General features: G+C 34.1%; 6 protein-coding genes across 8 annotated transcripts; 2 read left to right on the forward strand and 4 right to left on the reverse strand.

Moving 5' to 3' along the window:
• Window positions 1-5,614: 5,614 nt before the first annotated feature.
• On the forward strand, window positions 5,615-9,097 carry LOC113732894 (dormancy-associated protein homolog 3-like). Of its 3 annotated transcripts, none has more exons than XM_072080915.1 (3): window positions 5,615-5,875; window positions 6,431-6,631; window positions 8,413-8,675. In XM_072080915.1, the coding sequence occupies exons 1-3, from the start codon at window positions 5,761-5,763 to the stop codon at window positions 8,550-8,552; spliced, it is 456 nt and encodes a 151-aa protein (XP_071937016.1). In that variant the 5' UTR covers window positions 5,615-5,760; the 3' UTR covers window positions 8,553-8,675. The 3 variants fall into 3 exon arrangements, with proteins under 3 accessions (XP_071937016.1, XP_071937017.1, XP_027114729.1); XM_072080916.1 differs by having other exon boundaries at window positions 5,618-5,875; window positions 6,431-6,636; window positions 8,588-9,097; XM_027258928.2 differs by having other exon boundaries at window positions 5,618-5,875; window positions 8,588-9,097.
• Window positions 9,098-10,536: 1,439 nt separating this feature from the next.
• On the forward strand, window positions 10,537-16,419 carry LOC113732895 (folate-binding protein 1-like). Its single transcript, XM_027258929.2, has 4 exons — window positions 10,537-10,764; window positions 13,179-13,537; window positions 13,890-14,212; window positions 15,920-16,419. The coding sequence occupies exons 1-4, from the start codon at window positions 10,659-10,661 to the stop codon at window positions 16,038-16,040; spliced, it is 909 nt and encodes a 302-aa protein (XP_027114730.1). The 5' UTR covers window positions 10,537-10,658; the 3' UTR covers window positions 16,041-16,419.
• Window positions 16,420-16,965: 546 nt separating this feature from the next.
• On the reverse strand, window positions 16,966-20,401 carry LOC113732896 (serine/threonine-protein phosphatase PP1 isozyme 9). Its single transcript, XM_027258930.2, has 4 exons — window positions 19,807-20,401; window positions 17,903-18,462; window positions 17,486-17,665; window positions 16,966-17,311 (listed from the first exon to the last, which is right to left on the reverse strand). The coding sequence occupies exons 1-4, from the start codon at window positions 20,000-20,002 to the stop codon at window positions 17,288-17,290; spliced, it is 960 nt and encodes a 319-aa protein (XP_027114731.1). The 5' UTR covers window positions 20,003-20,401; the 3' UTR covers window positions 16,966-17,287.
• A 6,090-nt stretch (window positions 20,402-26,491) lies between these two features.
• Window positions 26,492-27,128, reverse strand: LOC140036449 (uncharacterized protein At5g01610-like). The gene has a single exon (XM_072077869.1). The coding sequence runs from the start codon at window positions 27,014-27,016 to the stop codon at window positions 26,492-26,494; it is 525 nt and encodes a 174-aa protein (XP_071933970.1). The 5' UTR covers window positions 27,017-27,128.
• A 5,371-nt stretch (window positions 27,129-32,499) lies between these two features.
• On the reverse strand, window positions 32,500-37,969 carry LOC113732897 (bidirectional sugar transporter SWEET17-like). Its single transcript, XM_027258932.2, has 6 exons — window positions 37,818-37,969; window positions 37,682-37,718; window positions 37,369-37,579; window positions 37,067-37,228; window positions 36,302-36,421; window positions 32,500-32,886 (listed from the first exon to the last, which is right to left on the reverse strand). The coding sequence occupies exons 1-6, from the start codon at window positions 37,849-37,851 to the stop codon at window positions 32,722-32,724; spliced, it is 729 nt and encodes a 242-aa protein (XP_027114733.1). The 5' UTR covers window positions 37,852-37,969; the 3' UTR covers window positions 32,500-32,721.
• Window positions 37,970-41,536: 3,567 nt separating this feature from the next.
• Window positions 41,537-45,329, reverse strand: LOC113729673 (bidirectional sugar transporter SWEET16-like). The gene is made up of 6 exons (XM_027253927.2): window positions 45,196-45,329; window positions 45,067-45,103; window positions 44,659-44,869; window positions 43,809-43,970; window positions 43,001-43,120; window positions 41,537-41,977 (listed from the first exon to the last, which is right to left on the reverse strand). Exons 1-6 carry the CDS (start codon window positions 45,227-45,229, stop codon window positions 41,717-41,719), a joined length of 825 nt encoding a protein of 274 aa, XP_027109728.1. The 5' UTR covers window positions 45,230-45,329; the 3' UTR covers window positions 41,537-41,716.
• Between the last annotated feature and the right edge of the window lie 17,290 nt (window positions 45,330-62,619).

Raw genomic sequence — 62,619 nt, forward strand, 5'->3', positions numbered from 1 at the left:
CAAATACAAGTTATAAAAATAATAAAAATATTAAAAACATAAAATAATAATAATAAAAAAAAAAGAAAACGAATCCTACCACATTTTCTTCTTTTACTCACCACAACCACTTACTACACTATCACCACCCACCAGTGGTGGGCCACCACTATCGCCGACTAGGTCTAAGAGAGGAAGGGAAGGAGAAAGGGGGTGGGGGTCGTGGTGATGTTTAATTTTTAAAAATACCTTTGAAGAATTTTAAATTCTAAAAGTACTTCAAAATACATCACAAAAACACTTCAAAAACTCCATCAAAAACACATAATTATTTACGGTAAAATTTTTTTATATACATCGTTACAGTAAAATTTTCTAAAAACACCTTTAAAAACATCTAATCCATAATAATTTACTAGAAAAGTTGTTCTTTGTTGTTTATATGCACAATTCAGAACTGGTTAAAATAGTTGTAGTGCTGTACCCCTTTCTTTTACACCATTCATGAAGGACGGTCAACAATTGGCATTGGCCAACCTTTCTGTCCCAAATTCTTATCCCAAACTCATAAAGGACTGTCAATGGTTGTACTCTAATTCAATTACATGTAAAAGACTTCATTGACTGACAAGCTCCAACTCAAGCAAACCAGAAAAGAATCTATTCATAGGTCATATATGTTTGCAGGCGGCTTCATCCCGTTAGGGTGATGCTTTGTTGTTTTTGTAGAGTTTCTTGCGTTTCCGTCGCTATCAATCGAACGTGGAACACAACTGTTAATCGATATTGTTAATTGTGGAACAAACCAAAAGACAATTAATTTGTTTAGAAAACAGATAATGTTTGATCCTTGAAATATTTAGCTGAGGTTGTTGAACTGTCAATAAAATTAAAATGCAACCCAAGTTGAGGACCTGGGAAGAGAAATTGAATTGAATGTTTGAACTTGTACTGTCATGGAAGTTTGGAAGGTAAGTAAAGAGATTTTGGATTCGAAACTCCTCATTTACACTTAAAAAAAAAAGTTAAAAATACCAAAAAAAAGAAAGAAGGAATGTTGGAACTTATACATGTTAGTACTTCATAAATGATATGGATATCAAAATCTCACAATTTTTCTTTTAATTTTTGAAGCCAAGATTTAGTTTGATATGTTATACTTGTGGCATATAGCATGCTAGTAAGAAAGGAGACACCCTACCAAAAATTTTTTTTTTTAAAATAAAAAGAGGACACCATATGTGAAATCAAATTAATAAAGAAAATAAAAATCAAAAAGTGATAGTAATCAGTTAATCGGAAAGTGTAGTGATAGTAATGTGACGGTAGTTATGTAGGAGTGGGAGATTTTATAAATACGATGTGGATAGATATTGGTAAATGTTAGAAGAGTAAATTGTAACACTTTTTTATTAATACCAAACCCCTGCTCAAACTTTATTATATAATAATAAATATAATAAGATGTCAATATCAAAGTCTCACATTTTTTCTTTTAATTTTTGAAGCCAAGATTTAGTTTAATATGATATATTGTTTGGATATAGCATACTAGCAAGAAAGGAGACACCCTACGAATTTTTTTTTTTTTAAAAGAGGACACCATATAAAAGTGCAAATTATTACAAAAGATTAAAAACCAAAAAGTGATTTAAAAGTTTTTTTTATATTAAAAGCCAAGTCTAGTGCTTTGCTTTTTAATCTGTTTGGATTCAAGAGTTTTTCAAATATTATTAAAATTTTTAAAAAAATACTCTAAAAAGTATTCTAAAAAATAGTATAAATTTTTTAAAATTTTTAAAAAATATCCCAAAATATATTCTAAAAACTCTTCTACTCTTAAATATCTCAAAATATTTTTTAAAAATATCTCAAAATATACTATAAAAATTCTGTTACAGTAACATTTTTAAAAAATATCTTAAAAATAGCTAATTCAAACGGAGCCCAGTAGCATGGATTCAAGGGTAATTAGAATTTTGGCGCTTCATTTCTCCCGTCAGCGTCATCCTTCTAGAACATTTCCAAGAAAAAGACTAGAAAACGTATTAATGATTTCTCATTGATGCTACCGTAGCACAGGCTTTTTCTTTTTTTCTTCTTGGGGTAAGTAATTGACGCTGTTTCTCCTCGCCCGCCGTTAGACAACTCATTTACAAAAGATTATGTGCTCGAAGGAGTGATAATTGTATTAATTTATAATAATTTATAAAAAATCTCTACAAATATTTTTGGCTTCGAAGATAATGCCTTAACTCGTATTAATTGGAGTCGAATCTAAACAATCTTTTTTTTTATAAAATATTATATGTTCCAATTTAATTAAGGATGTGAAAATTACGTTGGTTAACGGTCTTTAAAAGAAAATTCCTGTATAAACTATCTATATAGTTCTGAAGATAATCATCTTATTTACACATTATTATTGATGAGTGTGTTTGGATTACACGTTATTTACACACACTACTTATTTGCATGATTAACATATTTTTTAATTTATTTGCACTTTATTTCATATATATTATATTAAAAGAATATTACAGTATTTTTTTCACAAAATTATCTCAAATAATCTACTGTCCAAACACAATGAAGGTGTTTGGATTGCCAAATTATCCCAAATAATATTTCGTTTGCATCATAAACACATTTTTCAATTCACTTTTTATCTTATATACTTTTTATACAATAATTATTTCAAATAATACTCTATTCAAATATTATGTGGTCAGCATAAAACTTATCCAGCTTTTTCATTACCATAAAAAGGGAAAAAATGTAAGGAATTAAAACCGATCCATTTCGCAATTTCCAATGAATCCGAGCCCTGAGCCCTACTGGCTAATTGATTAGAATATAGGTGTAAAAAAGAAAAGTCAGACACTTGCGGATCTGACAGAGTGGATGTATAAAACTATGGGTGCCGGGCTGAGACAGCCCGGCACCTGACAGAATTTTTTTTTTTTAAACATGTCAGGTGCCCTGACACATTATTTTTTTGAAAAAAGATGTCAAGTGCCGGGCTGTGTCATTCACTCAATTGAATTGAGTGAACATTCACTCAATTGAGTGAATTGCAATTCACATCGAATTGAGTGAATTGCAATTCACTTTATTTGTTAAGCTAGTTGATAAATGCAATTCACTTTAATTGGTTTAGTGAATTAATTAGTTTAATTAATTGAGTGAATTAATTTTAAGAGATTCGATTAAATGCATTTAATTAAGGTGATGAATTAGGTTTAATTTGTTATTTATTAAATATTCATTTATTTGTTATAAATGATTTAATTATTTAATTATAATGCATTATTTGTTGTTATTTAATTACACTTTATTTGTTGCTATTTGTTATACTATTTGTTATTATTCGTTGTTATTTAATTACCCTTTATTTGTTGTTATTTGCTATATTATTTGTTATTATTTCTTATAATAATAGAATTGCACCTGACAAGAATTTTTTTTTTAAAAATCTATTAGGTGTCGAAATTGTGTCAGCCCGGTACCTGATCGAATTTTTCTGAAAAATAAAAAAAATTAATAAGTCTACCAAACAAAATGTGCCGAGTAACAAAAAATTCTTAGTGAAACTTTCCCACTAGAATTCAAATCACTTGACTTGAAATACAATTCTCTAGTATTCATATTCTTTTAATTTTGAATTTTCCTATTTCATTTATAGCTTCTCATTTTATTCTCAAGAAAATATCGTAAGGCTGAAAATGTGATATGATTAGTAATTATCAATCGCAATTTGTGACACGTTGCATCATGCAAAAGATCAAAACCCTAAACCCTAAACACTAAACACTAAACCCTAAACCCTAAACTCTAAACCCTAAACACTAAACACTAAACCCTAAACCTAAAAACCCTAATCCCTAATCCCTAAAACCCTAAACCCTAAAGATCAAAACCCTAAACCCTAAACCCTAAACCCTAAACATTTTAGATTTTGTATGCATTCTCGTGTTGGTACTTATATTGAAATTTTGCATTTTACCAATTGAACATAATGCATACTAATAGAACATCTATTTAAGTTCTGAATTTTTTTCGTAGTTTGTATTGTGAGGATAATTTCATAAATCTCCCATACAAAAAAAAAAAATCAAAAAACCAAAACAAGAAAAAAAGTTTAATGAAAAGCTGAGTCGACCTGAAGTACTAAATACTTTGAAATTTAAGTTAATTAATTTACATTTCAAAGTTGAAACGTAAGAAAAAGAAGAACATAGATTTGTGCAAAATCACTAATTACTCCTATAGGATGTTAAACTACGAAAATGTTTTTCAAACAAAATATACCATTCATTTTGTAATAAGATGTAGTTCTCAAATTGTTGAGAAATAATTTGTTAGAATTTTTATGTAATTTTTAATGTTCACTATAATTTTATAAAACTAAATTTATTGTGCAATATATAAAAAAAAGGACCAAAAAAAGAGGAAAAAATGCATAGTGTGACAACGGTGAAATGGCTAAATATAAAAATAACGATAAGCATTCAAATAATAAAAGGCTAAATTCCCATATTATAATATTTGATATTTAGCAAACATGTAATGAAGTTGTATATTTTGTCTACCCAGAAGATTCCGATCTAAACCCAGAAGATTATATATTTTGTCTACCAAATCATCATAACCTACCATCTCTGTAAGGAACAACACTTGTTTCGGTATAGAAGGATCATATGAAATTGACCCTCCTTCGTTTATAATTTTTCCACCCCAATATACTTGAATCACCAAGCAATTATCACTTGACATGTTATACCTATTAGAGACGAGTGTTGATAGCATTTTAGAACCTCATTAATATGCTTATTTGAATAATTAATTAATTGAATCAAATATATATAATTTATAACAAATAAATAAATAATTGCGATTCTATAATTATAAGAAATAATAACAAATAATATAACAAATAAAGGGTAATTAAATAACAACGAATAATAACAAATAGTATAACAAATAACAACAAATAAAGTGTAATTAAATAACAACAAATAATGCATTATAATTAAATAATTAAATCATTTATAACAAATAAATGAATATTTAATAAATAACAAATTAAACCTAATTCATCACCTTAATTAAATGCATTTAATCGAATCTCTTAAAATTAATTTACTCAATTAATTAAACTAATTAATTCACTAAATCAATTAAAGTGAATTGAATTGAGTGAATGTTCTTTTTTCAAAAAAACAATGTGTCAGGTGTCGGGCTGTCTCAGCCCGACACCTGACATGTTTAAAAAAAAAAAAATTCTGTCAGGTGCCGGGCTGGACTCTGTCAGATCCGCAAGTGTCTGACTTTTCTTTTTTACACCTATATTCTAATCAATTAGCCAGCCCTACTAGGGATAAAGCAAAGGGCACTCTCGACCTTTCACATCAGAACGAAAACGACGCATCACGTGACATGCCCTTTCTCCCATTAATCGGCATCCACGTGGCGATCCACAAAAAATCTAGACCCTCAACGATCTTATCTTCTCTATCGTGCTTATCGATCCACCCTCCACGTCACGTCAGATCCACCCAGCCCAGATCAACGGCCACGATTGAATCTGAAGTCTGCCCATAGGACTCCGCTCCAACTTTAACGCGTTTTCGGCTAATAAATAGCCGTTGAGCTGAGCTGAGCTGAGGACCATTTCCTCTTCTAAGCTCTCTCCGTGAAATAATTTCCGAGCGGGTGAAGGTTTGAGGGAATAGTTCCGTTCCGTTCCGTTAGCGTGCGGGGAGTCTACTAAAGTGCGCCATGAGTTTACTGGAGAAGCTCTGGGATGATACAGTTGCCGGCCCCCGGCCCGATAGCGGCCTCGGGAAACTCAGAAAACATCCGACCTTTAACTTCCGACCGAACGCCGGGAAGGGTACGCCTTCCTTGCTATCTTACGACGTTTGTTAAATTATAGCAGAACTTAAATCCACAATATATGGAAATTTTGATTCATATCTGTAAAGATGCTGGTAAAGCTTTACTATGTATCTGGAAATTTTGATTCATATCTGTAAAGATGCTGGTACAAATTTTGTGTATAAGAGATTGAAGTATGTAAAATATATGGGCGCCTGGAAAATGGGTTTACTGAAGAAGGGCTGGTTAGTTAAGCACAAGATTCTGATAATATGATGATAAGATTTTAGCAGAGTCCTAGGTTGATAGGGAAAAAGTACCTTGATAAGTTGACTTTTGGACAAGATCATTTTGGGGACTATCCTTTTTTTTTGGGTTGGGATGTACCGTAATAGATCAAGTTGAATCCGGATGCCTTGAGAATATTAATGCATGAAGCTGCAGTGAAATGAAGTCTGAGGTTTTATTGTTTAGTTTCTTTGGGTTTTGTTCTGTAACATCAGATTGGATTGTTTTTACGGTTGAGTGTTGATGTCAATTTCTCCTCCTCCTTTTTGTTTTTGGTTTACAGAATCCGTAGTTGGAAGCCCGAGATCATACGGGAACGGAGCAGGAGGAGCGGCGGCGGATGATGCAGTGAGGGTGACAAGAAGTATCATGATAGTAAGGCCACCTCCAGTTGACGTTAAAGACTCGCCGCCGGCATCGCCAGCAGGGTCAACACCTGGCTCTACAACACCTGGCTCTACACCTCCGGTATCTCCCTTCGCCGGTAAGGTTGCAATAGTCATCACTCTCTTATGATTAGTCATCAGTAGAGTACTGTTTTTCTGCTTTTGGTCGTGACCAAATGTCCATTTTGTCCTTGATAACCGGCCTCCAAGAAGTAGGGAGGTATCTTTTTTACTGGGTCAAAACCCTACTCCAAATAGTAGTATATCAAAGTTTGACAGAAAAAATAGATCAAAGGCTTTGTATTATACCCGTGCGGTACACTTTTTTAGTACTGCATATAAGTTAGTAAATAGATGATACACTTTCTTATCGATGTGCATATTTTTTAAAAATACTTAAAAAAAATACTGAAAATATAGACTGAAAATATCTATAATTTTCGATTAAAAAAACTATTTGGAATCATAATTGGCTTGAAATTATGGGGAGAAATCTGTAGAGGGGTCTTAGTCTAGATCTAGAACAATCTGTTAGAGGACATATTGGTAAATCCACAAACGGGGTTTGATAGGGTTCATTTGTATGGTATAGTAGAAAACTAGTGATAGGTTTTTGTTAATTGAAGGGGTTATTGTCAATTATGGCGACAAATTTTGCCATATTATGTGTAGTTCTATGGATGAGTGATATATCACATCATGTGTATTTACATTAAATAAAAATGGTAACAAAAATTTGTCATTAAGGGGTCGTGGTGGATAGATCTTTTGAGCGGATAATGCAAGGCGGACGGAAAAGTTAGGTGGAAATGTGGAATGGTGGATCAGAGGGTGCAATTATTTGTTGGTTGTCTTCTTATACACTAATAATCCGTTTTAAGGTGGCGTCCACGTAGATGTTTAGTAAATTATTTGGTATTACAACCAAATCTTTCCTTTTCGACAACGTCACAAGTCACACCCACCTTGCAACTTGCATGGGGATTAGTTGGCTGAAATTGACTCCAGCTCCTCCTATGGGACATGTTTATGTTTGTATCACAAGTTGTATGGTGGACGTGTGTCCTACTCGTATGGGACATGTTTATGGTTGTATAACAAGTTGTACGGTGGACGTGTGTCCTTACTCTTTTGCTGGATGGAAGATCCAGGGCTTGTACCTTAAGAAGGGTAAAAGGACTAATGAATACAAGATGCAAGGGTTTCAGTTGAATTCCGTTTCTGATGACTAACCAAACATAGCCGAAGGGACATGATATCTCGGGTGGTAGTAAGACTTAATTTTGTCTATGCTTGTCCTCTTGTAAACGTGTTAAGAAGTAATAATACTGAATTGCTGGTGTCAGTATTCTGGACTGCATTTTGTACCAACTTGCTAAGGAGCTCGACAGTGGTAAAGAGCAGGTGCTCGAATGAAGTCTATGCTGTGTTTCAGTCTAACTATGTACCTACCGCTTGAGTAAGATTGAATGTGCTGCGATATGCTGTTGTGCAAGACTTTGTAATACAAAATCTTGAAATGTTTTCTGTGAGGAATATTGAGAGGTTTGCTCATCATGGTTGTGTGCAGCAATTGAAATGGAAGCTTAATTTGGCATATGGAACCGACAAAAAGTTAGGTCATAGGAAGTGTTGGAAGTGTTATTATGCATGTGATCATGTGCATGACATGGTCCATGCTCAGCTTGTGGTGGGAAAGAATCCGAGTAGGGTGGAATAAAGGGAAATATGGTTGGATGTGGTAGGTGATGGGACTGCTTATTAATCAACAAATTGAATTGTAAATAGCATAGATGGTCTCAAAGCAATGTGATGTAGTGATTCTTTTTCTTCCTTGATCAATAGCAATTATATCATGACATGGGGCTTCTTTTTGCAGCTTGGTGCAATGTCTCTGTCCCCCTCTTTATACTCTTTGATGCTGTACCCCAGCTTATTGACTACTACAGTATTTTCTCGTTCAATCTTGCTGCAAGCATTCCTGCATTTACTGTATACTTGGATGATGAAGAATATTGACAGCAAAAAAAATTTTCCTGATGCATGATGTGTAGGTGCTGGAGGAAGAGAGGCGTATCGGTTTCGCAGGAAGTCTGCATCATTCGCATACGAGAAATCCAGCAGTGTTGGACCCAGGAACCCTCCTCCTCCTTATGACCTGTGAGATATGAGGCTTTGCATTTTCCATGTTGAGCGGCTAAAAGTAGTCAGATTTTCATCTTTGCAGCTTGTCATGGGGAATCTTTTAGATGAATAGCACTGAGTGTGAAAAGTTTGGTGGCGTGTAATCAAAAAATTAATCTTGTAAATATGGGTTATGGTAGTGTTTGCTGTCTCGGTGTATGGAGGGCTGGTTATGCAGACTTCTGTAAAAGCTCAGTTTGAAGTTTGTAATGTATCCTGGTCTCTGTATGCAGAGCTCAGAGTGGTTTGGTTTCTCGCAAAACTGCTAAATTTCTTCTGTTATTTCCTTCATTTTCCGGTGCGCTTGAATGCCTATTTGTGTTGTGCAACTTTGGTTGATATTGCAGTAAAGCTGTGCTCTCCTTGTACCTGTTTTTCAATGGGAATATTTTCCTTTTTACCTCTACTTCACGTCTGTATCATGTGCTGAATGAGTCCCTCGAAAAGAATGGAAATTGGACTCACCAATTGGTTTTCCCTCACTCCTCATTACCCTTAAAGGGAAGAAATGGGCATGGTGGTGTTTAATATGTCGCCAAAATAATTATTTTGAATCATTGGGTTATGAGCCATTGATTTAGTTAATTAATTGTGGGTTGTATAATAATTATATTATATAATATAATAATATATTTTAAATTATAAAAATAATAAAAAATTTAAATTGGTGGTTTGATCGGTAAATTTTTTTTAATTTATCGGTTGAATCGTTGACTGGTCAATAGATTTACTGCTTAACTGGTTTAATTAGCTATTTATTTTGATTCTATAGCCAGTTGACTGTTAATCGATTGATAATCGAATCAGACCAAAATTTATAACTACGATGAGGATGACATGTTTCATTAGCTAATTGACATAATAAGCTCCTGTCTATTAAAAGCACAAGTCATTTGACCCCCCCCCCCCCCCCCCTCTCGAAAATAACAGAAAAAAAAAGAAATTATTGAATTAAGGCAGCCATGCACTTGTGTGGTGTAGGGGTTCACGTCTTAGTGTAGAATGTTGCCTGAGAAAAAAAAAAAAAGTTTGACACAAAAGACTATAATAACATAATAGAAAAAGAAAATAATAGTATATAACTCCTCAAAATTTTTATGAAAATTTGACCTGGAAAAAAGTTATGATTCTGGGAGAAGCAGATGGACCAATTTGACTTCAGAACTTTGGGCTTGCTTCATTGTCTCTCTACTCGGTCCATGTTAACAACCAATTGTTTAAAATTTTGATTAATTATTTTCGCTAAGCAGTTGCTACATTTTCAATTTTTTGCACACAAATTTGGTGGCAAGAAAAAGATTAATTTTATTGATAAAATTCTAAAATAAAATCATGAGATAAGAATAATATAAACATCCAAAAAAAAATTTAGATAATTGCTTGGAATAAATTAAAGCTATCTTATATATATCAGTAACACCGTATCATTATTACTCCCTCCGTCCCACTTTGATAGTCTGTTTCTTTTTTCACACAGTTTAAAAAAAAGTAGTTAACTTTATTGGAAAAGTAAATTTAAATTGGTATTTTCCTAAAATACCCTTACATTAAATATGGTACAACTTTATGGGAATTTGAATTGATAGTAAAGAAAGAATCAACTCTCATTAAATGAGGTAGGTTTATAGTAACAACTACTTACATTGAATAAGGATATTTTAGGAAAATTAAAATACAACTACATTCTTCAATTGGAAAGTGAACTACAATTTGGGACAGATGAAAAAGGAATATAGGACTATCAAAGTGAGACGGAGGGAGTATTTTTTTAGCACAATCATTATTAAAACTTTTTGAGTTAGAGAGTTTAGACTAGAAGACTAAAACTGATTAGGCAAATTTCCTCTTTGATAGAGGAAAAACTTTCTGATATTATTACTGCGAAACCTTTGGGAAGAAAAGTTGGAACTCAAGAAACTCCTTGACCTCCAGCACCAAAAGATGAGATGGGAAAGTCACCGCTGCATTTTGCTGCTGATACTCACCACCTCAACCATCAACCTTCCATTCTCTCGCGTCTTTGCTGCTTCTGCTACTACTAATACTGGTATGTGTATTATTCCTAATCTCTGCCTCTGTTTCTCAAATCCAAAGTTATTCCTGGTATGTGTATTATCAGTCAGACATATGCACGAACATATACAAGGCATGCCACACGATCACAGATGAATTCACGGTTATTTTGCATTCCATAATTTTTTTCTGACCCTTTACATAGTTTATTCTCGAACCCAAATTTTGTTTTCATCGTTTTTATTGTTGAGGGTGTTTGTATGTTTTGCTTATCTTTTGCTATTCAAGAATTTTGCTTCAGATGGTCATTACTGTCATACAGTATATTTTGTGGCTTTAAACCTATCAAAGACAATTCATAATGGTTTTCTACAAATTTTTTTTTTTTTACTTCCGTTTGGGTGGGGTGAAAGGGGGGTGGGGGGTGGGGTGGGGGAGGGGAGGTTGGATTATTTGTTGAAGTGTAGCCTTTTACTAATGTAATGGTAGTGGAAGTGAAAAATATTTATGAGGGTGGTGCGAAATCATTAATACCTAATTGTAATGCTAAAACCTAAGCTAGAAACAACGTCTAGAGATTTGGCTTGAAATGGGCCCTTAAGTACTTCAAAGCAACCGAATTACCCTTGGAGTTATTTAATTTAACAGGATTCATCTGTTTAGATTTGAATTCCTGTCTCTTATTAGAAGGTCCACATATTTTAAAGATTAAATTTTTACGCCAGATTGAGGCAATGATCAACCATAGGCTACCTTTCCTGCAGCTTTTACAATTTTATTTCTCATTCAGCAGTTTAGTGAATCTTGTGACGTGCCTGTTGTTTATTTGGGTAGTTAAGAAGGAAGACATGGCTTCGCATATTAGTTTAATAGGAACCTTAAGAGGGTTTAGACTGTTGATTATGCTTTAGAATGTACACCTTTCACCTGATTATCTTCTTGTAGTTGTTTTTCTGGTCATATATGGAAAGTGGACCAGCGGCATCCCTCACTGTTGGTTATTAAGGAGAGAAAGCATCTGATATGCGGAAACTAATTGAGTTTAATAATTGTCGAAACATTGTGGATCAGGAAACCATAAGAAGCTTGTAAAATTGCTCCTTTCCTTAATGGGAATGGTTTCTAGCGCCTGATTTAGGTTAATTTTTCAGTGAGCTCAAAATGATGAATCTAAATGTTACTTAAAATAGTTGAGGAAGAATGTAAGTAGTGATGGTCATAACTAGGTGATGGTAGGTTTCTGAATGTAACTATGGTATCCAATGCATTAGACAAACTGGAAAGACCTTTTGGGAGTTTGTTTTGATTCTTATATGCTTATCAAAGTTGAGGAAAATTTTGGAACAAGGCAATTCAACCAACTTCCAGTTTAGCAGCAAGTAGTAGGCTTCCAATGACCAACATATAAACAGAATGCTGGTACAACAGAATGATGAAATGGATGGCCTGTAAAATACTTAAAGATGACTAAGAATGTTGCAACCCATAATACGATAAAGCTTCCACTTCCAGGAGAATAATTAGGAGAAACTCAAGATTGGTGGAGTCTTCAAAAAGATGAGCAGATTTAGAAATCCCTGGGAATTAGAGGTCCTGGGTTCAAATTCCTCCTTCGCCCTCCCCGCTTCTTTAAGTCCCACCTCATTCATCACTGCTAAAATAAAAAAGGCCAAGGTGACCTTGGTTTAGTGGCTAAGGTTGGCACCCAAGGAATTACCCCCCCCCCCCCGGGGGCTTGCTTTTCAAATCCCACGTCTCTCCTGCTTAATTTGGAAAAAAAAAAGACGAATTTGATGTGCATAAAATGTTGATGCTAAGAATTGAAGGAAAACAAAGGATAGAATAACTCATAATGGGTAAATGGAACAGTATACAGGTCACTCAAAGTAAAGTATGTGCTAATAGTGCGGAGCCCAAAAGATAGGTTACTTCTGTCCCGGTTGTGCTAAAAACTTGGAAGGTAAGTGGGTCTTCAATGCTTAAAATGCCAAAACTGATTATAATATTTCAAAACCAGTGCTTGAGTCTCCATTGCTATCTTTATAATTCTGTAGCTTGGAAAATAGAGTCTTCTACAAGGCTGAAGTGATTGAGGAATAATCCACGATAATAAGAGAACTTGAAAAATGGCAATCTTATGTTCTGAAGAAGGGAAGATACCATTTGAAATTGAAGAATTCCTACGTTGCTCACATTTTTCTTCTGGAGTAAGGTTTACAATCTAACTTGTGTAGATTAATAAATAAAACACGTAGCATGCTTTGAGCAGCTTGTATACCCTGTATGGATTCCTTAACAACAAATATATTCTTAAAGCATCAAAAGATCTGCTACTTTGTAAATAAACTCTGTTGATATATATGGTGGTTACTGTGCTTTTGAAGTTCTTGACATCCTCCTAATGTGTCTTTACGCCTAAACTAAGGAATTGAATTTTACTTCATGCAGAAAAAACTTCTGGTGTTTGTGTATCTCCTGGTGGGCGCTTCCCACCATTTCTAGATGAGGGTAAGCCTCCCAGAAAAGTAAGCAAGGGACATCGGGATCTGACTCTTTGCAGGGTTTTTCGCCATAATACATGCTGTGATGTAACCCAAACGCATCCAGCTTTTCTGTCTATCAGGAAGTTGGCTTCAGCTGGAGAAGCAAGCCAAGAATGCTTACACTTGTGGGAACTGTTGGAATGTTCCATCTGTGATCCTCGTGTTGGTGTACAGCCTGGACCTCCTGTAATATGTGTATCGTTTTGTGATAGAGTGTATCAAGCATGCTCGGATGCATACTTATCTGTGGATGCTAAAACACAGGTTTGTTGTGCTTTAATTAAGGACTAGATATGTGGTTTTCCAGTTGGCCTTGTAACAAAGTAGCAAATATGAAACTTTGCTGAAGCTTCCTATCTTTAGTTTGCGAGGGAGCTTGATCCATGGAACTGTTCTATGTTTTTCTTTGGTGTTGCTTCTTTCTTCTTTTCCCAAATCTGATTCAGTAAAGTTAGCAAAAACCGTTCAAGGGAGCATATGAATTATCTCCAAAGTGCTCCTTATCTAGAATATTGTTATGCCAATGCCCCTAATTTTCTGTGTATAAAAAATATTGCCTTAAGTTACCTCATGCATTATGAAAAATTTACTCTCTTATTTGACCATTACATGCCAGGTTCTAGCACCATGTGGATTAAAAGACTTTGTGTGTGGTAGAGCCTCAGAATGGATCTCTAATGGCACAGATCTCTGCCGTGCTGCAGGTTTTTCTGTTAAGCCATCTGATGATCCTCAAGAATTATCATGCTATGGTGGGAAAGCTAGTCTGGATTATGTTGCTGATCTCTGGAAAGCTTCAGAGTCTAGGGTTCCACAAGAAACAGAAGGTTTGGGGTCTTTAGAAGATTTCAGGCAATGGGTGGAGGCAATGCCATTCAGTGAAAAAGTTTCTTGGGCAGTAGGAGGAATGGTTCTTACAGCGGGACTGATATTTGCAAGGTTAGACAACTTTGTTAATGGTATCAAAAGCATCCGCCATGTTTTCTACTCGAGTCACAATACTTAATTTGTCTATGGTTTGATGCTTTTACTATCTGAAGTTTAGTTCATCTACTGAATTTTTTGTATCATATTCATGCTAGTTGAACTTCATAAATTTGTGGCAACAATGCATAATGAGCATTCTGTGCTGTCTTGGTCTATAAGAGATCAAGCGGGAGACACATACTTCGGTTTAGGGTGTTTGAAATGGAAGTGTTGAACAGGCTTAGTTTGATGACCAAAAGTTTCTGAAATGGACTTTAGGGAGACTGGTGTTATACACTGTGACAAATAGAGTTTCGAAACAGGAATTGGAGAAAGGCTGTCCATGTGGTCAATATGTGAAAGGTCAGCTTCTGGACTGGTAAAAACATAATAAGAGGTGCTCCAGTATCCCTTGACTTAATCAGAAACACATTTGGGCTTAGGATGCAGACCAAATCAAACAACCTTGAGTAAATAGCTTTAGTCAAATCAAGGTTATATATCTTTAAGCAAGGTAAAAGTTCTTTTATTGGCATGAGGCCTGGCTCTGATGAGTTGAGGGTGGTCACAAAATCTCTCAGTTTGTGATTCAATAAAGGGTTGTGAAGAATTTAAGCAACAGCTTCACACGCTTTAAGCAAAAGCTTCACACACTTTTCTGGTCATCTGTTTGCAAAGTAAAGTTGCCCTGGGAGGAACATATGAAAGGTAGGTTTTAATCAGCTAAGGGGAAATCAGCTCTGCTGAGAGGGGACAGACACTGATGAAATAGTTTCAGATGCCGTGGAGATAAAACTTTGAATAAACAGGATCATAGAATAGTGTCTTATTATATAGCTTTAAAAGTGATACCAAGGTTGTAATTTTTAGGAATGCAAGGGTTTGTTTCTCTGAAGAGGAAGGGAGCTTTTGAGAAAGAGGTTTGAATCTGGTGGAGATGGAGGACTATAATGATGGGTTGTGCTCCGGGGTAGGGAGTGATGATATATAGTTCAGTTGCAGAAATTGAGCATATACCTTTGAATGATTACCTGTATGATCTACCTTGGACTTATGTGGCATCCAACTAACTGGTTGCTCTAGCAAAGTTTAAAGTGTAATTAGGCTTTTTCATTGCGAACTATGAAGTGATAATAGAAGATTAAAGGAATCCAGACAAGATAAAAGCCAAGGAAAGGTCAATTGTGACAAAGGGAAGAAAGTGGGGATAGTATGCTGATGGAAGTTGCAATTGTGGGTTGTTCCTTGTGTTTATCTTTGTTTTCTGTCCTTTCCATATTGAAATGTTTAGGTAGTCTTTTGGTGCTAATTATAGTTCGTTTGATGGATGGTAGTTTTTTTTTTTTCATTTGTCTATTGGAAGTTTCACGTTGGTGCAGCATATTTTTTAGCTCTCAGTCTTTGGGTTATGTAAAATTTTGGGGAGAGAGAGAGAGCTGTTTGTGTGCATCTCTTCTTGTCCGCGTCAGTGGATTTGATTTGAGATGGGAGTTTCTTCTTTGACAATGTCCAGTAATCACATTTTCCTCAACTTATGGAGCTTGCAACATTTATATCAGACATTAGCTGATCAATAATGTTAAATTTTACATTTTATTTTCCATATATTGTCGAAGATTTTTGCTCCCAACCTTTGGGCTCCTCTGGTTGTACAAATGACTTTGTATTTGGAACATGCAGTCAAAGGAAAAGCCGTAGCCAACGTCAAAAGCACGCTGCTCTTCAACGGACTGCAAGGAAACTGGGAACAAAGATGAATTCAACGTCTCCTCCTGGTCGGGGAAATAAAAAGACAACTTAGTGATGAATGTCCTTTTTTTTTTTAAAATGTAATTAACCATGTTAGTTTATTGGCAGCTGTTCTGATATTCCTGTAATGCCTATAGTTTGTCTCCAACGCTGCTTCTAAATGTACAAGGATTTGCTTGTCTGAAGGTTTCTGGTTGTAACTTTACAAGCAGTTTTGGCAGGTTGATATATCAACAGCTATAAGAACAAAGGTCATGGCCTAAGAGTTGGGCTTTTCTTTGTTGTCTGGGTGGGGGTTTAAACAGGGGTCTACCTTTGTTGTCAATTTGTACTGGGATGTCTAAACTCTGAATCCTCACTGGCGAATTGAAGCCACTCAATTTATGATTGACCTGTTAAAGGCATAAATCTGACTGCCACCGTTTTGGTCCTCTGCTTGTTCTTCTCATCCTTCCTTTGTATTTTAATGGAGAGAGTGAGACTCTTTTCCAATGATACAGCAGAGAGATTCATAACAAAACTTGAATGTGTGGAAGAGCTTTGAAGCAATACCCAAAAAAGTACCAAATGGACGGTTCATTAAACATGGCACAACTTTGTGGTACAATACAAAGGATTACAACAAAGATTGCAATGACGCTCACTTACCAGTCTTCCCTGGAGGCTTTCATTTGCAAAGCTGCTGCCTCGTAAGTGACTTATTTAGCTTGTTTATAATGTTGGTGATCCTTTTGGAGTATAAAATCTACGAAATTTTTTGAGCATTTTCAACTGGCTTGAATCTCTCACAGATTCATGCCTTCAAACCCACGAGGGACAGAAGAGAAAATGGAAAGCAAAATTCTGCATGAGTTTCTTTAACGGGTCTCATAAAAAATGCAAAAAAGGTGGCCGCTGTAGGATTTTGGGTACCCTCTCTCTTGTGGCAGGGCAGTAGAAGTGGAGCAAAAACTATAACCATCAAATGCACCAATAAATGGAGAAAAATTAGAACCGAGGTTAAGACTGATGCAAGGAGCAATTCCAGATTCAAATGCCAACTACAAATACTAAAACAACTCTGATCTCTAAAAGTAATCAAGTGAAACAGTCCTGTTTCTCCACATGACGCTTAATACCAATTTACAAAAATCTTCATCACTTGTCCACGATCATAAATTATCGGCAATGGTAAAAAAATTTAAATTTCCATGGCCGGAGTAACAGCTTTCTTCCTGAATCTTGTTTATGAACAGAAGATAACGAATTTTACATAATTCCTTGCTGCAGAAAATCCTTGCTTCCATTTCTGTTAATATTTTAGGCGGCTCCAATCTTTGGGGGCTGTTCAAACAAAAACAAAGAAAAACCAAATAGAAAGAGCTTTAAAACTATTAAGTTAACTATTATGCGGTTCAGGTCTAAAGGGGAAGGAAAGAAGAATGCAGAACGAATATTCTTAGGTAACTTTGCTCATTCAAGCCATCACGGGTTCATTTTAAGTTGGATCTTGTTTACCTTTTTAAGAGCTACCTTCGAACTGCTTGATGCTGGTTTTAGTATCTCAAAAGAACAGATTAGTGATTCATCAACACTCAGCAAAGCACCGGCATTGTCGAATTCTCCACCATAGTTTGGTGCTGAAAATATTGTCACCAATCTTCGTTTAGCGAAAAACTCGTATCCATCCTCCACTACCTGAGGCAAAAAGCAAATGTAGTCAGGTCACTAACATGACTTGGAAGGCTACTTTTGTTGGCTGCTCTACAAAATGGCAGCAGGCAGATGCTCTTTACAAATGTGAAGGTATAGAATTATGAAAGCATGGCAAATTCCCTAGTTAACTAGTATATTAATATCAGAGACGTGACTATCATCATGCAACCTGAAATGGTTATGTCCACAAGGAGCTTACTGAAAAAGAAAGCAGTATACCTGGTGACCTCGACATATGAGGTCCAAGTCATTTTTGTCCAAGAACTCGGCAACTGTATCAGCTCCAAAAGTACACGAAACGCCTCGATCACTATCAGACCAACCCTTAATTCTAGGATCAGGATCAGACCACAGCAGATCACAGAGGAGGCCATTATCTGGAATCTCAGTGGGTCGTTGAATCTCATTTATTTGGTCTAAATTTTGTAGTTCAGGGGAAAGTCCACCATGCATGCAAAAGATTTTTTCATCTATGAGAGCAGCAACAGGCAGACAATTAAAGCAGTCAGTAAATATCTTCCATAGCCGAACATTGAACCTCCTTTTACATTCATCATAAAATCCATAAATCCGGTTGATTTTTGCATCTTCATGGTTTCCCCTTAGAAGGTATATTTTGTCAGGGTACCTAATCTTGTAAGCTAATAATAAGCATATTGTTTCTAAACTCTGCTTGCCTCGATCAACATAATCACCAAGAAAGAGATAGTTCGCAGAAGGAGGATAGCCACCATATTCAAAAAGCCTCAGCAGGTCTTGGTACTGTCCATGTATGTCGCCTGCAATAAAAACAACATATTAGGAAAACAACATATATAAACAAGAGAAAGAAGAAAAGAAACAAGTAGAAAGACAAACTTTTGCTGCCACGGAAGGATTAAGTGCTTACAATGCAGATTATCAACAGTTAAGGTGGCATTTAGTCAAGATTGTGTATGACTAATTCTTGAAGCTGGCTATTTCTAGTTTACTTTGTTAATACCAAATGTCTTAAATGCAAGGACTTACTTCTGAAAGAAAGAAAAAAAGAATCAACAGCTGAAGTTGTCAATCGCATATTTGAGTAGGCATTCTTGGACAAGAGCCAAACAGTTAAAGTGTCACTCACAGCTTTGATATTCACAAAATCTTCACTAGAACTTCAAAATAACCATATCATTAACATAGCAATTAGCAAAGAGATTCTGCTTCCAATCTTTCCAACAAAATGCTCACATCTAGACCTTTGCTAGCCGTTACATGATGTTAGCGCACATTTGGAAAAGCAGCCAAACAAATCAAGTCCAGTAAGTACACCTCTTTTGTCCACGAGAAATGTTAAAAAATGCAAACTTTTTCCTATCACATTTTAGATACTTCAGTTTTCATTCTGAATCATTTATTCATCTTAATTAATGTCAAAATCTCTTCTTGTTCAATAAAAGTGTTGAAACAGATTACATTTGCATCGAGATGCTCAGTGGATTTCTTATCACCTATAATTGACTCCATTTGTCAATCAGAAATTACTAATCCATCTGCCGATACTATCGCCAGATGGGTGTTGACAATTGACCATATTCCTGCACGAGCACGAAGATTTCCTCTTCACCACGTACTTATCTAAAACAAATCGGCCTTTTTACCCATGTAAAAACAATCAGCAATGCCTAAAACAATGCCACTCCAAAGATGTCATTTACATCCAACGAACCAACACAATGATCCCAATTTCTCCAACAGTGCATATCCACAGAGACATGCCAATTGCCAACTCAAAATTTCAATGTAAGAGCAGAGACCAATCAAACACAACCCTCTTGTAAAACTAGGATGAAGAAGAGAACAAAATCACCTGAACCAAAACCACTTTCACAAAAAGAAAAAACTCATCCATAATGAGCACGTACTGACAATCCTACAAGGCATAATTGGTATACACTTCCAATTTCCTTCGTTTTTGGGACCTTTCGAAAGGAAGGGAGAAAAATGGTGTGCATCACAAATTAATTATACCAATCACAACTATCACCCTCTTAGCTATGGAATTCAGGAGCTTAATTAAACACCAACCAACAAAATGCATGTACAAGGGCAAGACAGGACTACAACCAAGAAGAAATGAAAGGCAGGAAAATGATTACCACAGATCCTGATGGGAGCATGAAGTTGGAGAAGACTAGGCTGAGATAAAAAGATTTGACGAGCGTTGACACAAAGCTGCCGGATCTCAGCCTCAGATAGCTGAACCTGCTTCCCTCCTTTCCCTTCCAACAGTCTCCTTATTATATCATCCAACACCCCTTTAGCCATCATTCCCTCCATTGTCATCATATTCATTAATTCTTGCCAAAAAGAAACAATCCCTTTTGCCCTCTTCCCCTCTTTCCCTAGCCAAACCAAGGAACCAATCACTCAAACAAGGAAATCCCAGAAATTCCAGTGACTTTCTTGACATAAAAATCAAGTCTTTACATGTAAAGAAAGGAAGAGAAACGCAAAAATAAGAAAAGGGTCTTGAGCTATATGCGCTGAATTTTTTCTGTAAGTGCTGGATTGGATTGGATTGGATTTGGATGTATCTTGATTGCCTGATGATGAGTGGAATTAATGATTGATTAGGAGGAGGATGAAGATTGAAGGCTTATGTTTGAAGCTACAATAATACTACCAGAAATCAATAAATCATCTTTTGGACCTGTCAATGTCTCTCATCGAGTGATGCGTGCGTGCTATGCTCGCCTCTATAGCTTTTCTTGTGATTAGGATAAATGCTTCAACAAATAAAAAAAAAAAAAACATGAAGATTCTCAATTCAATACAAAAATGAAAAAAAAAAGGAAGGTTGAAAAATTCAAAGAAAAGTGGGCAAAATGGGGATTAGAAGATGTTTGACTAAAAGGTCGCGGGGGCGCACGATAACTTTCATTAGTTAGTTACAAACGGAGTTAAAGTTTCTGGTTGGCTAAGGTGGCATGAATCGATGGGTCAGGTGTTTAGGCACACGTGCAAACTAATGCCAGCAGTCCTTGGTTTGGAATTCGAAAACGCGGTTGAGGTTATTGCAGGCAAAAGCGTGTTTTTATAATCCCCGGGTGAAAGCGCGTTTTTCCACGAGGGCTTCATATCATCTGCTTGGTTAGGAGTTAGGACCGTAGGGTGTGTAGGTCTACCAATGGATCGGATTTGGATCTCGACCCGACCCAAACCTGCCCAATATATTCGGACACGGATATAATTATAATTTCGTTTATTTGGAAGAATAAATTCAAGACCGGTTGGGTATTTGATTCTAATTTGGTAGAAGTATAACTAAAGTGTGGTCCAGAATATTCAATTTCAATCCGGATCCAACTCACTCACATGCCTAGTAAGTTGCTCATGGATATTTATTTATCACTTTACTTGTAGAAATGGAATCAATGGCACCAACTTCTGGATTCATGTGGTTTGTTCCTTGTAAATAAATGTCTTGAGGTTATTTTTCGGCACCAATCATGAATCAGCTTGTAAAGAGTTATAAATTGTTTTGAACTAGAAAATTATGCTAGGGGGTGAATGCTCTATAGAAAATTATTGGGAAAATTATTACCAAAACAAATGTTTGGAAGTGCATTTTTAGCATTTTTTAAATGTGATATCTGTGACATTAAAAAGATAATAAAGAAAATAAAAATTAATAATTGAAAATGTATTTATAATGCAACTAAGTATTTTTTTTAATTAATAACTAATTCAAACACACTTTTTTTAAAAAAAAAAACTTGAATTAAAAAAAGCTCGTCTAATTTCGACTTCTTTCACCATCATAGATCATGATCATGTCAGATCCCGAGATCAAGAAGGGAAATTCGGGAATTTCGTCCTTGTATATTTACATTAAAACCAATTTCGTCATTTATGATTTTCTCTAACTAATTTGGTCCCCAAATTATTTTTCATTATCCAATGTAATATTATCCATATGCATTTCTGAGAGTGCAAACTGTCCACTTCCAGCTGAAGATCACCGGCTCTTGTCTTCTTCAAATTTCTCAAGAAGAGAAAAAAAAAAAATTTGAGATTCTTTCTCTTTTGCTGGTGATTCAAGTTTCTCTGATCCAAACTTGTAGTCTTGATTTTTCCTTCCTCATCTGTTTAGCTTCATTAGATAGACCTGGTCTTTAACTGTCTCTTCAAAGGCCTCTTCCTGCGATGTCACTACTGTTTTTAGCTCAAGCTTCGGACCTGTTACCAGCCCCTCTAGCTCCTTTATCTCAAGCAATTTTTGTTACCCCAAAAGCTTGGAGTTTCTTGGTGATAGACACTACCATCTCCTCTTCTTTCTCATGCAATTTTTCCTTTAACTGTGCATATTCATCAAGTAACTTTTGTCTCATGTTTGGAGACTACTCTTCTTGAACCCTTAGATCCTTAAAAATACACTTTGACTGTGGTACTTAATTAAGAGATACTAATGAGTCCATGCTTGGGGTTTCCTTAATTTCACCGGTGGAGGTCAATTTATCTTTTAAGATGGCATCTTCAGGATCTGAATCTTCGCATTTTCGATTATCGCGTAAAATGTGTAAAATTTGGTGGCCCCTAACATCTACATTGGATAACAAAAAATAGTTTCGGAACTAAATTGATTAAAAAAAAATTATGAAGGACGAGATTGGTTTTAGTGTATATGTTCAGAGATCAAATTGACGAAATTCTTGATCAAGAAAACTTAAAAAGTATTTATTAATCCCATGCTAACATCACTAGTGCGATATGAACATACGACCTTTTCAAAGAAAGTTGTCGTCCGTATCAATTGAGATTTTTTTTTTTTTTTTAAAGTGAACAAGAAAGTATTTACGAGAGGAAGATTCTCATATGCCTCAAAGAAACACTAACATACTGTACACAAGCTAACAAAACATTGAACAAGAAAGACCCCAATCCAAAGCTAATTTTTAACAATGCTCAATTCTAGGACAGACCCCATGAAAGGGACCACGGGCAGGAACGGTTCCTAGGGATTTTGTGCATTTTGCACATCGCGTAACTTTATTTGCACGTGGCATAACTTTATTTGCATAACGTGTAACTTTAGAACAAATTTTTGTGGACTTCACACACGTTATTAAAAATGAGGTATAAGAAGTGATCTGAACTGTATAATTTTTTGGACCAAATCTTAGTCGTAAACAGCTGAGGAGTGATCCATCTTATGACCGTCTGCCCCTCATCCCAATGAAAGCACATGTTAGACCTTATTATAATACCAGCTAGAATCCCAGACGGCTGTACCTTATTTATAATAAAAAAATGATTACTGTTTCCCTAAAAGAAACAATAATCACTAGAAAGTTCTTGTCCCAATTCTGAAAAGATTACCCTACCGAATGCATCCTTTGTACCCTACATTGTAGCACGGTAAAGTATGACAGTTTTTCCTTGATAAATTCTAACGAGTTCCATTAAAAAAAAAAAGGAAAAGAAAACCTACAAGTACATTGTTTAAATAATAGTGAAACATTTAATAAAACTTGAATGACACGAAAGCAATACAATTGTTCTTTATGTCGGAATTTAAAAAAGAAAAGAATTAAAAAGGAAATGCCTGTTTTCCTGGGTATACAGAGGGTATTTTAGAAACACAAAATGTACTATACCAACAGTAACAAGAGTACGGGTGGCCACCACCACCAAAGCCTTTTAAGTCTTGGTGGGTGGAAGGTCAACGGTTCGCCTCCCGTTATTTGTCACAATATGTGATTTCTTCAAATTTATACCGGTATGTAGTGCACTCATCTTGTCCAATGATGATTCAGTTCCCATGGGTTTTCCCATAGGCCTAATTGGGCATCTCGTAGATTAGGTTAAAGTAAGAATAGATTAGATAAATGACGAATGACAAAAAAAAAAAAAAAAACAGTAGCAAGAGTATAGTGTTCAGGCGTAAAAAACTAAATTAGGATAGGATATTAAAACATATTGGAAATGTGAGGATGAAAAATGAGGGGAAGTTGAAAGTGGTGGGGAAAGATAGGGGAGTGTGGTAATTAGTAATTAATATCTTGTTTTGGAACGGGAGAGGTTCCAGAGCAAAGGGAGGCAGTACTAGCTTGGTGGATATGACATGGATGGACATATAAATTGTGGGGTAGAATCTTTAATGAGTAATAAGATTAATTATATTTAAATCTCTTGAGGGTTTAATCAATTTACTAAATAAATCGTGTGGTTTGACCAAATAACAATCACCTCTCTATGATTGCTGACACCCAAACTCAGCTAACATAAGTAGCAAAATCACAAAAATGCCCCATGCAGAAAATTACAGTTACTTCCCTAAAGGTTTGTATAAATTACAAAAAAGACCTTATAGTTTGACCAAAATGCAATTTAACTTTTTGAATAGCCAACTAATATATAAGAAGTATCTTAAGTAATCCAAAAAAAAATAAATAAAGAACAAAACGAATATTAAAGAACATAATCCTACGCTAGCTATTAGGAAATGAAAAGGAAATAAAACAAAAAAAAAAATAGAACCTTCTTCCTCTTTTCTCTTTTTTTGGATATATCTCATTTCATCCACTACCACACTTCCTCAATCCACCTTTTTCATACAACAGTCATTCATTACGCTTAGATTTATAGTTTGGTCTGGGATAATAAAATTTAACTAGATTGATATGATTTGTTATTTGCAATAATTTATTAACTTGTTTATTCTTATACTTCTAATTTGCAAGTAATTTTCTTTGCACAGAAACCTCAAAATTTATGAGGGTTTTAGTTATGCTACTTGTAACTTATAGAGAGACCAAAGATTGGTAAAAAAAAAAGGATTAATAATCAGTGCAAATTTAGAGAGTTTTACTATAAAAATTCTATTGCAATTGATTTACATGGCTAGTGGAAAATGTTCATTTTTGATAAATTTTTGGACATTTGATGCATTGGACTTATTTGAATAAACTATAGAGTTTATTTTGTCCATTGGACAAACTCTAGGTGAGGTAAACTTAGTATTGGACAAACATTAGGGGAATAAATGTAATTTGGATAGGCCTCAGGAGAGGTAAATGCAATCAACTCAAAAGGAGATTTCAAAACTTTATAGAGTGAAGGGAGACTTCAAAGCCCCTTACACAGTTCCTTGAGACTCCTTCTCCTTATAGAATATGATAGATAAAATTATAAAAATGCTATCGTTGCGGCCAAAAAAAAAAGAAGATAATAGAAAGGAAAGGACTTGACCTTATGGTCACCTAGCTTCTCTGTTTTTATTAGTGATTAATAGTTTAACCATGATATTGATAAAGATAACCGTTAGGGTCCGCCAATAGTCAAGAGAAAACTCTCAAAATCTTTTTCGTTAGTAGATTCAAGATTCGAATCCTGTCTCAGATGGGTGGAAAGGTTTTTTTTTTTTAATTTTTAAAGATGTTCATAAAGATGTTGATTGAAATGCATAGATTGGACCATGAGTAATAAATTATCATCTTCGCAGGGAGCACATTAAGTGGTCCAAGTCAACTAATTGGCCCAACTTACACAGAAAGAAACAGTAAACGTTTAATTGCTATTGGTTTTTCTATCAATATCACATAGCCATAATTCGACATACACATAAATAACAACAGGGAATGATAAAACTACTTTTAAAAGAATAGAAGGTGTCAATTGTCAAGCTCAGAACTATCTAAACCTGGACCATAGACATTTGAAAGTAGGATGTGTTGCATTATTTCCATCCGTGTATCTAACAGTAACTCAGAAAAAAAAGAACCATAAAAAATAGCTTTGCCCAAAAAAAAAAAAAAAAAAAAATCTTTGAACATTAAAAGCTGCATAATCTCCCCAACAACTGATACGATTATATAATTCCTTTCTTGGGGTCAAATGGAGGGCCAAGGCTCGGAAAAACAAACATTTGGCTAAGAGGACAGAAACTGAATTTGAAGGCCTCACCCTATAGATAAATCCATCTATATGCATAAGCTCTTGTCAAAAATAGAAGAAGCCTTTGATTGCAGTATCAAAGTTGAGTTCAAAGTCAGGCTGCTTTTTTTTTTTTTTTTTTTTCTTGTTGGATTTATTGTTACATTTACACAATAATTTAGACAGAAATGGCAAAGAGATGTGATCATTTTTTCAGAAAATAATTTTGAACCTTTGATGTTCGTTAATTTTCTATTTTCATAGTTATCCTGTTAAGATAGTTTTGGTAGCAACAGGAAAAACAGAAAAAGTTCTGCTACTGGAACTTTGAGGAGGATATAAGAAAGTGATGATTCTTGGCAAATTCAATCCAACTGATATTTGAATGCTAACTCTTAACATAAAATTGTAAACTTGAGTGTAGCATTAATCCTAGAGATGGTAAATAAATTTATCAACTTTATAGTTTGGTTTAAGCACAAGAATTGATGTTTTCTGCATCTTCACATTGCGCAAAAGGAGGACTAAATCAACAAAAGATTAGTCATTAAAGGAACAAAAGTTTTCAGGGAAGAATTTATCGCAGATACTATTTCAGATATAAATCCATAGCCCTCAAAAGGCGACTTCATATACTTGAAGAGGTGCAGTCATTTGGCTCAAATCCTGCCTTTTTGTAGACAGATGAGAAAATAATGGAAACCATGAAACATAAAAGTTATAGTTCGTAAAAAAAAGTTCATAAATTGAAAAAGAAAACATATATATAAACCATTCTACATAGAAGATTTTATACTGATTATTTATTCTAGTGCATTTCAAGTTCAATCATTTAGAAACACAAAAACCAAAAAAAAAAGGAGGAAAAACTACAAAAAGAAAATACCAAATAAAAGTTTTCTCCAACTAATAAGAACAAATACCAAATTCATTCCTTCTAGTCTTGCTTGAAAATGGATTACTGGAGCAACTAAATCCGCAACCACATTCAGGGCATTCCTCAAAATTATCAATGGAAAACTCACCCGATGCAATTCCAAAAGAAAATTCAAGCACATCACCATTTCGATAAACTTCAATAATATCAAACCACAAAAATAACCACTTCACTTTTATACCTTGCAAGCTAGAAAGTTTGCCTTGAGATATGTAGCCTTTGATGGTTGGTTGGTAGCTCAATTTGTACGAACCTTCAATAGAAAAACTACAACTACCATTCAAATATGCTGAGAACTTGCCCGTCGACTCCTCTAAATCGTACCCCGTGACTCCTTTTGGTAGTATCCCTATCGGAAAGTTGTACCTCTCAAGGATTTCATATGCCGTTGGCTCGTCTCCCATGGATTTTGTAAGAAATAAAGGGAGGATCGCGAGCAGGAAGAAGGTTGCTTTTATTAATGAGATGTTTCTTGCATGGAATGGTTTATCCATCTTTTTTATAGTATGTGATGGTTTAAATTTACTGAAAATACTGACCTTATAATTTATGTGTTGATCTTCCTCTTCTTTCTCGTCTTCTTCTTTGGTTTTTCTTCTTCTTCTTCTTCCTCCTCGTCTCTTTGATGTTTGAAATTTTATTTTTCTTTTTGGTGTCATTATTTTTGCAATCATTGATATTGATATTAGAATTCTACTAGCATCATGGACATAAGTTTGTTAATCATTATTTTGTATTGTTTAGCATTTTAAATATTCATGAAAACATCTAAAAATCCCGGGTGAAAATAACTAAAATATAGGGTTAAATGGATAGAATAACGACATATTTTAAAACTTAGCAACTACTCCATAACTCTGAAAGTTGCAACATCTATGAATTTCTATTTTCCTTGTTATTATTAGTAGTATTATAATTTTCACTTCATGCAATTGATATTTGATACTTCGCTTTCTTTGTGTTACGTAGCTGATAAATTTATGAAAAGGATAGGGTAACAGCAACAGGACTGGAGTCTCAATATCGTTGCTTTCACTATCTTTATTACTTTTAGTAATAAACTTGCATGATGTGTGAATTTATGATAAGGAAAAACATTTAGCCTTTTCTTTTAAAACAAAATAAGGAAGTCAAGATGGATCAATGTGCATATATTTATGATGGATTCTTTTGGAAAAAATTTCGTTGACTAGCCAAAGAAAAATTAAAAAAATTCCTAATTTAACTAAAAATAAGCCCTTTAAACCTTATGTAAGCCCTTTAATTTTGATCAATTTAACTAAAAGTAAGAGCATGTTTGAATTCCCAAACTTTACACCTTATCTAGTTCACAAAACAAACAACTCTCAAAATCAATTTTCTGTCAAGAGAATATTTGTAGATTTGGGGGGCAAGAACAACAATCGAGCACTTTTATCAAACATATAATAAGAGAATCTACATTAAACCAAAAAAAAAAAAGATACAGGATGTTGGTAGGATAAAAGTACACTTTCTTGGCAAGTCTTATTTTGATTATTTGCAGAATTTGACACATGCATAATGTTGTCCTTGTTTTCCTCGTACTTAACTGGTGCCCATTCATTCAGCACTACTACTACCAAACCATTAGGTTTTATTATTCCATTTTAGTGCTAGCCTTGAATGAGTACTCGTTAAAAAAAAAGTGGGAAGATTAATTCAGAATATTTTGACAACAATACTTTTTGAGGACTCAAGACCATTTTTTTTTTTCTTTTTCTTTTTTCTCTACGAGGAGTTGAGGTATGGTGCTTTCCACATATAATATTGATAGCTCCAAAAGCAGACTCCATCGCGGCACTCTCTTTTTTTTGGTTTATTGTTATCATTTATACGTATTCCTATTTTTACTCTAATCTATACTAAGAGGGTGATCCAGTAGGGTCACGAGAAGTCAATTAGGATTGAATCACTATCAGACCATACGGATGCAAGAGACACTCACATGGATCTAAGAAAAATCACATTAAGTAGCAATTTTTTATGGAAGATAAGGTTTGAACCTTTGACCTCCCACCTCACAAAGACATGTAGTGGCCACCACAAGATCCCTTCGGACCAAATTAATTCGCCTAAATCACAAGGCACTAAAGCGCTTTCCTTTTTTTTTTTTTCCCCTAATTAAACTTCAACACTCATAGAGACCGGACCGTGGCTTCATTCCAACATATACGGGAACCAAGAATACTCAGAAAAAAAAAAGATTTCCAATACATCTAATATAACCAATTATTACAACCCATATACTGGAATATATAACTCAAGGGACAAATTTAATTAGTCTCCATGAACTTTTATTTGAGACTCCCAAACAGCAACACTTGATGAGGGCCAAAACATATTTACTTCACAAGTAATATTTGATGGGCAAATGTTGTTCTCACTTCTCATCTCAGAGGACAAAGACATAAATGGAGATCACATACGAATTTTAGTGCAGCTGTTACCTGGAAACGATGTTGATAGGCTGATCATCTTTGTTTCAAATTCGTAGGTAATTGCTTGCCGTGTTACAAATGAATTGTCTTTGTTCAGATTTAAGGAGTCGATCAAACTCAACCTACGGAACCCTCATGGGGCATGCCAATCTGGGCATTATCGTATTTGGTATATCTGAACTCGATAAGCTAGAAATTTTAAGGATCTAGAATTAGATATCCAATAAATTTCATAACTGAATGTGTGTTTGGTTTCAAGGGCTTTACTTATAAACCTGGAACTTTTATTGGGGGACTAATTTAGTATCATGAGGTGGTTATATTGTTATTTCTCGTTTCTTATTGAGCAAAATGGTAATTAATTCTAGGATCTTTGGTTAATTTGTTATTTCTCTTTTTATCGCGAAGGAGGGCAAATTACCATTTTAATCTTCTTTGGTCCCATTTTTAGTTTCCTTCAATATATATATATATATATATATACACATATATATATGTATGCATGCATGTATGTATGTATGTATATATGTGTATGTATACACACATATGTACATACATACATATGTATGTACATATATATATGTATATGCTTATATTTTATATATAAATATGCTTATCATAAAATAGATCAATACCCGCCTCCCAAGCAATAAATCTCAGTTTCTGGGTCTTAATTTTAACTATGTTTGAACAATGAAAAACACTTCATTTGTAAGTGAATTACAATTGTATACATATGTTCTACATTTGTATATATGTTAAAGGATAAGAAAAGATATTATGTGTCGAAAGAGAGGGGACATACAAACAACATAGACTTTAAAAATTGATTAATTTTAGGAGTTACGCGAATCTCTTGGGCTGCCAAGAGTATATCACATTCCAAAAAGGGTAAAAGAGAAACCATACGTGGTATTAGTGTTAGTATTGATACGCAAATCTTACTACGAAGCTAAAAGAAAAAAAGCCAGATTACGAAAAGCAAGAAGAGTGCACTGGCTTTCGCTTGGAAATCAAAGCAACATATAAAAGCACAGACACGGCCAATAAAAGGAATTTTGTCGACTCTCGATCGCCAGTAATTGCCGGCCATCTTTTCCGTGATATTACCTACGTACGGAGTCAGTATTTTTTCTTTCTCTAAAAAAAAAAAAAAAGTTTTGGTGGATTCAATTTCTATCACCGCCGCCATGTACATGTCTCGGCATCATAAGTAGCTTACTTACAAGGGTTCTTACGTACAAAATCCGAAGTATTGCACCTGTTTAATGTCCGTCCTCATGGGATTCAGATCCCCTGCAATCACAATTGTAATCGCAAGGTGCAGTTTATTTATTATTGTGTTAGCTAGATGGAGTAGCTTATTTTATTTTTGGTTGGTAAGTTAATTTGTTGGCTTTCCCATTGATATTCAAGAGGCTGTACCCCTCGAGCAACTTCAGTGGTACAAAATCCTATTAAAGCTCAATGAAGCAAAACTGAAGCTATACAAAACTGTGCAGAGCTAAATATGTACTCCTACAAGCTTGAAAAAAAATGGATAAGGAAATCCCTAACTCGACTCGAGAACAAGTGAAGCTATACATTCTCATGCTTCCTATCTACCTTCTTCCAGCCAGAAATTATCCCACGAACATCCTTGAGAATCTGTTGGATAACCTCCTATACATTTCTGCAACGCCACAAATGATAATAAACAATTGCTGCTGCAAAAATCAGCCAGCAAACTGATCCAACAAAAAGAGTTTTGGGATGCATGCTGGATCATCCACTGGATTCCTCTGTATATCCCAATCAACTGCATGTCTGAAAACCACAGCAAACTTGGTACACCGACCACCCATTTGTAATAAGCGACTGGTCAGATATAGAATTATAGAATGAATTTGTCTACTATCCAATGTTCGTAGGAAACTAATCAAAAGAGTATTTTGATTTATCTTCCTTGGCTAACTATGAGATTAACTGCCCGATGTACCTTCTAATTAAATTAAGAAGGCTAAGCAAAATTTCTTCTCAATTTTTCAGTGAAATTAAACGGGAATATGCGGCATTCCATCCGAGAGTGCTACGAGCAAAGAATAACATGGTATTCTTGCATTCGAGGCTGATAGGACAAAATGCCTTGATGCTTGTACACTGTGTACGTTGGTTGTGATAACATAGTGATCAATCACACTTAAATTTCAAGGATCTTAGTAGATTGCAAATCCTCGATATAATCTACAGATAAGGTGTAAATTATATGTTTAGTGAAAAAACCTAGACCTTAAGACGACAATTACCAAGTGCACCAAATGGAAGTGCAAGCTGTATCTGCTATAGACGTCAATCATAATTCAATTATCTTGATCCGTCCAAATCCGCCCACCAATAACTCATCCAAATCTACCCATTAATTTTGAATGGGTTTAAATGGGTGTCCAATTAAATTCATTTAATTGGTGAATAGTGAATTGACTTGATTTACCAATTTATATTCATTTAAAAATAATTATATATTTAAACTCAATTTTTAGTGAGTGTTAAGCAAATCAATTTGAATTTTTTTATCAATCTAGTAACAATAAAATATTGTTATTTCTTATTAAACAACATGTGAAAAAATAGAAAAAAAAATAAGTAGAATTTTAAGTGATTCATAAATGGATAATTGGGCATATTCATACCGATTTATTAAATAGATATAAATGAGTTGAATCAATTATACGCATTACCCAATTATGACCCGTTCAAACCCGTCCGAATCATCCTTTTCGACACCTCTACCTATATCAATAGCTAATTATTGCGACTGACCTTGGGCTAACAAGCAAAATGGCTTGGGGATCATTTGCAGGCAAACGAGCCCAAAGACATTTTGAATTGCGTTTCATCAAGAAATTTGGTTTCGACTTTCGATTCGTTTACCAAACAGGCCCATAGCAAAACAAACCATGCATGCATGCAATCCTTGGCTTGGAATCGTGGCTCTGCTCAGGTAAGCCATGGTTTTTAAGGTCGGTTTTAACATCAATCCAGCAAGGTTACCGGTTCAATGGCAGTTCGACTACAGGTTTATCGGTTGTATAGGCGATTTATGTAATATAAAAATCAATTATTTGAATTATTAACAATAATATAATTCTTGACCTGGTAATTAAACCAGTGATTGAATGAACTGATTTTTTAAATTTTAATGATTGAACTGACAGATCACTGACTAGTCAACATATTGCTTCCTTATCTGGTTCAACTATTAACTTAGCCAGCTAAGTGACCGATCATCCGATTGACCGATTGAACCATTGAATTGGATTCGATTTAATAATTGAATTAAACCTCATCACATAATAAAAAAAGGCCAAAGAAAAAAAATCTACCAATTGTGATCCGATCTCGTCATTTCACTTCAAAAAGTGCTCACGTTTTGGCAAAATAAAAAATCTTTTAATTTTTTTTAATCTATTCCTCATCATGCCGAATCAATTAAATTTACACGAATTGATTTCAATACTATACCATGAAACAAAACAAAATTCAAAAGAAACACATGTACCTACATACCAACAGCAGTAAGCCAATACAGCGAAGTATCAACTACTTTTTTTTTTTCCCTCTTTTTGTTTTTGTTTAATTGTATAAATAAATAACTTTTACCAAAAAATAAAGAGAAAGGGCAAAAAATAAAATAAAAAAAGATGTAAATAGGAGTTGTGTCATGATTTATATGTATGTTGGATGCATGGTAATTACTCTCTCTATCCGTGGCTTGTGTGCCCCGAGGCCGAAGGTGGAAGAAGGGACTGTCTCTCCGATGCTTGCTCTAAATCGGCTGATGCAGAATAACTAGATTTTGCGTTCCTATAAATTGCATAGAGTACCAGCTGAACTGTGCCGAGGATGAAGCCAATGCCATTTGGAACCTACATCAAAAGCATCAGAAAGTTGCAAGCCATAATTTTCAAGTTAACCAAAGATGGAATGAATTCATTCTTGACCAAGTTGGAGTCTGATTCTAATTTTTATGTACTGCAGTTCTTATTTCACATTCGCATAAACCCAAATCATGCTTGCCTCTAATTCGTTTGCTCAAATTTTGAGGCCCCAAGAAAAAAGACTGGTGGCGGTGCAAATTGAGGCATATAAATGACATTCATTTGTGTTCCTATAAAAGAAAGATGGAGTACTATAAAACTTCGAATGACTTCAAAATGTTTATCCCTACAACTCACAAAACTCCATTGCTAATTTTGGTATGTGCTTTGAGTAATTACACTTACCACCCTTTATGGTACCGCAAATTAACTACAACCTTCTTCACATTTTGCTCAAGCAATCCTTAAACAAAATGACCAAAAAAAATGAAAACAAGGACAAATTAATTCCTTCCCTAATCCAGCTCTTTTCTTCAGCGCTCTTGAAAATAATAATGGCTAGAAGTTCTGTACGTAAAATAGTGAGGTAAAAGATCATGGTTCGAAAAGAAGATTTGAGATTGGATGACTTGCTTAAGGAGACAGCAAAAACGGTAATAGACTTGCTGCCCCAGCTATCAGGTGAGGAAGAGGCCTTAACAAATACGAGAGAAAATTGCTGAAGGCAATTGATGGCCACAATTTCATGCTAAATTACATGTTTTGGATGATCCAAAATCATGCATTTATTCTTGGAGCTAGCATAGGTTAACTATACTACCTACCCTCACGATTGATATAGTGATTTAATCAGCAGACTAACCGTTATACTAGTATCTCACAATTATTAGGCAGATGATATATTGACACAATTAAACTTTTTATCTCACGGTTAAAATAAAATGACTGCTCTGTCAACTTTTCGTGATATTTGATTTAGCACAACCAATAGCTCAATTATTAAGCTAGGCTTATAAGTTGTACCCACTATCACTTGTATATGTAGCTCCAAGAAGGTTGCTGACACTAATATCACCATCATCTGGCCAATACTTGACAAAGGAAAGAAGAGTAAAAATGTGGTAGAGAATTAGGGAGCTGTCCTCGTGTAGGGTAAGTGTGGCCTCCCTTACCAGCCATCATGAATAAACTTGACACCCTTTTGTCTCCACGAGGCAAAAATCAAAGTAGACCAGTGGAAGAAGACGGACATATAAAGTCTTAATCATGAGATACGGGCGATTTCGGGAACAGTTTATCATTGCCCACGACGTCATTTCACAGTCTAAAGTATCCCCTTGTAAAAACTTCATGGTAATTAGGATTAAGACAATAATATTATTGTTACTGCTATATATACCAATCAATCATCTTTGATAATTTCAGAATTTTGGTATTCTTACTTTCTGAATTTTAACTGACAAAATTCAATGGTGTCGGTGGTGCTCCTGCGCTAAACAGTTAAGGTAATTACTGTCTTGTATTGAGCTGGAGACCACAGATTGATACAAGACAATTTCAGCTAGGGTCAGATTGGGACTACCCATTACTATTGAGATTCTTGAAAATCATTCATAAATCGTGGGACACATAAAAAGTTGATGTTGATTCGTGGATTTTAGCTTTTACGCATCCAAGAAATGATTTAGAGTTACTAATGATAATAGAGTTAAACTTACCCAAAAAAAAAAAAAGGTAATAGTTGTTATTCATCATGTAGCAAGATATGGACTTGGGATGATTAGTGAAGTAGGTGGAAAGCATCCTGTGGCTGTCACGTTTTAACGCAGGCTAATTTGAACCACTTGTTCTCTATGATGTAATTGTTGCTTTAAGAAAAAAACGAATCCGAGAAAATATTTCCAGGTTATTTTGAGGAATTTGAAAATTACGTTAAAATGGAAATAAAATACAAATTTATACTAATCCCATCGACAATCCTCACAGTAGAATATGGACGCCCGAAACTTCAATTTTTGGGTGGATTTCTTTTCTAACCTGTGTATTATTCTGGGCCGGTTTGGATTCGTTAGTTTTTTGGCTAGTTTTTTTCTCAACAAGATGTTTAATTACACAATCCTCAAAAAATTACTTAAAGTTAATAACACACAAATTTTTTTTTCCTTTCCTCGCTTCTTCTTCCTCCCCACACCTCAGACTACCACCATCAAGGCCGGCGCGAGTGGGTGCTGCTTTTTTTTTTTCCTCTTTCTTTCTCCTCCCCTCCCCCCCTCTCCTCCCTCTTCTCCTTCCTCCTTCTCTCATATTCCCCCCCTCCCCCTCCCCCTCCTCCTAGGAGCAACCTCTTGGTGCAAATTTGCACTTGATCTAGTTGTGCAACTAGGGGGAGGGGGGTGATGGAGGAAAGAGGGGAGAAGGGGGGGGGGGGACGAGAAGAGGAGAGGAAAGAGGGAGGGAAGGGGAGAGACAAAGAGAGAAAGAGGAGAACAAAATGGAGTAGCCAGTGACGGTGATGGCGCTGGCGGTGGAGGTGGTGGCGGTAGCGGCTAGAGCAGTGGCAATAGTAAAATGGAAGGAGAAAAGAGGAAAGAAAAAGAGAAAAAGAAGAGAGAAAAAATAAAAAAAAAATTCAATTTCTGCACAGAAACTCTACTTCACAAGATTTTCTATAACTTTTATAATAAAGGACAATAAAATTTTATATAAATATCCAAAAAATTCACCATCCAAACGGGTTTTAGTTTTAGATGATACTGCAAAAGCAGTTTAGGTTAGAGACTTAGTTGCTTTTTTTTTTTTTTACTATTTTGACCCAATAAGTCACACATTAAAGTATTGGTATTGTGACGTCTTACTTTTTATTCCCGAATGCCAGTAGTATTTCCCATTTGCAACCTTTGTCCTCTACTCCTTCAAAATAATATGCACTTATTCCATATTTTTCTCATTATCACCCATTCTATCTCAAATTGAATGTCATGGTTTCGCATAGTACGATTGCTGAGATATGAAGAGTCAAAAGCAACAGTTGATAGAGTAGTTTAAAAAGCGAAGAAAAAAAATCATGTGGGGCTCAGTGTATTTCATAATTGATGTTGGAGGTGACGGTGACAGTGGAAAAAATCTGAGCACCTAACAGTTTTGATGTATCAAGTATTTGAGTCAACAGAGTTTTTTTTTTTAATACAAAAAAGCAAAATATGAGGTTAGGATGGATTAGAAGAAAAGAAAGACAAAGATTATTTTTTTATTATTATTATCATTATTATTTTGTAATACCCGTAGCTGGAAGATTGGTTGCGTTACGCTAGGCTTTTTGTCTTGCGTGACATTTAATAATGGTGTAAAAAAGAATGGTATAAGGAGCTCTTTATAGGAACATGCCAATTTGACAATTGGAAGTTCCTAATAAATAGGTGATCTTTTAGGAAATATGTTCAAGTGATAATGATTGAGAACTTACTCCCAGAAACCAGTCTTGCACAAGCACGGCATAGAAAGTCCAAATCCCTCCATTCAAGAACAGGAAAAATGAGAGCAGGAAAGGCATATACTCCACACTTTTTGTTGTCACCACAGTTTTCTGCATGGCCAAGAATATGCCTATTAATTATTTGTGTTATAAGCAAAGGTTTAATTCATGATACTCATCAATCCCTCCCATTGCGTAGGGTTGCCCAGGTGAGACTGGAAAGAAAACTCTACCAAATATATGATAGCAAAAGGAAGCTGAGATCATAAGAAATCTCAGATGGGACGCATGTGATGTCATTAGCTTGGATTTTTTAGCAAGCATCTTATTCTTAACTCTAATCCACAAGGTCTAAAGTACCTATGGTTTCAATATGTCCACCTTTTCCTCCAACCTAAAAGGCAATCCTGAGCTTACTAAATGTTGAATGGTAGAGTGAAGTAAATGGAAAATTAAATTTAACCGACAAAAAAAAAAGTGTCTAAAGACATAAGGAAAACGAGGTAAAATTGCTAAAATCCATCAAGCAACCCTAAATATTGCCAGTCCAAAGAGACCGGAGGAGTAATTGAAAATCTGGACAGCAAGAAACATGAAAACCCTAAAAATTGGTGAAATTTGGATTCTTGAAGTATTATATACATCTGAGTCATAAATTGCTTGGAATAAGTAAACCAAGAAGTCAGAACGACTTGACTCATGAAATGCTTGTATTTACTTTTTAACAGCTAATTAACATGGGAGAGACGATCTTACCATGGCTGCAAGAGGGGAGCCATACATGATGATGTTTAGGCCTGAAGACATGTAGCCTATTACATCGATCCTCGTATCTCCGGTCGTCAAGAATTGAGTGGCTAAAATGGCCGCCGCCAAAAATCCGACGTCCAAAGCACCGGCAAGTACGGCAGTCTTGCCCTGTTGATCAACATTGGTACATGAACTTGATGTCAGCAATGACTTGCTTATCATGCGAGTAAATCTTCATTTGGACCTCAAGAAAGATGATACATTTTGCAAAGATCAGGATGGGGAGGGGGCGGAGATGATTTACATACCTTCATTTTTGGAGGAGCAAAAATGAGGAACAAAGATACATAAATTATTTCAACGACCACACCAAAACCATTGACTGTTGCCACGAGATAACTTCCTGGCCTTGTAATTCCATAGTATGTCCATAATGATGAATTCAGCAGTGTACAAATGTAAGGAAGACTCTCAAAATCCTCAGTCGATTTACGCTTCACAATCCTCCAAAACGTCTTCCTGGAAATATTTTACAGCAATTTTCTCATTTGAGTACAGAATATATACATATCTAACCTTTCAATATTTGCTTTGATGAATCAGTCAGCATATTTCACTTACACCGGAGAAAGAAACATGAGCACTGAGATGATGTTTCCTGCAAAACAATGATCATAATTGATTGTAGTCAAAATTAAAACTGAAAAAGCGATGACGGAGAGAAAATAACTTGTGAATTGTTTAGACAAATGATTACCTATTATGCCAACGAATAAAATTAGTGTCTCCATGTTGAGCAAAACTCTGGCCTGCAAAAATGCTGTTGTGGCCCTTTAAGGGAAGAAATATGTTAGGGAGAAAGTTTGGTAAGTTTTCAACTTAAACAAACTAGAGAACGGATTTCATGTATGTCCTATTCAACAGTAATGGGATATTTCTATGTGAACAAGTTTGCAGGTGAACATGAACACATGACGTGGGCCTATATGTGCATCCCCGAATTTGACATGATGTTTGGAATTGCAAATATATAAAAAGAAATTGGAAAGCTTAAGTTCTAGTTCAAACTAAGTTTTACCAATTGTATACCGAATTATAGTTCATTAATGACTACAAGTAAGATTAAACAAAAATGCTGTACTTTGAATTACAAATATTTTCTAGGTAAATCCGGTCTTAGGCATTGTTTGATAATGCAGTTCAATACTTAAACTTAATATATTTAAATCTTAACATGTTCAAACGTGTTTGATAATTAAAAATAGAACATTTAAATTAATTAAGTAGGTTTGAATTGTGTAGGCAAAACTTATTTTAAAAAAATAATAAGTAATAAATTATTCACTTATCACTTAATGCAGAATGCACTCAAATGTTAGAATTTTATTATTTATAATTTAACGGATTTGGATTTCAAATTTTAGATTTTAAAATTTAAATTTCAAATTTATCAAATGCACCCTTGTGTATAAGTTTATACATTTTTGACAAAAAAAATTATCAGTTTATACAGGGCAATCATGACAATTTCATGTTCTATTAAAATGCTTTTACTTCACCAACCAAATATGGCACAAGAGGGCTCTCAATTCACATGGAGAAATCTTCTCTCAACTCCTTCAAAGAAGAGGTTTCAGTCTTCACAATGTCGTGCTTAAATCTTCTACATGATTTGCACTAAGTCATAACTACTTCCATCAGAAACAGGCATTTTTTTTATTTTACAAATCAATATTTAAAAAGAGGTGACATACTCACTTTACTTAAACTAAAAACAAAATCATAATTAAATTATCTGCTCGTATAGCGCACGTTAATAAAAAAACTAATACACATTTTAGCTTTTGGGGTTCATTGGCTGAATATAAATTTGCTTGTCGGCCAATGCTTAAAAAAATAGCTGGACAAACTATTCAACGTTCCCTGCTTTTTTTTAAGGAAAAATAATGCACCAACATTCAAAAAATAATGCAATGCTTAAAAAAGTAATAGCTCGACAAACCATTCAACATACCCTGCTTTTTTTTTAAAGGAAAAATAATGCACCAACATTCAAAAAGGAATATGAAAGGAAGAAAAAGCTGTTTTAAAGAAAATTTTTTGTAATTGCATCGTTATTTTTCAAAGAAAAATTTTTACGTCTTCTGTGAACATATTTTTCAGTTATCTTTTTATCTCATATATATCAAATCGTTATAATCTATTTTTTTATACAAACTTCTAAAAATAGCAATTCAAACGGAGCATAAATGATGATTAACATGATGATTGCAATAATTGAATCCAAGTATTGCTTCTGCTTGAGATTACTGAACAGAAGAGGGGACGATGAAAAAGACATCACATTTTAGCCTTCTCACGTGTTTTACATGCATTCTCGAACCAGGGACCAAGTCCAATTATCGTTAGGAAACACATCAGAAGTACTAATATTTTAAGATTGCGACATTAAATGTTTTTTGTTTTTACGCCCAGATTTTTTTTTTGGTTTGTGTGGTGTGTGTGTGTGTGTGTGTGTGTGTGGGGTTTTACGTGCAGATTAAGATGCCAAAGTAACATGAATCTTGTGGTTCTGAAATCTTACCATATGGTACGGCAAGTCAACTGTACAGTGGTCTACGCCCAGAAAATTCCTTGGCATCGCTTCTATGACTTGTGATAAGTTATTATACAGAGTAGTGACAACTAACAATAGATCTGGAGATAGCTTCGGGAAAAAAAAAATTTCTGGAGAATTAATACTTACTTTTCTATAAGATTATTTGTGATTTTGGCCATCATTAGGCAATTAGGCATCATCATATAGTTTAGCTGTCAAAGATTCCCAAGTATGATTCTCACATAGTTTTGCCTCTAATCTACTTGGCCTCTCAAAAAATGTTCCTTTTTTTTTTTTATGTTTTACGTAGTAGTTATTTACAAAATCTCTGCTTGGGAAAGTTTCCTGGGAATAGGAATTTTTTTTTTATACTCTCCCATCCCCTTCTCACTTCTAACTGCTAAGCACAAGATTTAAACTCTAAATTTAATAGTAACGAAGGCTCTAAAATCTCGTTTCTGGACAATGGCCGACCATAGAGATTGGAAATAGGAAGATTAACTAAGAATATTATAGGTGTAAAATGTATACTCACACAACTAAGAATGTCTCGAAATAAGTCAGAATATATAATTTTTCCTTTCAAGTTTTGGTGTGATTGATCTTCTTTCCTTGTCAAACTCCACGTACTTGTGAATATATTTAGTTTTGGTGGCACCCCTGTGACAGCTAGACCATTATAGACTTAAATAGTTTTCAAGATAAGCCTTGGATTTGGTTAGCACTCATGTCCATGAAGACGAGATTGTTCAAACTTCAAAGTGGATCGGACAGTGAAGTATTGAATTGATTGCAGCTCAGATCTAAGTAGCTTAGTGATGTCCAATGTTGAAGGTTACTAGGAATTATTGGACCAAAAAAACACTGTAGGAACAAAGGTCGAGATGAACAAGTGAAATCACATTAAAGAATCACAGAGGGATTGTGAAGTTAAATATATTAGAACTGAGGTCAAGTGAGATAAGAGATGTGAAATTAAGGTGTCCAATATAAGGAAAGGTATAAATACCACAATCTCGTAATGTTAATAGGGATAAGAAACGAAAGCTTGTTAATTGCTTGTAACCATTCTTGATCCTCTCCTAGATCCACTCTAGAGAGGTCTAAATGTTTCAAGAAATAAAGACTAGCAGCCAATCTATAACCACTTATCCAAGCACAAAAACATCCTAATTTATTACCAAGATCGAGATAGTCTAAAGCTGAGAGATTTCCTAATTGGGGGAGGAATTGTCCCATTGAAACCTACATAAGAAAGGTTGAGACATCTCAAAATTTTCAAGGATCCTATAAATGTTGGGATTCGAATTCCTGCAAAATAATTCGAGCTGAAATCCAAGTAATGCAAATGTTGCAGATTCGCTAATGAAGGACTTATCTGGCCTCCCAATCAAGTTTTACCATATATAGAGAAATAATTTTGCGTGTCCCCAAAGGTTAATCGACCATAATCAAAGGCGGCACTATTACGTAGATCAAGTTTCATCACATGTCAAATATTTCTGCTGTAGCCAACTCCTTTCCATGAACAACAATCTTCTCCAGTTCAGGATGCCAAACAATTTGATTCGTCAATTAGACATTTCTTAAACTCGAAGAGAGCTTTTCGCTCGCTTTCAAAGCAATTTACATTTGAATATACTCTTGCGTGGAAACCAAGATCAATCCAATCTGCCAAAAAAACAAACCCTTCTTTACATACTTCAAAATAGATGTTTTTCTCCATACTTTATATCTTATAACCCTTCTTCGAGTTATGATTTTTATTTTGACAGCTTTTTTTTTGGCAAATTTATTTTGACCACTTAGTGTTTCCTACTTCAAATAATTCAACAATAATCGGGACATGACTTTGCAAAAGATATCCACACACAAAATTAAAGAAGTTATACTATCTTCAAAGCTTTAGATTACACATGTCAGAGTAAATTCCCATTTACAAAAAGCAAAGGTGCCCGAACCATTTTAAACTTTTGTGCCAAGAAAAATTGTTCAAAACAGATAGCACAGCTGATTTGTTTTAACAACACAAATTGAAAAATCCCATTATTGAACGATCAAAGATTTTCTTTGACACCAAGTTCAAGATCTTTGCTTCCAGTGGAGCCAAATGCATCTTGATTTAATGAAACTGTCTTCATCTTTTCGTTGTTATCAAAATCCTCCATCTGCATCACGCCTTTGACGGGCTGGGCCGATCCTCCTCCTCCTTCTTCTTCTTCCACGGCATCCTTAGATTTTGACGGAGACTTGTTTTTGTAAATGACGAAAAGAAGCAGCTGGGCCGAACCCAATATAAATCCAATTCCATTTGACACCTGATGAACAAAAGAATTTAAATGGAGGAGTAAGCCCAGTGAAAAATAAAAGAAACTTTTTCTGAATCTTCACTCTTGGGTTGATATACGGGAAAATTGTTTAAAACGTCCATCAAATTTCATTAAATGAATTTTTTTTATTTTTTAATTTTAAAATAGTAACTTTACATCTATTATAAATTTAAGTTAGCAAAATTTGATTCCAAACTACATTTCCGATCATTTGTTATCCTGAATTCATCACGTGATTCACACGAATGTTAGATCCCACTTGTAATTAAATAAATTAACTGATTTATATTCATTTTTGTTCCTAAAGAAGTAAGATTTGACTTGATTCATATTCATTTGTGCTCTTAAAAATGTTGAATCAGATCTTTTTTTACCTAAAAAAATGACCAGATATAGGTCATGTGGTAAATTTGAATTAAAGAATGATTGAAAACCTAAGTTGACACCAAATTTTACTTATTTAAAATTATAAGGGATGTAAAGTTATTATTTTTAAAAATAAAGAATGTAAAATTTTATTTTATAAAATTTGGAGACATTTTAAACAATTTCTCTACCTATATGAACATATTTAGGGTTCTATTTCATAACCTAATTCAGAACTTAAACTTAATAAATTCATATCTTAACATGTTCAAATGCGTTTGATAACCAAAAATTGAATATCTTAATTAAATAAGTAGCACTAAATTTCCTAGACAAAACTTGCTGCAAAAATAAGTGATATCAACTATAAACTATAAAAAAATTTTCCTTTGTATTGTTATTTTCGTGTATTTTTTCCTCAGCCTACGTTTACTCAACTATATTTTATATTGAGCAATAGGTATCCAATGCATAGGTTAGTTCATTGTTTATTTGTTCATTTGTAACGGGAAAAACGAGAAAACAATTAACTTAAAAAAAAAGAAGGCATTAGAAAGACTTATTTGTTTATTTGTTAATTTTTAATCAGAAAAGGAGAAAAACATTAATTCAAAATAAAGAAAAAAGGGCAATAGAAAGACTTACTCCAAGATAGATATCCTTTACAAGCACAGCATAAGCAGCCCAGACACCCCCGTTGAGGAATTGAAAGAAAGACAGAAAAAATGGCATGTACTCCACACTTTTCATCTTGATCACAGTTCTCTGCCAGAAGAACAAATGGCTTCACGATTACAAATACAGAATTCTCGCTATGGTTCTCCTTAGGCTAATAAAGCAAAACTGCATGTGTTATACAAATAATAATGAAAGCAGTAAAGGGGTGTATTTTCCCTAGTGATTTTTTCTTAAAAAAAAATTTTTAGTCGAAGGTGATACTCCAATCCTTATAAGGGAGAAGGAGAGAAAAGAATATTCTTACCAGTTAGATTGGGTTTTGAAAACGGTTTTTTTTTCCTTTAATTCCCCCCCCCCCCTTTTTTTTGCCAGCAACGATACATTGTATAACCTACTCTATCCTAATTTAGGGAGAGGGGGAATCTAAAAAAGATTGTGTTAGGGGCTAGTGGGTATACAGATCCAACTAGACCAAGCGAGTGTTATGACATTACCTTTAGATTTTTTTTTTTGCTGCAGGTGAGGGTTCAGCCCAAGGAGGGACCTAAGTCCCTCCCTGGTGGCCATTGAGCTAAGCTCAGAGGTTTTTAATTCCCCTTATTTATCAACCAGAACCTTAGCTCAGCGGTTTTTAATTCCCTTTATTTATCAACCAGAATTATCAAACCTAAAAAGGGCATTTACATAGGTTGTAGCTTTTATCGAGTTATAGAAAATTGAACTAGAAGAAAGTGAGAACGGGGCAGGAAAGAACCAAAGGACAGGGTGAGCATACCATGACAGAAAGAGGGGATGCATACATTCCAATAGTCATTCCTGTGCATAGAAGTCCGACCGCTGTTAGCCTTAGGCTTCCATGGAGTGCCAGAAGCGTTACAGCAACAACCACTCCAAAGAAACCAACGTCCACTATTGCCACCAGCTTCAAAGACTTAACCTGATCAACAAGATCATTACTTATGGGCACTTCCTTCATAAATGATAAAACCAAGGTAACAAATTTTCTCAATGCATGTCTAAACGTCTTTTACTTGTCACGTTGACCAAATGGTAACCTAGATGCTTATTTTCGGTTTATAATAATTGAGCACTTAGATTGCATTTTACTCTTACCTAATGATACATAATGATGCATGTAACAGTCTAATTCATGTCCATATAAACTGATGTTTGATTAGTTATGCAAGTCAAGTTAAATAGTTTGAATTTAAGGAAATTGAACCAAAGTGTTATTCGAAGGAGTACTAAACCGGAAAATTCGTTTTCGTGCAGCCATTCCGCCAAACCTCTTTGGTCCAACAAGCACATACAAAGTTATATGAATCTAATGTTATCTTGCCAACGCATGTTAGCTTGTTACGTATTCGAATTTTACTATATAAATAAAAATTGCATTAATGGGTCATATGTAAATGCCTCTACAAGTAACATATGGTCTCATGGTTTGGCCTGATCCGTAGTAATGATCAGAGATCGTAGTAATGATCAGAGATGAAACAATCCAAACTTTTTTACCATCCAAAAAGAAAAGAACTATAAAATCCAACAAATTTGACCGCCAACCGGCAATCAGAAGAGTTTTTATTGACACGAAAAATTTTAACATGGAGATTCTGAGGAGTCACCTTTACATCCTTGGGAGCATAAATGAGAAACAGGGTAACGTAGATTATGTGTAAGATAGCTCCGGCGCCATTAACGGTGAGCACAAGCAATCCTCCTGGCTTCAGTATCCCATAAAATGACCACAAACTCGTACTCAATAATGTGGTTATGTAGGGTACTCCTTTGAAATCCTCTATTGATTTCTTCTTAACGATCCGCCTGAAGGTTTTTCTGAAAACAAATATTAGGCATGTCATTATTCATCAAGTCAATTAGCAATTCTGAATAGAATAGAGCAAAGTTTGTAACAGTATTCTGATTACAAGAAACTTAAAATAATTGCAAACATGGAGGAAACATTTTTTTTTTTATAAGAAAAGTCCAACAAAAACAAAAATAATTTTTTGAGAAGACAAGTCTACACTTACACCGGGGAGAGAAACATGAGTATAGAGATGACATTACCTGCAAAAGTACAATTAAAACTTATGATTTTCTATAAGTAAATTGCATGCCACAAAATATGAAACTTGAAGGTTGAAAAATTAGAAGCATACCAATAATACCAAGTATGACACTAAAGCTAGCCATGAAACTAATTGATCAAGGAGATTGTCTTAGAGTAGCAATGAAGAGGGCTGAGGTGAGATTATAGCAAGTGGAGGAGGAATACAATTTATAAAAAAACTGATGGTTCTGGTGGTAGAATGCTTAAGTAAGTTGGTTCTTCCTCCCAGATTTCAATGATTCTGGATGAATATCACCATCCAATTTCTTGCCACGTTTCAATTTTTTGTAGTTTTGCAATTATCTTGAAAATGTCATCTCACCACCATCTTTTTTTGGAGACGACTAGATCTATTAGGGTTTTTTTGTTTGTTTTTTTTTCCTGAATTGTTGGGTGGACATGTCACAAGGAGTCACAGGCCTTTGTGCCTAGGGATGCAAACGAATCGGCTTGCGAGCGGCTAGATTCAAGCTCGACTCGAGCTGGTCGAGCCAGAGTCGAGCTCGAGCTCAAAACGTTAAGCTCGTTAGCTCGCGAGCCGGCTCGCGAGCTCGAGTATATATATATTTATTATTTTTATTTTTATTTTTAATAGTAAAATTACATAAATATCCTTAATATTTTATTATTTATTAAGAAAAAATATTATTTTATTTATTTTTTTAAAAATAAAATAATTATTTTTTATTCTTTTCGAGCTCGGCTCGAGCTCGAGCTTGAAAATTACCAGCTCGTTGAGCTCGAGTTCGAGTTCGATGAAATTAAGTCAAGGCTCAACTCGATAAGGCCAAAGCTCGACTCGACTCGGCTCGTTTGCAGCTCTATTTGTGCCTAACATTGAATATGTTGCTGAGGGAAGCGTACAAATTAACACGGTCTGAATTAGTCAAAAGAAGGTCATATGCGTGCAGCAAAAATTGAATGCTAGATAAAGGGGGCTTCAAGGAATTGTACTAAGCAGGTATTGGCTTGACTAATTTTTCCTGAATTTAGAGTTGGACTTCGATTTGCAAGGAGCATTAAGAAATTAAAATTTTTCATTAACCAAAAATTATAATAAAAAAGCTAAAAAGATTTCTTTCTAATGCAGAAAAAAGAATAATTCATATAGGATAGGTAAAATCATTCTGCACTCCATCACATTATTAGTTTCATTAGGTACATCATGCACCTAATCATATGGCCTTACCTTAATTGGCTTAATCAATAATTAATTTCAACTTTTTGCGCTCTTCTACATCCTAATTCCTAAGGTAATACTCCTTTCTTTAGTTCTGGTGTGCCTTTTGCTAGAAATAGTGCACTTTACCTAATCTTAGTCCCTTGCACAAATTTGGGTAGGGACAAAGGCACCCTATCCATTCCCTTCCTATATTCAGCCCATTAGCACTGGTTCACGCTTCTCACTCGAAGTAGCTGGTCCCCAAGATTAATGATTCTACCAAACAATTTCTATGGTGCAAAATGATTAAAAGGGATCGATTTAGTCCCAGTTAGATGCTTAGAGCAGTAGGAAAATTGTGGCATGGATTTGATGTTAACAGATGCATTTTGCACCTTTTTACATTGTCAACTTTGTAACGTGTAGAGGGTCAAATTCATTCATCTGGCATCTTAATTCAGTCAAGATTTTTCATGAAAAGAATATACAGATGCAACTCTTCAGTTCTTTTCGGGCTTTCCATTGAAGAATCTACTTTAATTTGAAAAATAAAGTGTACAGGAGAAAAGACAAATAAGGATTATTGGCAAAAGACTTTCATCATTCTCCTTTTCTGTAAAGTAGAACAAAACTCCATTTTTGTGTCTGTTCAATTTGTTAAGCAGAGACGTGCACATGTTTTCTTTAGCAAACAAAAACAAAAAGAAAACATCTTTCCATTAGGAAGATTGTTCATTACAGTTGTGGCAAATAGCTGAATAACTTTATCACTTGAACCTTGAGAATACGAGGATTATTTCATACTATGTGTATCAATAATTTGAAGTTAATTGGGTGCAAGTTAATTAATCGTTAAATGAGCATATCTGGCTTTCTTAAGCGTAGTTGTAGCAGTATAAACATGAATATTTTACATTAATCTTACGCAGATAATTAGGTAATTAGATCTCAAAGTTCGTCTTAACTGGTGCTCAAGTAAAAAAAAAAAAAAATGTTGTTACAAATCCCAACTCTTATATCACTAATTAGATGTTTAAGCAAGAAAAGTATTGATGGAAATAAAGCTTTAACAAACAATGAGAATGCAATCGTCTACAAGAAGTAAGAATTACTCATAAGAGTCAGCTAAGATAACAAAAGAGCTCTCCTTTTTTTTCTGAAACAATAAATGCTTGTATTTCTTGTCAAAAGATGTACAAGTGCGAGCAAAGACTCGATATAGCTTTACAAGCGGTAATTATACTACTAAGGAAACGAAAGTTCCTCATCAAAGGTGATGCCTAACGCATAGGTGCTAAGCTTAGAGCTTAGTTGATTCTTATCATTTTGAACTAGACAAAAGGAGCACATATGAAACAAAAGTTTTAATTGAACAATATCATCCACAACAGTTGCTAATCTGATATCCCTTACTTGTTTGGTTCGAATATGGTTGAGGAGTTTCTGATTCTGTTTGATGCTAGAAAAGGAGTAATTCTAGTGCAAACTCAACAAGAATTCAAGCTTGAGGAGTAAGAATTCTGCTTGAGTTTGCATCCAATGATCTCAGTTGCTCTCCTTGATGCTAGATTTTTTGTTGCCACAAGTCAACATATGGAAGCATCTATTTAATCCATGACTAACTTCCCAAAAGGTATATTTTTTTTGAAATCAATTCTCAAAGGTGATGTTTTTCAAATTTCTTCTCAAAGAGTGAAAAGCGTATTTAATGAATGCGTTATTTTTTGAAAATGCATTTTGTGAATGTGTTTTTACATTTGTCTAGGTATTTTTTTTCTAGAACAAATTATTCAATAAATGCATTGTTTAAAAGAGTAAATGTGCCATTTTAGAACTCTCACTATTTGAAACCCTTTTTGGAGAATTACCACTATTTCGAAATTTCCTCCTTAAGCCACCATTGTAGAATATAAAAGGCATATAAAAATGCTTCGATTCGCTATATAGTTTTTCCCTGCAAGATGACTAAGTGAAGATTGCATATATACTATTGTTAGGGCTGTCAACGAGCCGGGTCCGGGTCGGAATTCATTATTCCGGACCCGGACCCGAATTACTATACCGGACCCGGATCCGACCCGTTTACCCGACGGGTCTTTTATTCTATGTTCCGGATCCGGATCCGGCGGGTCCCGGATCCGGGTCGGTCTACCCGAACAAATTTAGCAAAATTTATAATTTCTAATAAAAATGAGAAAAATATATATTTGTAAACTAATTTCTAACTAATGCAAAGAAAAAACCAACTAAGAAAAGAAATCAAATTGACTTTACTCAAATACATCACCCTAATCAAATTATATTGATAAATATATATATTTTAAATTATTAATTCATTTATATCCGGATCCGGGTCTAATACGGGTCGGAATACTATATTCCGTATCCGACTCGTTTTTTTGTTTGACAAAACGGATCCGGATCCGGATCCGGATCCGAGAAATGGAATTAAATCCCTACCCATACCCGCAATAATTTCACGGATCCGGTCCGGATCCGGGTCTAGACCCGACCCGTTGACAGGCCTAACTATTGTCAAAGTACTTAATAAATACTGATTAACATTTATCAAGGTATACTGAGATCATTGGATGCAAATTCAACAAGAAAACACCACGTTTGGTTCATAAGACAATTATACACTAATGTAGCATTGATAATTTCTTTATGGATGATAAATAGGAGCAAATGGATCTTATATGCCAAGAAAAAATCAATTTCTCTTATTGTAAGACGTCGATAAACTCTAGAATATGTAATTGACATTTCCATAATTATACATCCAAAAAAATAAAATAAAGGAAAAAAAATTATATCCCTTCTTGGAGGTTTTAATTTGACATAAAATATACAGAATCGTCACTTCTCAATCCCATGACTTTCTCAATGAAGAAGCAAAAAAGGACCCGAGTGGCCGTCACGGGGACCAGTCAAGGAGCTGACAGTCCTTAACGAAACTTCGGAAGCTGTCATCTCTGATTGGCACTGGCGGGCTCATACTATGAATACTCTCATAGCTTTTGAAACTTTTATTAGTTATCTATCAATTGCTCCAATTTGATGCTGCCCTCTCCGGCTACGTCAATTGAGGCATTTTCCTTAGTTGCATGGACAGAATTGACTGTTTCCTACTTGTTCTTGAAAATCATGTGTTTGATGATTTGAGCAGTTCCGGAAATTATCCCTAGTGCATTTGGCACCTGTAGGTTTGTTGCATGCCTAAGGAATTGAAATATCAACCTTGATTGAGACTTTTGTACGTTATATATGTTTTGAAATGCAAACCTTTTGTAAGACTTGAAAAACCATTGTACCAGTTTAACGTAAGTAATTTACAATTAAACCTTAACCTCGAAGGAAGCCAATAGCTAAGTTATAGGGTAAAATAACTCCGAAATCTCTATATTGTTTGCAAAGGCTAGCTCTACGTAGTCCTCATATTCGTTCCTAGTAAGTAGTCCTCAAATGTTGTCTTTCAGCTATGTGATTAGAGTTATGATATGGAATGTCTTGACGAGTTCGTAGGAGCACTCACTAAAACGGATCCAAGTCTGAATTTTTTGACAGATTAAAGTTAAATTGGAACGATGACTGAAATCCTATCCTCTATATATATATAAAGGAATTGTAATTTTTTTGTTGGGTGGTTTTCATCCGACATTTTAAGGGGCAATTTAGGGATCGTATAAGTATGATACAAGTAATCCACCTCAAAGTACAAATAAGCTATGCTCATTGGAGTATAAGTTTACTAGAGTGCCCTTTGTGAGATGATAATTACATTGGCAAATTGTGCTCATGGGTCGTTAGTGATAGTTTCATTCTTTTAACTACCCGTTTAGTACAATGGGAAGTTAAAAATGTTTAAGACAAAATTAATGGGCCAAAGTAGAAGAACCATTCGAAGACTATTTGTGGACTGTAACCGTAGAAAGTTTGTCTTCTTCATCGTTAAATCTTAAGAAACATTAATTGAGTTTTTCTAACAAAAGACACTCATTTGAACCAGTAATTGCAACATGTTGAAGAGCTCATTAAAGTGTGGGAGGTTAAGAATCATTTGAACTCAACGTTTCAACTGTAACTGAAGACCCCGCGTCTTCTCCCCTATTTGTAGATTAGTTTCTGAACTAACCGGCAATAATGGCAGTCATTAATAGATAAAATTGTGGGTTCAAATGTTTCTGTTTCACACCATCAAAGTTAGATTTGCAGAGGTATACTCATTTTCCCTGATGCTTCTCACTTTGTGAATTGTATAGCTTTGTTTGCATGATAAAATTTTTGAATTAGCTTTTGTTGTAGCTATTGCAAGTGGGTGAAGTATGGGCAGATTTTCTTGTTAGATTGCATTTTGTTCCTCAAGGTACAACGTAATTGTATATTTCCACTTGATGCATGTCACCTATTGCTTAAATGTGATTACAATTTTATTGCATTGATTATAGTTGTGTAGCGTCTTTAACAAGTGTGTGAATGATTGATCCAGTTTTAAAATTATATTATAGATGATGCAATTTTGTTATTTCAATAGCTAAGTGCGTGAGAAGTTGTGTGTGGATTCAAATTGCTATTTGAATAAACAAGTCTCTATATAAAGAAGGCCCCACCTTGGGCCTTCTCCTTAGTCAATGGGTATAAAAAGAGTGCAAATATACCTAGAAAATTTCATGTACCTATAAGTCATTTTAAAGATAAATTCCTAGTTCTACCCGGACATGATCAAGATGAGCTGGTGAAGAAATATTAGGCATCATAACTGCATATTTTGCCACACTCATTACGGTTTTCCAAAAAGTTACGTGATTGTTTCTGTGAATTATGTTAAATTATAACAGTTGTGTAATTCATCTGGCTAGTGTCGATTCCTAATAAAGATTTGTGGTAGATTTAGTGTTTTAGAAAAATATCTGCATCAAGCTACAGTTGTCATTTTATACAACGGATTGTTGATGATAAAAGTAGCTTGAAGGAGAGAATACTGCCTCGCAAAAGAAACATAGAGGACAATTATGAAGAAACAGAACTTCAGGACCAAATAGAACCATTGAAATGAATTAGGATGTTATGGAGTAATTGACCCAACGTGAGGCAGATGTGCTTGACAGGGTTACTAAATCTCAACCCAATACGTGGTTGCAATGCATATGAAATTTGTCTAAATCCATATTTCTTTACTGCTCATTCATCAAGCGAATTCTCTGATCAACATGTGAGAATACTCTTGTCTCGGTGTAACCTTGCAGGTTGGAACTTGTTTGTCTTTTCAAGGTTGCTCTTATTGTGACTTGATTGTAACGTTGTTGGGTAGATTTTATTTGTTCGTGTCTCTTTGTTTATTTGACTGATTCCACCTTAAGGGTCAGTTTTATTATAGTGATTGTAACATACATTATGCTACTTGCAAGGAAAATTTAACTCATCCGAAAAAGAAAAAAAAAAAACTCAATGCCAGGATTGCGTGTTATACACTTACTCCATATACTTACCATTAAGTTTTTATTTTGTTTTTTGAGGCAATTAAACTTGTTTTTTCCCCAGTTCATTAATTGCAAGATAGCTATTTTATTAACAGCAACTTTTTTTTATTCAAAATTTGGACCGATCGTTGTTATGGACTTGCCAAATTTACAACTAATGCCTCCTACCCTAGCTGGATGATCACCACTCGAGCCAAACATGGAGGCACTTGTGAAATGTATTTGTGAAACAAGATAGGCAGTTTAACAAAATTTTTGTTTGGTCAAGCGAACTTAGCAATTATGCTTATTTTTGTGCTTTGAAACAATCGAACAAAATGTTACAAATTCATTTGGGCAATTTTATACTTACATTGGAGCAGGATAAAGTAAAACTGAGATGACACTGCCTGTAAGAGTTCAATCGAGTCATGTTATGAGATCCCATGAAGTAAAAAAAAAAAAAACTGTAGTGAGGAAAGTTACGTACAACAAATACTTCAATAGGATAACAGGGTGAGGAGTGAGAACCTATTATGCTTCATATTATTCTTATTTCTCTCTGTCTCACTCATACACTAATAGATCTATTATTTTTTTAATTAAATAATGTAATTTATGCCTTTTTTTTCTTCTACCTTTTTGGTAATATGTGCTCTTACTTTTTTATTCAATTCTAAAATTTTTATTTATTCCTTTATTTTTATTTTTTTGCAAATAGAACTTCATTTAAATCCAACAAATTTCAGCTTAAAATAATCATTATTATGATGCCATTGTAACTTAATATTTTAGCATAAATTTTCTTTTGACATGCAACATGCAATTTTCCTTTGAATTCTACTTATTTATCATGTCTGTAAGCAACTAACACTATTAAAACTTTACCCTTTTTTTCTCTTTTATACTTGTCATGTAAATTTTAACTTTTATCTGTAATCATGTAAGACTTGATTTCTATTAAGTAGTCATATTCTCTAATAATTAGATGAAAATAAGTTTAAATTACGTTACGTTATGTATCCCATGATTATTGAAGGAAAAGTAAGGCTATTTTTTGGGATTCTTTTCAATTTAAACTATTATTTATTTTGGTTTCAATTACATTCTGTTTGGAAAAGAACCATATGAGTAAAATTTTAAAAATAAAAAGTATAAGAGAATGTAGAATTAATATACAAGAAATTATTACAACCAAAATCAATTTAGTAAATCATAAAAATAATTGATGAATTAATGAGAGAGAGAGAGAGAGAGAGAGAGAGAGAGAGAAGAATGTGAATAAATGAGTAGGAAAAAACTTTAATTAGAGAGAGGAGAAGAGGAGTAATTAATGGATCTAAAAAAAATCATAAAAAATATATGAAGTTGACTGATTAAGGGTAATCTTAATATATGTGAATAAGATATTGTTCTTCGAAGCATCCTTCAATTAAATAGAGTTCCTCAACCATTTTTACATTTTCATTCATCTTTCTGACCGTCATTAAAAATAGTAACAAATTGTATCAAGGTATGTTTCTTGTTATTAGTTCTAGATTGATGGGTTGGTAGAGAATGGGTGCCTTACAAAAGATTTGACTTGGTGATGCCTGAGCAACTATTTACCAAAACAAAAACACACAGAAATTAGACAATTATTGGACAAAAAAGAAGAGGATAAAACACTCATACGATCTTCATAAATCCAATCCTGCCTCTACACTATTTACACTTTTAGAGTAAAGGTGAAAAGTGTTTGAGATAAAAGCGGCCAACCAGTACAAAATTTGTTTTTCGTTTTTCAAATCCATGTTTTGCATGCATCAAAAAGAAAATAAAATTTTGGTTGACATAATTTATGTTGTCAATTCCTTTCAAGAACTATAAGTTGAACTGCCATCTGATGTTTCTTTTACGTTTTTCAAATTGTGCTCTACATTTTCACATTGTTTGCACAATATTTGTAGTGACTGATTTCTTTCATTTTCTTTTCAACCCAAATTTGATGTGGGTTAGCATAGTTGCGGAGAGATGAGTTTCAACGCTGGAGAATTCATCTAACTGCTAAAATGGCATTAGAAAAATTGATCACAAAAATTCCAGGGATCCAAACTGGACATAGGGTTTGCCTGTACAAGTGCAAGCAAAAGGATCCTACAAGAAATTCATTTCAGTTCTTTTGTTTGGTTCGCATGTTAGTTTTTCATACCAACCGGTCATTCTTTGATTCTTCACACTAGTGCCTTCTTGTTTTTATTTCAACACGTTGGATTTTCAAAATTCATCCGATGTCTTCTTCTGCACCATCTTGAATTAAAGAATGCCATGTTTGAGAGGATTGAATGAAATTTTAATTAACTTCTAGAATTATTTTTGAATTTATTTCAAATCTATATATAAGAAAATTCCCATTACGCTAATATGTTAAGGATAAAAATCTCGAAAAAGTCTACCAAATAACCCAATATATAAGTCAGAAACCCAACTCTGACCTAAAAGTTTAAGCCATTAGGTCAATGTGAAACATAATCCTTACTCATCTGCCAAACCTTGGCTCTTTGGTTTAAGGACAACCGGATCTTTTGCCAAACCCATGGCGCACCTAATCCAACACTAGCTAAACTCCTTAGCACTTTGACACTTCGGTCCACCACCAAAAAGAGAACTTTCACCGGTCCAATTCCCAGAAAAATCCACTTGTTCATGTCCAGTTTCGCAATTTGAAACTCTGATATCAATTTAATAGGGGAAAACACCTCGAGAGAGTTCACCAAAGAGCTTAATATATAAATCAAAAATCCAATTCTGATCCAAAAACTTAAACCATTAGGTCTTAGACCCTTACTTACATATTAAATGCTCTTTCTTCATCTCTCGAACCAATGTGGGACATAATTATTACTCATGAACCTAACATAATAGACCAATGTAAAATAAACCATCTGGATAGAAGATTTTGCTAATTTCGAGATTCGAATTTGTAACTGAGAATGCCATCTTAATATCTCATTTGAAGAATAATACCACCCTCAATCAATTATTGAAGTAAGTCTAAAAGCTTTACAACCCATAGATGGTTTTACAGGAGAATAATTGGCTTAAGATTGTGCAGTGGTTCCTTGGGCTGTAAACACCAGAAAGACTACAAGCGCTTCATCATCAATTAATCATAGCAATGCCTGACTATGTGATCGATTTAGCAATGCCCCATACTAATAATTCACTCTTTTAAACATTGATCTTGGCTTTACTGTCGTAATGGAATTGTAGAGACGAAAATGAATTGTGCAAGAAAGGTTATGAGTTGATAATCTAAGCCTACAAAATACTTGGAGAATTCGTTAGTGATCTAAGGCTGTTTTCATTTGCACTTGGAGCACTCAAACTGGATCTAGATGACATAGCATAGCAGAAAATTAATAGCTTAAAAAAAAACCGTACTTTTCACTGAAAACAATCGACTTCGTTCACGATATTAAGAAGTATAGAAACAACCTATGTAATCCCAACAAGGAAAACTGGTGATCAAGCCATAGTATCCAATGTAAAGAACAGATATGGTAGCAAGTTTTCTAAGTAGAAATTAGACAGAACTCGCAGGACTCAAGTGAACTTATCCATCTTTAGCAAGTTGAGAGACTGCAAAAAAGTTAAAAGTAAACTGAATATGGTGCACTGCATATATGGTCTCGATATTCTCAATTCTGCATTTATTAGTGGTTTTTATCATCTCATGATTTCGTCCTTCCAAGTCGATTCGATGATTGAATACTCTCTTGTGTTCCACAGATAATGGGATCTGTCTAGTATTTCAAGAGCAAGCATCAAGGTTGCTGTCTGAGATATTTAGTCCGACAACAAGAATTATGAAAATCATAAGTGTTTGGAATTTACTTCCTTGTCGTATAAATAATTTTGATCATCTACCATGTTTGTAAGGTTTCAAATGGACATTGTGCCTATTGCCTTCTTAATCAACCGATAAGCATTCACGAAAAGAGACTTTTAGAGGGAAAATGGCATATATACAACGCTCTTTGTCTTTATCACAGTTCTCTGCACAATTTATTACACAAGTAAAATAAAAATCAAGAACACTTTGGCTAGACAAATAAAAGGAATATAACATTAAATGATATTTTTCGAGTATCTCCATAAAAATTCAATAAGACTAATATGACAAAACTATAAAGAATGTATTTATATTACTTGTTAATGAGTTGCTTTTATTGTTTAACTTAATTAGCATGCAACCTCAAAAACCTTGAAGTGATTTGACCATCTAGCTTACCACGATTGATAAAGGTTCCCCATACATAACTACGGTGAATGTTGCACATAGCTACAACTCCCACAAATGTCCGTCTAGCATCTCCATTAAATGCTACCACGGTCACAAAGCACGAGAATAAATAGAAAAAGTATATAAATGTAAGAGAGGTTAATAAGTATTAGTATGTGTGTGTATATTGGTTACAAGTAGGGGTGTCAAAATGAGTGATTTGGTCAGGTTTGAGTTGGGTAAAATGGATAATGGGTATAAGTGAGTCAACCCATTTATACTCATTTAATTAGATGAGTATAAATGGGTAAGTCAAAAAATGAATTGGGTAACCCAATTACCCATTTATAACCCATTTATTTTAACTTTTTGTAAACTCATTTAAATTCATTTTTGCAAACTAAGTTATCAATTTATACAGCTCTTTGCACCCATCATTAGTTTTAAATATTTATTTATAATGCTGTATAAGCTTAATTACCAATTTTTTCTCATCCATACTCTATGTCGCAAAATTACATATTATTTAATAATTGAATAATAAGAATATAAAAATTTGAACTAAGTACTATAAAAGCTAATATAAAAACTTAATCCAAAAATTATGAACCCCTAACATTTTTTTTCATATATAAATTTAAATTTTCATTTTGGAAAGATAAAAAAAGAGGCTAAAACTTATCATAAATTGGTAATGTTGAAAAATGAGCAAGTTAACAAACTAAGAGAAAATAAAATGATAAGATAATAAAACCAACAAATAATAATAATAATGAAGCAAAAGTAGTTAACATCATGACAAAATGAAAATTTTGAAAGAAAAAAAAAGGGGGTGGGGGAAGAGAGGAGACTTGGGGGAAGAAAATTTTAAACGGGTTAATTGGATTTAATGTGTTACCCAATAATACCCATTTAATATATGGGTATTATTGGGTAACCCATATATACCCATATACAAAAATTTAAGATACCCATATCCATCTATTCATGGGCAGGGATGGATAAATTTAGTTAAATGGGTTGGTTTGCCACCTATACAATTAACCTTACAGTTAATGTACCTAATTGCTAGAATTCAAAAAATTGGTTGGTTATATAAGAGATGAATAAGAGTACAACAATCTTATGATTTTGGAAGGATTGATCTCCATCTCGTGAAGTAGGCTTATTCATTTTATCGATCAGCAGAAAAAAGCCACTTCGCATGAGCTAATTCTTGACCAAATGCATGCCCTTAATTAATAACCGAAAGATCTTCTCTTGGTTTCAAACATCAGTTGTCTTCATTTCCCACCTTCGAGATCTTGCCCTTTGCTGGTCTCTTTAGTATGGTTTGCCATGTCTTCTTCATCCATCATTTCAACTGTTTTTGATGGAGTGTCTTGTTCTTGTAGATGATGAAGTAGACAATTAGCTGAAGTGAGCCGAGCACTATTCCAACCGTATTTGGGATCTGAAATCAAGCAAATCAACATTATTATTAGCAGAAATGCACTAAATTTCAAGACTACGTTAACTTAGAGGGTGAAACTTACCAGGACATAAAAGTCATTAACGATTGATTTTGCGGACTAAATATTTGAAAAATCAGGATATGTACCCAACATCCTTCATATCCAGCCTACGAAGAAGTTATACCTTGCCAATGCATTATTCGCATAATCATAAATTGATAAACATTAGGGTTACTCACATCTACTTCCTCTAAAGTTTGGCCAAATTGTAAAATCTACGTATATGATTTGGCCAAATAACTGTCAAACGTTTGTCAAATACCCCCCCCCCCATCTTAATTGTCATTAGAAATGATGCTTGCATTAGCAAAATACTATATGTTTAAAAGCCCCAAAATACAAAAGTGTATTTGATAAATGTTGCTGTCTCATGAATAAGATATATCCAAGCACGCCTTTTTCTCAAATTTTCCGTGAACAAAAATTTTAGACTTGATTAATAATTCATATGGTCACAGTAGTAGAGTCTCATATACTGTCTTTCACTATTTGATATGATAATCTAATCCTTTTTTTCCCCTAAAAGCCCTTTTACAAAGAATGAAGGGGGTTAAATAAAGTCGAATTGGAGTTAAGAATATTGGGAATAAAAATAAATAATTGTGCAGGTTAAAGCCAATTAGAGCAAAGTTGCTCTGGCAGACTAGCATCACGGCCAGCCAATTGCATTTCTTCAAGGGACTCTATGTGTGCTTTTTGGTTCTACTATTTCACTGATTTCTTGAATCGCAACGATAAAGGGTTATTGCCCCTTGTTTACCAGAAAAGGGACAAAAAACGAAGAGAAAAAAAGATTTTCTTTTCTTTTTTTTGTTTAAGTACTTAATTAATGTGTTACAAGTCGAACTTTATCCATGCTAGTTTATAGAAGCATCCTGAATGCCAAAACAAGGGGTTATTGCCTCTTGTTTACCAGAAAAGGGACAAAAGAGGAAGAGAAAAAAAGATTTTTTTTCTTTTTTTGTTTAAGTACTTAATTAATGTGGTACAAGTCGAACTTTATATATGCTAGTTTATAGAAGCATCCTGAATGCCAAAACAAGTTGGTTCAATTGACAAGGATAGATAATTTCTTCATAAAAAATCATCTGTTCGAATCTCCTATTGATATGAGCGTCGGCAGACGAGAACGCGGATCATTTTCTCACAAAGGTCATGTGTGTTCGAATCCCTCTCCTCATGTGAGGACTAGTAAACGAGAGCTCACGTGAGGATTGGTGAACAATTTATAACAACCTCTATAAATACAACATTTTCTAATCCGTGGTGGTTAATCCATCCAAACTTTTATTCAAAAAAAAAAAAAAAATATATATATATATATATATATATATAAGCATCTTGAATTCTATATGTTGGATATTTTAATAAGAAGTATCACATGTTTATTTTGAATTCAAGCACAATAAATTATAAATTCTTTAATGAATTTTCAGCTACAAATTCAATTATTCAAAAGTGTAACTTATGTCTTAAAAATGAGATTTATGTCTTAAATTGTGTAACCTACATAATGATTAGGTTTATGAATTCATTTAGTGAATTTTTTACCTTTATACAATGAACTTGGACTTTTCAATTTGTAGCTAAAAATATGAGGTATTAATTCCTTTTAATGTGGGTATTTTTAATTTCTTAACTTATAAATAGAGGCATCTATCAACCAAACCTGAGACGTATTTAGTCATTTCTAGACTATCTTCTACTTTTCTTCCTCTTACTATAATTGGATTTTATAAGGCAAAGAACAGTGTTGTGTGAGATTTATATCTTACTCCAATAGTGTAGATTGGAGTAGACTACCGTGAGGAAAATGTTGGGCTGTTGTATCTTGGATGCGACATGCTGAAACCTATTACACCAAAAAATACTCCGTAGGAGCACGAATCATTTTAAAGAGAGCAACCTAGTCCGCGTCTTAACTCATGCCAAATTAACTTTTTATGGTACAAATTATTTGCATTTTTTAATGCAATATTGAGGTATGAAATTTTTGTAAATTTCTTTGTTAAATTTCATTAGAGAAATTATTGTTACTTATATGATTATTTTGGCCAAGAACCAACAATTTTAAGACAGTAGCCTCTTATTGCAAAAGAATTTTTTTGCTTAATTTTGAGTAGTGTGATCAAGGAAAAATCATTAGGGTTGCGGCTCCCTTTAGATTCAAGTACATCAATGAGTCTTAGCTAAGTTTTTGTTGCTTATTAGTGTGTGAGTAACTTGGAAAATGTCTTTCTATACAATTTCGACCATTGACATATTTTGTACCTAGAGCTAATTTTTCTCACTACTTTGAGATGCCACAATTTTAAAATTTCATACCGGAGTATCATAGTTGCTTGTTGATGATAACTGGTACAAGTTATTAGGTTTGGATAACTGTCAATATATCTAGTGATTGATAATGGCATTAAGTTCTTGAGTACTTAAGTCACTCTGTGTAGCAGTAATCTTAGAATAAATATCTTCAATATTGCTTAATACATTGTATCTCAATATTGCATCATATGCTATAGAAATATGATAAATAGTGGGGGTGTCTAAGTCCAATAGCTAATATAGAGCGTGACCTTTAAATGCTCTAAGCATTTACTTTACCATTTTGATACAGACTTTGAAATTTGATTGGGAGATTTTATTAGGAATTATATTATGAGTTCCTTAATCCTTGGTTTGAGTGTGTAGATTAGTGATGACCAATAAATGATGCCTAATGCCAAGGTTTAAAACATAGTGGTCGTAGAAAGTGGTGAAAAAAATATGGTGATATCATTTTATTTGCTCAATTTATGAGTATAACTTTTGAATTTATTTTGATCTTATTTTGAGTTTTGCAGACTAGTACTCACTAAAAAGTATGATTTGATGTGAAGGTATTCGAAATATTTTCTTGGTATTTTTGTAAAAGTAAAATTAACCATGGAGTTTTTTGAGAATGGCTTCTAGTGCGCTACTAGATTACTGGCTATTGAGAAAAAAAAATTGAAAAAATTGAATATGAGCAAATATATGCTTCTATTATTTGGCAAATATAAATAGATGAGAAAATTTCTCATCAAAGATTGGTTCAATATATATATTTGGACCACTAAGAGAAATTACTTGAAAAAATTCGAGAACATCATATCTTTGCTAATTTATTATGTAAAAGATAAATCTCATACTTGAGTCAAGGATATGATATACATCGAGAGGGATAAGACAAAAGCCTAATATACGTTAAAAATCACCTATGAGGATACAACCACATAAGGACTGGAAATCCTAAGAACTAGGTTGAAGACAAACAAATCATAGAGTGGTTTGATTGATTAATATGCACTACTTTGGTTAAATTGTTCATCCCTATGATGTAAGTGAATTTGTGATCCTATGACGATAAATGAGGTTGGGATTTTTAATCCCTTAATGAGCTATATGACCCTTGTGGATGGGATTTCTAAATCATAGGAACATCCTTGATAGACTCACCTATATGAGTATGGAAGTGGAGCTTCTTCCTATGAGAATTTGGCTTGGTTCTCTAGAGCATTCAAGAAAACTAGGATAAAGTACAAAACCATAAATGTGCTGACTTATGAAACTTGTTTTAGAACATTGAAAGGTTCGTGTGTGTGATATGATTCTACATGCCCTTAAATAGTCATCATTTAAAGGTTAAGTCCATTTTAACTCAGGAATTGTTGAGCACAAAGTGAAGGTTTAAAGGCATTGCCACCTTCATTATGCCTGAACTTTTAATCTTTGCCGTATTAAGTGTTAAGTTTTGAGTATTATATTTTTTTATTAAAATAAGTGGGGGATTGTTGGATATTTTAATAAAAAAATATCATATGTTTATTTTGAATTCAAATATAATAAATTACAAATTCTTTAATGAATTTTCAGTTACAAATTCAATCATTCAAATTGTAACTTATGTTTTAAAAATGAGATTTATGTCTTAAATTGTGTAACCTACGTAATGATTAGGTTTATGAATTCATTTAGTGAATTTTTTACCGTATACAATGAATCTGGACTTTTCAATTTGTAGCTGAAAATATGAGGTGTTAATTTCTCTTAAAGTTGGTATTTTAATTTCTCAACCTATAAATAGAGGCATCTATGAACAAAACTTGAGACATACTTAGCCATCTCTAAACTATCTTTACTTTTCTCTCACTATAATTGGATTTTATAAGGTAAAGAGCAGTGTTGTGCGAGATTTCTGTCTTACTTCAATAGTGCAAATTGGAATATATTATAGTGAAGAAAAGGCTGAACTATTGTATCCTAGAGGTAACGTGCTAAGATCTACTACACTGGAGAATACTCCATAGGGGCGCGAATCGTTTTATAGAGAGCGACCTAATTTATGTCTCAATCCATGTCAAATTAAATTTTTATGGCACAAATTATTTGTATTTTTTTAATGCAATATTGAGGTATGAAACATTTTTTAATTTCTTTGTTTAATTTCATTAGAGAAATTATTGTTACTTATAATTTTCTACTGAAATTTAACAAAAAAAATTAACAAAAATTTCATACCTCAATATTGCATGAAAAAATGCAAATAATTTGTACCATAAAAAGTTAATTTGGCATGAATTGAGGTATGGATTAGATCACTCTCTTTAAAACGATTTGCGTCCCTATGGACTATTTTCCGGTGTAGTAAGTTTCAGCACGTTGCCTCCAAGATACAACAGTCTAACCTTTTTTTTCACTGTAGTCTACTCCAATCTACGCTACTGGAGTAAGACAAAAGCCTTATACAACACTGCTTTTGCCCTCTAAAATTCAATTATAGTAAGAGAAAGAAAAGTAGAAGATAGTTTAGAGATGGCTAAAGGTTTTGTTGATAGATGCCTCTATTTATAGGCTAAGAAATTAAAAATACGAACATTAAGAGAAATTAACACCTCATATTTTCAGTTACAAATTGAAAAGTCCAGATTCATTGTATAACGGTAAAAAATTCAGTAAATGAATTCATAAATCTAATCATTACGTAGGTTACACAATTTAAGACATAAATCTCATTTTTAAAACATAAGTTAGACTTCTGAATGATTGAATTTATAAC

This window comes from Coffea arabica, chromosome 2e, assembly GCF_036785885.1.
Source record: "Coffea arabica cultivar ET-39 chromosome 2e, Coffea Arabica ET-39 HiFi, whole genome shotgun sequence".
In the NCBI taxonomy this organism is placed as follows: Eukaryota; Viridiplantae; Streptophyta; class Magnoliopsida; order Gentianales; family Rubiaceae; genus Coffea; species Coffea arabica.

Bases quoted from the DNA above. Each gene is read 5' to 3' on its own strand.
- LOC113732897 (XM_027258932.2), bottom strand. From the start codon at position 37,851: ATGGAGACACTAATTTTATTCGTTGGCATAATAG. The intron at 36,422-37,066 runs GTAAGATCGTCT...TTGGCCATGCAG, and splicing joins GCTCCCCTCTTGCAGCCATG to AAAACTGTGGTGACAACAAA. The intron at 32,887-36,301 runs GTAAGTTCTCAA...CTTTTGATGTAG, and splicing joins TGCAAGACTGGTTTCTGGGA to GTTCCAAATGGCATTGGCTT.
- LOC140036449 (XM_072077869.1), bottom strand. From the start codon at position 27,016: ATGGATAAACCATTCCATGCAAGAAACATCTCATTAATAAAAGCAACC.
- LOC113732894 (XM_072080915.1), top strand. From the start codon at position 5,761: ATGAGTTTACTGGAGAAGCTCTGGGATGATACAGTTGCCGGCCCCCGG. The intron at 5,876-6,430 runs GTACGCCTTCCT...TTTGGTTTACAG, and splicing joins CCGACCGAACGCCGGGAAGG to AATCCGTAGTTGGAAGCCCG. The intron at 6,632-8,412 runs GTAAGGTTGCAA...TTCTTTTTGCAG, and splicing joins TCCGGTATCTCCCTTCGCCG to CTTGGTGCAATGTCTCTGTC.
- LOC113732896 (XM_027258930.2), bottom strand. From the start codon at position 20,002: ATGAATATGATGACAATGGAGGGAATGATGGCTAAAGGGGTGTTGGAT. The intron at 18,463-19,806 runs GTAATCATTTTC...TTTTTATTGCAG, and splicing joins TGCTCCCATCAGGATCTGTG to GCGACATACATGGACAGTAC. The intron at 17,312-17,485 runs GTAAACAAGATC...TTGTTTGAACAG, and splicing joins CGAAGGTAGCTCTTAAAAAG to CCCCCAAAGATTGGAGCCGC.
- LOC113729673 (XM_027253927.2), bottom strand. From the start codon at position 45,229: ATGGCTAGCTTTAGTGTCATACTTGGTATTATTG. The intron at 45,104-45,195 runs GTATGCTTCTAA...GTACTTTTGCAG, and splicing joins TGTCATACTTGGTATTATTG to GTAATGTCATCTCTATACTC. The intron at 41,978-43,000 runs GTAAGTCTTTCT...TTTGTTCATCAG, and splicing joins TAAAGGATATCTATCTTGGA to GTGTCAAATGGAATTGGATT.
- LOC113732895 (XM_027258929.2), top strand. From the start codon at position 10,659: ATGAGATGGGAAAGTCACCGCTGCATTTTGCTGCTGATACTCACCACC. The intron at 10,765-13,178 runs GTATGTGTATTA...TACTTCATGCAG, and splicing joins TTCTGCTACTACTAATACTG to AAAAAACTTCTGGTGTTTGT. The intron at 14,213-15,919 runs GTTAGACAACTT...TGGAACATGCAG, and splicing joins GCGGGACTGATATTTGCAAG to TCAAAGGAAAAGCCGTAGCC.